General features: G+C 42.5%; 2 protein-coding genes across 2 annotated transcripts; one reads left to right on the forward strand and one right to left on the reverse strand.

Moving 5' to 3' along the window:
• The first annotated feature begins 28,703 nt into the window (after nucleotides 1-28,703).
• On the forward strand, nucleotides 28,704-34,237 carry rag2 (recombination activating gene 2). Its single transcript, XM_061917668.1, has 2 exons — nucleotides 28,704-28,808; nucleotides 32,473-34,237. Exons 1-2 carry the CDS (start codon nucleotides 28,787-28,789, stop codon nucleotides 34,089-34,091), a joined length of 1,641 nt encoding a protein of 546 aa, XP_061773652.1. The 5' UTR covers nucleotides 28,704-28,786; the 3' UTR covers nucleotides 34,092-34,237.
• Nucleotides 34,238-46,101: 11,864 nt separating this feature from the next.
• On the reverse strand, nucleotides 46,102-57,566 carry LOC133563507 (V(D)J recombination-activating protein 1-like). Its single transcript, XM_061917669.1, has 4 exons — nucleotides 57,411-57,566; nucleotides 53,630-53,942; nucleotides 50,487-51,622; nucleotides 46,102-49,729 (listed from the first exon to the last, which is right to left on the reverse strand). Exons 2-4 carry the CDS (start codon nucleotides 53,929-53,931, stop codon nucleotides 47,991-47,993), a joined length of 3,177 nt encoding a protein of 1,058 aa, XP_061773653.1. The 5' UTR covers nucleotides 53,932-53,942; nucleotides 57,411-57,566; the 3' UTR covers nucleotides 46,102-47,990.
• Between the last annotated feature and the right edge of the window lie 14,523 nt (nucleotides 57,567-72,089).

A 72,089-nucleotide genomic window follows, 5' to 3' on the forward strand; every position in this document is an offset into this window, starting at 1 on the left:
TCTGGACTGGACTCTCGCGACTGTGTTGGATCCATTGTGGATTGAACTTTCACAGTATCATGTTAGACCCGCTCGACATCCATTGCTTTCCTCCTCTCCAAGGTTCTCATAGTCATCATTGTCACCGACGTCCCACTGGGTCATTATTGTCACCGATGTCCCACTGGGTGTGAGTTTTCCTTGCCTTTATGTGGGCCTACCGAGGATGTCGTGGTGGTTTGTGCAGCCCTTTGAGACACTAGTGATTTAGGGCTATATAAGTAAACATTGATTGATTGATTGAAGCCTTGCTTGTTCAATATTCAATGCAAAACTTGTTTGGGTCCCTATTAAAAGGTTAATTTGTTCAACTTTGGCTTGCGGCTTTGTTCAGTTATTAAATTTTGGCCCACTCTGTATTTGAGTTTGACACCCCTGCACTACACTAAGGTAAGAGGCTTTTAATTTGTGACACAGACAAAATAAAATAAACACGGCTACTTTGTGTCGCATGATAAGCAAAAGCGAAAAGTAACAGCGTGAAGCTGGCATACTAAATAGTAGCAGAGGCAAAACGGTCGCCAGTGACAACAAGAAAGTCTTCAGCGTGGCAAAAAAACAACACATATTTCGCTTTTAGCGAACAAAAATCTCGTGAGAACTGGCAGGGTGAAACAGGTGTAAGAAGGGGAGTGATTGGTGGCAGCAGCAGGTGGGAAGACAAATCCCAGAACAGAAACCGGTGTGTTGAGCTCAGTTAAAAAAGAACAGAACACAAAACATCGGGAGAATTTTAACAACACAAAAACAAGACAATGGTCACTCGAACGAGTATGACGATCCTCCTGGTAGGGGGGTATCCCTTTTATGGAGGATGCCTGTGCGTGACTTTGTTTAACGTGGGGAGACTGGTGCACAGACAGTCACCACACGATCCTTGACCGATCCGGGTCAGAGTCCAGTGGCATGGAGTCCAAGACGACTGGGGACCCTTTTCTGCTGCATCCTTCTACCGCCATCGCAGCCGTTGTGACGCTCCATAGGGTTAGCAATCATCCTCCCTCCGCCTGTTCCCCCGTTGAGGTTTTGGGCTGTTATTTCACCATAACTGGGCCCACATGGATGTGGGGGTGCCTTCTTCCACCATCGAAACCGTTGTGGTAGTTCTTACAGCTACCGTCTTCCGCCTGCTCTGCCGTTGAGGTCTTCACCGTATCCCTGGCTAGGGGGCAGTCATCTACTAGGCCTTTGCCAAGGTCCACCCGGGGTAACAGTAGTAAAGGGGTAAACCTCCTACTGCCCCAAGACCCCATAGAGGAGCTTCCACTGCTATGACCTGATAATAATAATAATAATAATGGATTAGATTTATATCGCGCTTTCCTATTGTTAGATACTCAGGCTCCAGTACTCTGGAATGCCCTCCCGGTAACAGTTCGAGATGCTACCTCAGTAGAAGCATTTAAGTCTCACCTTAAAACTCATCTGTATACTCTAGCCTTTAAATAGACCTCCTTTTTAGACCAGTTGATCTGCCGCTTCTTTTCTTTCTCCTATGTCCCCCCCTCCCTTGTGGAGGGGGTCCGGTCCGATGACCATGGATGAAGTACTGGCTGTCCAGAGTCGAGACCCAGGATGGACCGCTCGTCGGGACCCAGGATGGACCGCTCGCCTGTATCGGTTGGGGACATCTCTACGCTGCTGATCCGCTTGAGATGATTTCCTGTGGACGGGACTGTCTTGGATCCGCTTGAACTGAACTCTCACGGCTGTGTTGGAGCCACTATGGATTGAACTTTCACAGTATCATGTTAGACCCGCTCGACATCCATTGCTTTCGGTCCCCTAGAGGGGGGGGGGGTTGCCCACATCTGAGGTCCTCTCCAAGGTTTCTCATAGTCAGCATTGTCACTGGCGTCCCACTGGATGTGAATTCTCCCAGCCCACTGGGTGTGAGTTTTCCTTGCCCTTTTGTGGGTTCTTCCGAGGATGTTGTAGTCGTAATGATTTGTGCAGTCCTTTGAGACATTTGTGATTTGGGGCTATATAAATAAACATTGATTGATTGATTGATTGAGGTTATGACATCATGTGTTTTCAAATTTTCCGGACAAATACACAAAAACAGGTAACAATCAGTAACAAAGAGTTGGTTTTGCATAATAGGTTTCCTTTAAAGCAACTAAACACAGGAGACTTAACTTCTGATACGTACACTGAGGCATGAACAGAACTTTAGCCTATGCCAGCTATTGATTTTGCCATGATTCTGATTAGAAGGCTCTTTGTTGTAATCAATGCCACAGATCGGTGGACTGCAGAGTGAGACTGATGATCCCAGAAAAGATCCAATATTTAGCTTGTAAATAATAGCATTTTTAATAGTATTTAAAATGAGAAGAGACCCTTCGCATGGGAAACAGTTCAGCATGAACGGATCAGACACTGGCTATTAAAAATGGCAATCAATAATACTGTTGGATCATTGGGATGACTTTTACGGGGCGCTAGACACAATAACTGAACCATTAATATTATGAGGCAGGACGCTCATCTCCTGCAGTTCTTCTTTAAGGACTAGCTTATTAGTGTGTTTTAATGACCAATTAACATGTAATACTGACAGCTGACATCCGGGGCTGCTTTTTTGGATGCTCGTCGTCGCCATGTCTCTTCTTCGTTCTTCTGCTTTGTCTCTGTTATATTTTTGGACATTACTACTTGCCGTAGTTTTGAAGCAACGCATGATGGGAATCCGGATGTTGCGTGTCAGTGTATTAACGTGCGAACTGGAATAAACACACGCTGAGAATTGGCTCCATGCCTGCCTACTTTATGGGTTATAGATAAACCTATGGATAACGGAGACATGTATAATAGTCTCCTTTTTAGGTGAGAGAGGACGTTAAAGGCAGTTCCTTTAAGGCACGCCCCCAATATTGTTGTCCTGGTGGAAACCTGGAGAAATTTGGGAGAATGGTTGGCCCAGGAGATTTTTGAGAGGGGCACTGAAATTCGGGAGTCTCCTAGTAAAATCGAGAGGGTTGGCAAGTATGCCTCAGATTGTTTTTTTACTTATTTTTTTCATATTTTCTTATTATGTCCTCAAGCAAAGAAGAATCCATAAATTAGCTGCTCCGTTTTATAAGCCACAGGGTTCAAAGTGTAGGGAAAAGTTAGCGATTTATACTACGGTAGTTATTCATTTATTTAATCACTGTTGTGTGACGGATTAAATACAAACACATTTGTTACAAACTGCTATGAAATGAAAAGGGGGAAAATGAAATAAACCCTGCTTCTTCCTACTTCTCTTTGGACACGAGAAACTACAAATATGTGCATGTCACATTGTAATTGTATGCATGTTCGAAATAAACCAACACCATAAGCATAACCAAAGATTGAACTCGAATAAAAGATTACTTCAAAAGGGATGCACGCTCAGGGAGACACAATCACATTTCCATATTCCTTGTTACACACATGCAGGAGCTGCATGAATTCCGAGACTGTGCGTGACTTGTCAGAACGCCGGCTCAAATTTCAGAGCAAGCTGCAACCAACGCGCCGCGTCGTCTATCTACAGTGCAAAGTGGCGTCTAAGACACTAATCCTCACCAACTTGTTGGAAAATATACTGCGTATCTTCCAAGTGCCATTATCACACTGCAAAAACTGAAATCTAAGTAAGATGAAATATCTCAAATAAGGGTGATATCTGCTTATTTTCAGTCTGATAAGATAATTCTTCTCACTAAGCAGATTTTATGTTAGAGTCTTTTACTTGTTTTAAGGGTTTTGCTCCTAAATGATCTCAGTAAGATACTACAGCTTGTTTCCGACATTTTATGACCTATTTTGAGTAAAATATGCTTGAAACTGTTTTTGTCCAAGTGTCCAAAACACACCCAGCAATGGTGCACAGGAAGGCGGGGAAGAAGAGGGGGAAAAGGCGGCCAAAATGTTCATAAGTCCCAATTGTGTCCAAAATACCTCCCCGGGTTCCAGTCCCACGAGTCCCGCCGCCGGACACACAAATCCCGGGATACAAAAAATTTCCAAAACGCACCAAGCAAAGTCCCACGGGAAGTAGGGGGGGAAAAATTAGAAAAAGTCGGCAAAAGTCCCCCAAAATTTTCTAAATGCCTACCAAGGTTCGAGTCCCAACCGGGTTCGAGTTTGAGTTTGAGTGCACTCTCGAACCCGGGTGGGACTTTTGAACATTTTTCACTTTTCTCCCCACCTCTCCGTGGGACTTTGCTGGGTGTGTTTTGGACATTTTGGGCATCCCGGCCGGCGGCAGAATTTGTGGGACTCGAACCTGTGTAGGTATTTTGAACATTTTTGTGACTTTTGCTGACTTTTACTACTTTCATCCCCCCTCCCCATGGGACTCGGCTGGGTGTGTTATGGACATTTTGGGCATCCCGGGACTTGCGTGGCCGTACATAAGATTTTATACTTGTTTTAAGTGTTTAGGTCCTAAATGATCTCAGTAAGATATTACAGCTTGTAGCTGAGATTTGATGACCTATATTGAGTAAAACATGCTTGAAACTAGAATATCAAATGTTGCAAAGCTGTGTCATCAACACTCACAAGTATAAAAATACTTTTTAAAGTAAGAATTTCTTATTTTAAGAACGTAAAACAAAATCATGACTTTGACACAATTGTTTCTCATATTAAAACAGATGATAGTCAAATAGACCGCCGTTTTATTTTCAATGAAACAATAGAAAATACGTACTCGTATAATAGTACACTTGTTATTAGTGAGAATATACTTATTTTAAGGTATTTTTGGGTTCATTGAAGTGAGCTAATTTTACTTGTTTTGAAAAGTCTTGACAAGCCAAATTTTCTTGTTCTATTGGCAGATAATTTTGCTTAGTTTAAGTAAAATACCCCTCATTTTTGTATTTTTTTTATTGTTTTTGAACACTGACTTTTTGCAGTGCACTGGAGGACTAAAGAAAAATGAATGGCTTGGCATGCTACACACACACATGCACACACACGCACACACACACTGAGCAGTTTGATACAATAAACCTAACCGCTAAAGCAGGGGTCAGCAACTCCAAATGTTGAAAGAGCCATATTGGACCAAAAATACAAAAAACAAATCTGTGTGGCGCCGCAAAAAATGTTATAATGAAGGCAACACATGATGTAAGTGTCTATATTAGCTATATTAGCCTATTATCAAAACGATTGTCTCGCATGCTGACACAAATCTTCGCTGACAGAAATGTTGAAATGTGACATTTATTCTACACATTTTTACAACATTGGAAAACTGTATTTTGCTCATGTTGAAGGAAACGAAACCTGCAAACAAAATGACCTCAAATATACCTAAAATACGAGGCATCCATCCATCCATTTCCTACCGCTTGTCCCTCTTGGGGTTGCAAGGCGGTCGCTTGAGCCTATCTCAACTGCATTAGGGCGGAAGGCGGAGTACACCGTGGACAAGTCGCCACCTCATCACAGAATACGAGGCATAATTGTCAGGCTTGCCGCTGACAGTTTGTTTGTGTTTTAGTTTTTCCTCTGTGTCCTTAGTATTTCCTGTCCTTAGTTCCTGTCAGCACTCTTATTTTGGTTCAGCTTCCTGTTTGTCTCCCTGTGTGCTGTTTTCCCCCAGCTGCGGCTGATTGGCACCTGGCCACACCTGGTGTCAATCAGCCCTATCCTATTTTCCTGCTTTGTTCCTCTAGTCCAGGGGTCGGGATCCTTTTTGGCTGAGAGAGCCAAGAATCCAAATATTTTAAAATATATTTCCGCAAGAGCCATATAATATTTTTTTCGACACTGAACACAACTAAACGCGTGCATTTTTAAGTGAGACCATATTCTACAGTATAATAAGTCTCTTATTCTTTGTTATAACATTGTTATTCTGAAGTTAACTGTGGAGGGGGCGTGGTATGTGGGCCTGCAGCGAAGCAGGGTGTTGTAAGGACCGGCCTCGAAATCAGCGACAGGGGCGTAGACGGCCCACCTGGGCCTTGTTATCTAATCACCTGTGTCCCTGTTATAAGCAGCAGCCAGGAGGAGAGACAGGGTTGGGGCTGGAGCCAGAGTGTGAGCGAGAACGAAAGAGAAAAAGACAATTTCTGGAAAGCAACAGAGAGACTTATTGAAAAATAAAAAATATTGCAACCCTGAAACAGGCTCTCATGTCGGGGCTTGGTGGTCTGAAGAACCCCCGGGAGGGCAAGCCCTAAACTAACCAATAATAAATAAATCACTTCTTACCCTTAATGCAACTTCTTGAACAAGTGCGGTAGAAAAGGATGGATGGATTCAAATGAATGAGCATGTTTTATATTTTGAACGTTATTTTTAAAACTTTGATTACAAGTGGAACCATTCATTACTTATCGTGTTAAGCAATGTCAGCTCAGATTTATCCGAGAGCCAGATGCAGTCATCAGAAGAGCCACATCTGGCTCGCGAGCCATAGGTTCCCTACCCCTGCTCTAGTCATTGCTGGATTATTGTATTGCATGTCGTTCTTGTCGTTGCTACTTGTCATTTCTACCTGTAGTGTCGTGTCGTATCTTGTCTTGTCTATGCAGCGTTGCAGTAAGCTATGTTTGATTGCGGTTTTTAGCTTACTGCCTTTTGTTCCCTGCTTCCAAGTTTGTTTTTATATTACATTTACGACTTTTGTTTCCTGCTCGATTGTTGCTAGCTTCCATACTAAGTTCCTTTTTTTTGTCTAGCTCCCATGCTAGCTCCCTTAGTTTGTTATCCGCCTCGTGCGCGCTTTCTGTTAGTACCCTTTAGTTTATTCTTGTTCTATTATTTAAATTAAATCAAGTTTTCCTGCAAAATGCCTCCCTCCTTCTCTGCATCTCGGAGTTTGTCAACAACAAACTCTGACAGTAATGATGCAATATGTACATAAAGCTAGCATAAATAGCATGTTAGCATCAATTAGCTTGCAGTCATGCAGTGACAAAATATGCCTGATTAGCACTCCACATAAGTCAATAACATGAACAAAGCTCACCTTTGTGCATTCACACACAGCATAAAACGTTTGATGGACAAAGAAGGAGTGGGATAAAACATGTCTTACTGTGGCAGCATCAAGAAAATTTGTACATGTAAACAAACTATGGTGCGTTCAAGAACTTCCGAAATGAGTAGGACAAAATGGCACACGCCAAATACTCTCATCAGTGAAGCATGTTTAATGTAAACAGTGGGATTTCTAACAATTAAGAAGGTTTGTGTTATGTTTGTTCTCCTACAGAAACAATATTAAAACTTTTCCGTTTTCATACATTTTGAAAAAGCTCCAGGGAGCCACTAGGGCGCCGTTAAAGAGCCGCTTGTGGCTCGGGTGACGCGCGTTGCCGACCCCCGCACTAAAGCTTCAATTTAAAGTAGGGGTGATGGATCCAGAGGTCGATACTATCAACACCTAGTATAGTATCGTTACAATAACAATACTTAAAGGGGAACTGCAGTTTTTTGGAAAATGTTACCCTATCATTCACAATTCTTATGTGAAAGAAGAACACATATGTTTTTCTTTTTCTTTGCATACTAATTTGTGAATAAATGCTAGCAAGAGCCACCCAACATGCAGGAATTGGAGATTTGATCAATTCCGCCTGCAAAACAGATCCAAAAACCTCAAAAATTCAGCGGCACGTGTCCTGACGAAGACCAGAAGGTGGGCTCACATTACACCAGTTTTAACATTTCTGCATTGGCTCCCTGTGTGTTTCAGGATACATTTTAAGGTTCTACTTAGGGTTTATAAATGTTTTTATGGTATTAGGATTTCCTATGTTTTAGATTTGCTATTACCCAATGAGCCTTCCCGGCCCTGAGATCCACCGGCACTTATCTACTAATTATTCCAAAAGTCAGGACTCAAAGTCAAGGGATGGCCTCTTTCCACCATTATGGCCCCCGTCTATAGAACAACTTGCCAGAGGACCTCAGGGCTGCGGAGGACGTTCACGTTTTTAAGAGCAGGCTTAAGACCCACCTTTTTGATTTGGCTTTTACCTGATATTAATGATTTTATTGAAGTCATTTGTATTTTACTTTTTATCTTATTAGTTATGCAAGATTGTATTTAGTTCTATTTATTATTATGTATTTACTGTATATTCATATCAATCAATCAATCAATGTTTACTTATATAGCCCTAAATCACTAGTGTCTCAAAGGGCTGCACAAACCACCACGACATCCTCGGTAGGCCCACATAAGGGCAAGGAAAACTCACACCCAGTGGGACATCGGTGACAATAAGGACCCAGTGGGACGTCGGTGACAATGATGACTATGAGAACCTTGGAGAGGAGGAAAGCAATGGATGTCGAGCGGGTCTAACATGATACTGTGAAAGTTCAATCCACAATGGATCCAACACAGTCGCGAGAGTCCAGTCCAAAGCGGATCCAACACAGCAGCGAGAGTCCCGTTCACAGCGGAGCCAGCAGGAAACCATCCCAAGCGGAGGCGGATCAGCAGCGCAGAGATGTCCCCAGCCGATACACAGGCAAGCAGTACATGGCCACCGGATCGGACCGGACCCCCTCCACAAGGGAGAGTGGGACATAGAAGAAAAAGAAAAGAAGCGGCAGATCAACTGGTCTAAAAAGGGAGTCTATTTAAAGGCTAGAGTATACAAATGAGTTTTAAGGTGAGACTTAAATGCTTCTACTGAGGTGGCATCTCGAACTGTTACCGGGAGGGCATTCCAGAGTACTGGAGCCCGAACGGAAAACGCTCTATAGCCCGCAGACTTTTTTTGGGCTTTGGGAATCACTAATAAGCCGGAGTCCTTTGAACGCAGATTTCTTGCCGGGACATATGGTACAATACAATCGGCAAGATAGGATGGAGCTAGACCGTGTAGTATTTTATACGTAAGTAGTAAAACCTTAAAGTCACATCTTAAGTGCACAGGAAGCCAGTGCAGGTGAGCCAGTACAGGTGTAATGTGATCAAAAACATATTAATTTTCATATGTCTGACTTGTATTTTATTCATTATCTTTACTCACCTGCTTCAAGACCACCACCATCGTGCCCCTGCCAAAGAAAAACACTGTGACCTGCCTGAATGACTATCGCCCTGTTGCACTCACCCCGATAGTGACGAAGTGCTTCGAGAGGATAGTCATGTCACACATCAAGAAGACCATCCCAGACACACTGGACCCTCTACAGCAGGGGTGCCCACACTTTTTCTGCAGGCGAGCTACTTTTCAATCGACCAACTCGAGGGGATCTACCTCATTTATATATATCATTTATATGTATTTATTTATGAAAGAGACATTTTTGTAAACAAGTTAATTGTGTTTAATGATAATACAAGCATGTGTAACACATATAGATGTCTTTCTTTCACAAAGACAAGAATATAAGTTGGTGTATCACCTGATTCTGATGACTTGCATTGATTGGAATCAGACAGTAATGATGATAACGCACACATTTTCAAATGGAGGAGAAAAAAAGTTGTCTTTTCTGTACAATACCACATGAAAGTGGTTGGTTTTTGGCATCTAATTCATCCAGCTTCCATACACTTTACAAGAAAAACATTGGCGGCAAATTCCGTAGCTTGCTTGATTGACATTCACGGCACCCGAGGGTCTTGTGAGATGACGCTGGCTGCTGCCAGTTCATTATTATGAAAAAATGACAGAGAGGAAGGCGAGAAACACTTTTTATTTCAACAGACTTTCGCGCCGTCCCTTCCGTCAAAACTCTAAAGGCCGACTGCACATTTCCTATCTTCACAATAAAAGCCCTGCTTCATGCTGCCTGCGCTAACAAAATAAGAGTCTCGGAAAGCTTTCTGAGGGATCGCTTGTGCACGCCAGTTTTCCGAGACTCTGTATTTAGTTAGCGCAGGCAGCATGAAGCAGGGCTTTTATTGTGAAGATAGGAAATGTGCAGTCGGCCTTTAGAGTTTTGACGGAAGGTACGGCGCGAGAGTCTGTTGAAATAAAAAGTGTTTCTCGCCTTCCTCTCGGTCATATTTTAATAATAATGATCTTGCAGCAGCCAGCGTCATCTCACAAGACCCTCCGGTACCGTGAATGTCATTTAAGTGACGTCTTGGTGAAGATTGATGATCACTCATTTTTAGATCTATTTTTTTTAAAAGCCTGGCTGGAGATCGACTGACACACCCCCCCCGCGGTCGACTGGTAGCTCGCCATCGACGTAATGGGCACCCCTGCTCTACAGTTTGCCTACCGGCAGAACCAGTCCACTGAGGATGCAGTCAACACGGTGTTCCACACCACCCTCACCCACTTAGAGGGCAAGGACACCCACGCCAGGCTATTATTCATCGACTACAGCTCTGCTTTTAACACGGTCATCCCACAAAAACTCACTGCTGAACTCCTCACCGTTGGTCTGAGACCAACTCTCTGTGACTGGGTCCTGAACTTTCACACAAACCGGCCCCAGTCAGTCAGAATCGGCAACCAGACATCAGGCACAAAGGTTCTAAGCATAGGGACCCCCCAAAGGCTGCGTGCTGAGCCCCTTACTGTACACCCTCTTCACACACGACTTAGTGGCCTCCCAGAACAACACCAGTATCATCAAGTTTGCGGATGATACTACGGTCGTCGGACTGATCACCGGGGGAGCTGAGGCGGCGTACAGAAGGGAGGTAGCGGAACTGGTGGCCTGGTGTCAGGATAATAATCTCTCCTTGAACACAGACAAGACCAAGGAGATGATTATTGACCCACAGCAAGGAGTACACAGTACACAACTTTGTACATAGGCGGGACAAAGGTGGACAGGGTGAAAACCTTTTAATTCCTCGGGACCCACATCAGCGAGGACCTCACCTGGGATCACAACACCCAACAAACAATAAAGAAAGCCCGGCAGCGACTGTACTTCCTAAGAAGGCTGAGAGAATTTGGTATACCACCTAAAATTCTCAACAACTTCGATAGAAGTACGGTAGAGAGTGTCCTTACCAGGTCAATCACGGTCTGGTATGGAAACTGCAATGCTAAGGACAGGAAGGCACTCCAGCAAGTGATTAAAACTGCTCAGTACATACCAGGAGCAGCCTTCCCCTCACTAGAGGACATGTACTCTACCAGGGCCACCAGGAGAGCACACAACATCATAAAGGACAGTATACACCCCCAGCACAGTCTCTTCAGCCTCCTACCATCAGGAATACGATACAGGAGCCTGAAATCCAGGACTACGAGACTGACGAACAGTTTCTACCCACGGACCATCAGGCTTGTGAATGCTAACTTGTGAATGCTAGCTCCCCCCGTCTTTACTTGTGTCTTTTTGAACAAAACACAGCTACCTTGACCACCCCGAACTGTGAACCATCACTGTAGACACTTTTCAACTTTGATCACTAAAGACACTTTAACTGACCCAAGGTCACCTCCATATTTATACTGCTGACTGTCAATCAGAATGTGTAATAATGTTATGTTACTTACTGTGCCTTGTATATACTTTTTTATTTTTACTGTTTGTTTTTAGCTAAGTACTGTGTGATTAGTTGAAGGGTGGACAAGCAAAGTAAGATTTTCATTGTACGGAAAACTGTTTAACTGTGCATATGACACTAAACAATCTTGAATCTTGAATCTCATGGTTCTTACTATTTTACAAGTTTAATTATTTTTTATATTTGGTTGAAAGCTACTTGCATGCACACACATAGTAGCGTACACACCCTATATATTCCTCAAAAGCTCAACAAAACCCGTTGAGCTAGACTTCCTCCTGTAGTGCCGTCTCCTTCCTCCCTGTTGTACTTAACAATTCTCCAACGTTCCTCAGATGCCTCAGGGGTTATCGGTCGTGCTTGTGGGAACGCTTTGGTGTCAGCGTTCTGGTGGCCATGGTCTGATGACTTCCTGCTGAAGATGGCTCCTGTGATAGTGTTTACTTACATGTCTCCTCTGTACTCAGCCGTGCAATCATTTGTCCATATAGTTGCATGTGTGTGTGTGTGTGTGTAAGTGTGTATTTCTGTTTGGTATGTACACTATATTGTCAAAATACGAAGGTCCTGCAGTCCTGGGTTCGAATCCAGGCTCGGGATCTTTCTGTGTGGAGTTTGCATGTTCTCCCCGTGAATGCGTGGGTTCCCTCTGGGTACTCCGGCTTCCTCCCACTTCCAAAGACATGCACCTGGGGATAGGTTGATTGGCAACACTGAATTGGCCCTAGTGTGTGAATGTGAGTGTGAATGTTGTCTGTCTATCTGTGTTGGCCCTGCGATGAGGTGGCGACTTGTCCAGGGTGTACCCCGCCTTCCGCCCAACTGTAGCTGAGATAGGCGCCAGCGCCCCCCGCGACCCCGAAAGGGAATAAGCGGTAGAAAATGGATGGATGGATGGATGGATTTGACCACCAAGCCAAATGATCTTAATCAGGTGTCCTAATCACTTGTCCCGGCCACAGGTGTATAAAATCAAGCACTTATGCATGGAGACTGTTTCTACAAGCATTTGTGAAAGAATGGGCCGCTCTCAAGAGCTCAGTGATTTCCAGTGTAAAACGGTCATCGGATGCCACCTGTGCAACAAAACCAGTCCTGAAACTGTCGGCTTTATAATAAGAAAATGGAACCGTTTGGGAACAACAGCAACTCAGCCAACAAGTGGTGGGCTATGACAGAGGGCTCAGCGGAGGAATTATGGTGTAGGGTTGTTTTTCAGGAGTTGGGTTCGGCCCCTTAGTTCATGTGAAAGGAACTTTGAATGCTCCGGGATACCAAAACATTTTGGACAATTCCATGCTCCCAACCTTGTGGGAACAGTTTGGAGCGGGCGCCTTCCTCTTCTAACCTGACTGTGCACCAGTGCACAAAGCAAGGTCCATAAAGACATGGATGACAGAGGATAGGATAGGATAGGTCTTTATTGTCATTGCACTAGTACAACGGAACTTTGTTTTCAGCACAAACCTGTTCAAGATTGGACAAACAAACAGTGTACAGGCTTACAGAACAAGAACGCTGATGGGTCGCCATAAGGCGCCCCGTAAAAGATGGTAAAAAGGTAAACGCTAGGGAAGGATGACTAAAAAAATACAATCTAGACTGGGCTCCTAAGGGGGCCCAGTCTGGAGTGGGAAAAAACCTCCATAGCAAAGCACATATACATATTACAACATACATCTCGAGATATCTAGCAACAGAGGGAAGGTAGTTCAAGGTCATGGTGGTAGGTCGCAGCTCTCAGGCGCTGACCATCCATTTCTTACCCCTACGGGATTTGCGTCGAGGGCGTTGGGTTGGGAGGGGATGTATGTGTGGCGTATATTTTTTTGTGGATGTGTGTGTGTGTGTGTGTGTGTGTGTGTGTGTGTGTGTGTGTGTGTATGTGTGTGTGTGTGTGTGTGTGTGTGTGTGTGTGTGTGTGTGTGTAAGCCCGTAGTGTGTCTCTGTTCTGCGGCCTTGATGTATAATGCAGTCGCTTGTCCAAAGTCAACAACAACAGGTGTGTGTCCATGAGAGACAAGAAGGGAGTTTGTTGTGTCTTCGCTGCAGTGACCTTGGGGAGAGTCCCGAAGCCAGGGAAACAATCCAAGTTAGAATGATTTGTATGTGAGTGAAAATGAAATTTGATTTTCACTCTAAATTGTCTATGTCTGGTCCTCAAAAACTGCGGGGTAGACAGTCCGATGTAATCCACAGTTCTTGCCGCATCTTCCAATCATTTGTGGCAGCTTTTGGGGACTTTGAAGACTGCCAGCAACTTCCAATTTGTCGATAAACCAGAGCAACACTTACTCCAATCAGCAGATGTCCTGTTGTCATAATTCCGAATAGGTGGATATCTTCACGTCCTCGACAGAAAAGGGTCGCCAGGCATGCGGCCCTCCTTCTTCTCCCAAGAGTCCGTGGTGTGTCCAGCAACAACCGCTTCGTCACGACAGCAGGTTCCCCCAAACCCAAGATCTTGTCAATTTTGTTGAGGCCAGTTAAATAGTTCCCATGTTTAGATTTGGAGAGCAGTGCAAAAAGAGGCAACAAGAAAGTTAAGACAAGACAAAACAAAGAAGCAAGAGAGAATGTGTCTGGTGTGGAGGAACTTGACTGGCCTGCACAGAGTCCTGACCTGAACACCTTTGGGATGAATTAGAATGGAGACTGAGAACCTTCTCGACCAACTTCAGTGTGCGACCTCACCGATATGCTTTTGGAAGAATTGTCAAAAATTCCTATAAACACACTCCGCAAACGTGTTGACTGGTGCTGTAAAAGTTCCAAAAGGTGGACCGACATCATATTGAACCTCATGGGTTAGGAATGAGATGGCACTTCAAGTTCATATGTGATTTAAGGCAGGTGGCCAGATACTTTTGGCAATATAGTGTGTGTGATCATGGGGGATCTGGGTCACTTTGCGTCGCATTTCTTTTATGTACAAAAAGCGCTTTATAAATGAAGCTTTGATTGAACATTCTTCTTTTGTTTCTGATTACAATAAAGAGATGAATGGATGTGTCAACTGTCAAATGTAACAACAGGAATGTGGCGATGCATCACAAGGGAAAGGAACAGGTGCCAGAGTAGATTCTAATGACTTTCTTCTATTAATTATGTACAAATCCATGCACTGCCTGAGGCGCGCCCCACACTGTTCACTCTGCACACTCTACAAAAACCCATCTGTGACTCCACAGCAGGCTCCAAAAGTGCTTTGAGCGGATGCCTTGAGGTGGCCCGAAAGGTTGATTTTCCTTTTCCAACGGTGCAGATTGTTAGAAAACTAACGACAGTAAACACATTGTGTAATCCTATAACAACAAAGGAGAAGTCGTCTCTCCCACACTCGTCCCCTGCAAACATGAGTGTAGGCACACAGGTGCTGCACACTTTTCAAGCCCTAACGGTTTTCCAAGCCCTTGTGGTTCCTGCCTTTGTTTTTCACACTCTTTCGAGTGTGCTCTCAGCCGCTCAGTGCACAAAAACATTATGATAATGAATGGGTAGACATCTGCTTCCAGTTCGGTTTTTTTGCTGCAGGTTTAAACACGGGTTACACGTGTTCAACCCTCGGCTGGTTAAAAAGACGAGTGGAGGAACATCCCATTTCAGCTCTAAAGCATCATATTTTCAGAAGGCTCTATGTCAGTGGTCCCCAAGAATTTTTTATAAAAAATAAAAAATAAAAATAAAATATATATATATATTTTATTTTTTTTAATTAAATCAACATAAAAAAGACAATATAAACTTACAAATAGTGCACCAACCAAAAAAAACTCCCTTTTTCATGACAAAAATGTCCCTTTTTCATGACAAAGAAGAAAAAAAAAAAAAAGAAAATAAGCAAATATCACCCTTATTTGAGATATTTAATCTTACTTAGATTTAAGTTTTTGCAGTGTGGAATTTTAAGTATTCGATATTCTGTGGATTAGTTAGTTTAAAGGCCTACTGAAAGCCACTACTACCCACCACGCAGTCTGATAGTTTATATATCAATGATGAAATATTAAAATTGCAACACATGCCAATACGGCAAATTGCAATTTTAAATTTTGCGCAAAGTATCCTGTTGAAAACGTCGTGGTATGATGACGCAGATTGTAGCGGACATTTTGATCCAGCACCGATCACAGCTATAAGTGGTCTGCTTTAATCGCATAATTACACAGTATTCTGGACGTCTGTGTTGCTGAATCTTTTGCAATTTGTTCAATTAATAATGGAGACGTCAAAGAAGAAAGATGTAGGTGGGAAGCGGTGAACTGCGGCCGCTTTTAGCAACACAAACACAGCCGGTGTTTCCTTGTTTCCATTCGGCTCTTACCGTGGACATGAGCGGAGAGTTTGCGTCATTCCTCCTGCAGCTGTGGACTCTCTTGCCTCCTCCCAGCGGCTGCCACCAACCGTCGGATGCTTTCTACGTGGAGGGAAGAAAAAAAGAATATCTTGCCTTGTCGAGAAATGTGGCTTCCCTCGGAGACACTGGCGGTCACCACACCCGTGGCCACACCTCTCCGACTTTCAGGTACGACTAGATAATCTCACTAAAACACTAGTATCACAATAGAAAGATAAGGGATTTTCCAGAATTATCCGAGTAAATGTGTCTAATAACATCTGAATCGCTACCACTGCCCTCGTCTTTTTTTTCCCCCCTTGTCCTTCACTCTCACTTTCCTCATCCACGAATCTTTCATCCTCGCTTAAACTAATGGGGAAATCGTCGCTTTCTCGGTCCAAATCGCTCTCGCTGCTGGTGGCCATGATTGTAAACAATGTGAGGATGTGAGGAGCCCTACAACCAGAGACGTCACGCGCACATCGTCTGCTACTTCCGGTACAGGCAAGGCTTTTTTATTAGCGACCAAAAGTTGTGAACGTTATCGTCGATGTTCTCTACTAAATCCTTTCAGCAAAAATATGGCAATATTGTGAAATGATCAAGTATGACACATAGAATGGACCTGCTATCCCCGTTTAAATAAGAACATCTCATTTCAGTAGGCCTTTAATTTAAAACATTTCATAAAATGAATCATGTCATTGAATTATTGTAGAATAACACATCAATTTCCCTAATATTATTGTATGAGTAATAGGGATGGGTACCTAATTCTGTACTTTTATAGGCACCAACCCCTTTGTGGTGTCCCGTTGCACACCTGTTGTAGTCAGATTTCGCATTGAGGTGAAGATTTTAGTCCTGACTCCTCGTGTGTTGCATGGTAAGGCCCTTCAATATATCGCTGATTTGCTGTGCCCCGACACTTTAGTGCGCAGCCTTCGGTCTTCAGGCCTGGGTCTCCTAAAGATCCCTAAAACTCATTTTAAAACAGGCTGTAGCCCCCAGACTCTGGAATGACTTGCACCAGTCACTCTGTGAGCTTGACTGTGTCAACTCTTTTTAAAAAACTTTTGAAGACTTTGCTTTTCTTTGGATTAATAGTTTTAACTTGTGTTATCCTTTTTATCATGTTGCCCCTCTTGTTTTGACTTAATTGTGTTTTAATTCACTCTAGCCTTTAAATAGACCTCCTTTTTAGACCAGTTGATCTGCCGCTTCTTTTCTTTCTCCTATGTCCCCCCCTCCCTTGTGGAGGGGGTCCGGTCCGATGACCATGGATGAAGTACTGGCTGTCCAGAGTCGAGACCCAGGATGGACCGCTCGTCGGGACCCAGGATGGACCGCTCGCCTGTATCGGTTGGGGACATCTCTACGCTGCTGATCCGCTTGAGATGGTTTCCTGTGGACGGGACTCTCGCTGCTGTCTTGGAGCCACTATGGATTGAACTTTCACAGTATCATGTTAGACCCGCTCGACATCCATTGCTTTCGGTCCCCTAGAGGGGGGGGGTTGCCCACATCTGAGGTCCTCTCCAAGGTTTCTCATAGTCAGCATTGTCACTGGCGTCCCACTGGATGTGAATTCTCCCTGCCCACTGGGTGTGAGTTTTCCTTGCCCTTTTGTGGGTTCTTCCGAGGATGTTGTAGTCGTAATGATTTGTGCAGTCCTTTGAGACATTTGTGATTTGGGGCTATATAAATAAACATTGATTGATTGAATGTCTTGTGCAACACTCTGTGATTTTTATTTGTGGAACACGGTTTATAAATCAAATTAACTTACTTACTCACAAACACTTGACAAAGGAAACAAGCACTGCTAAACTGCCTCTAGGTAATGTTGCAATTTTCAATACCAACAAAGCAAGTATGCCTGATAAAAATAAAAAAAAACTTGAACTTACAGTAATTTCTGGCTGTCCCCTGCTTCTCCCGTGCCTTGTCCTCTGATGGGTGCCTCTGTCTATGGCCTGCTGCTTGCCCTGCTGGCCGGCACATTGGACCCATTTCTGGGGTTCCTGTCTCTGGCCAGCCTGGCTGCCTGGGGGCGGTAGTCCCTTGTTCTCTGGGCATCGCCCCTGCTCTTTTAGGTTGGGCTCTCTGGATGGCTGGAGCCGTACTTTAGATTAGATAGATTAGATAGTACTTTATTTATTCCGTCAGGAGAGTTCCTTCAGGAAAATTACAATTTTCAGCACAATCCCATTCAAGATCAGACAAACATTACAGGGAGACAGAACAGGACCGGCCGGACGCATGCATTTCACTGCTTCTATTGTCACACGTACGAGATTGCGAGGCATACTTTGGCCCCCGCACACACTGGGAGACAAATATATTGTACATACAAATTCACATACATACTTATATACACACAATTATTCATACATCTATACACACATACGTATATTCATTCATTCATACATACATGCGCGCACACATTGGTACTTACCCACATACATAGGTACCTACGCTCCCACAGACATACACGAATACAGTACATACATACACACGCATATTCACTGTACAAACATACATATTCACATACTGTACATATACAATCACATATGCCTGTGATGTAGTGGCGACTTGTCCAGAGTGTACACCTTCTTCAGCCCGAATGCAGCTGAGGTAGGCTCCAGCACCCCCTCGCCACCCTGAACGGGACAAGCGGTAGAAAAATGGATGGATGGATATACATACATACACTTGTGCATATAATAACATTTCATCAAACATATATTAACGTTGTTCTCCTAGGGCAGGGGTCGGCGACCCGCGGCTCCGGAGCCGCATGCGGCTCTTTGCCCACTCTGATGTGGCTCAGCTGCATAATCGCCGACCCCCCGTTTCCGGATTTTGATGCCTCATCACTCGGGGCTAACATTCTCCGATTTTCACTCGAACTACAATATTGAGAGCGTGCCGTGATGGCTTTACTTTTAACGTCCTCTACAACATGTCATCGCGCCGCCTTTACACTATTCTATCTGCACAGTGCGTACCGGCCGGACGCATGCATTTCACTGCTTCTATTGTCACACGTACGAGATTGCAAGGCATACTTGGTCAACAGCCATACAGGTTACACTGAAGGTTGTGATATAAACAACTTTAACACTCTTACTAATATGCGCCACACTGTGAACCCACACCAAACAAGAATGACAAACACATTTCAGGAAGAGTCATGGATGCAAAGGATTCTGGGTATTTGTTGTGTTGCGTTTATGTTGTGTTACAGTGAAGATGTTCTCCCGAAATGTGTTTGTCATTCTTGTTTGGTGTGGGTTCACAGTGTGGCGCATATTAGCAAGAGTGTTAAAGTTGTTTCTATCACAACCTTCAGTGTAACCTGTATGGCTGTTGAACAAATATGCTTTGCAGTCGTGCATGTCTATCTGTGGAAGCCGCATACAATGAGGTACTCGGCTGGCAAGCTGTTTGTACGTGTTAGAGAAGGCGTCAAGGGCAGTGGCTTCATAGCACGCCCTTATTATTGTTATCTGAGTGATCATCAGCAGATATTCGCGAGGATGGTTGCTTTGAGAATTTGGGAACCTCCCGGAAAAATTGGGTGGTTTGACAAGTGTAATGCTGTCAAGCGGAATTCATGTAAAAACGGCGGGCCGGGTGTCTAAGACCCCTGGTTTACACATATCAAAAAAAAACCTCTTTATGCTGTGTTAATTTATTTTAAATTTCAAAAGACTTTTGTGGCTCGCATTATCTTCTTTATTTTGTGAAACGGGTCAAAATGGCTCTTTGAGTGGTAAAGGTGGCCGACCCCTGCCCTAAGGGAAACTGGGTAAAACACGGTACACTGACAAAGCTTAACCTGATGTTACTATAACAATCTACAAGGTTAATATAGTTTGCCTCTCTTTCTCCCCCTCTATTTATATGTTTTCCTTTGTAATTCAAGTTATCATTACATATTACATTCAAACAAGTGTATTGTTAACTATAGAGGTAATTATTATTATTATTAATGATCAATAGCGCTATTTCTACCAATATTTATTTGTATTGCTCCATTTGTAGTGTAACAATGTTCATTGTCATATCTGTGTTATTAATATTTATTTCACCAACTGCTTCTTTGTTATCATTTTTAGTATTATATTTGTACATATTGTATTTGCTGATGCTGTTCTGTTGTTGTTAACTGTTTTGTTTGTTGATGTTGTTGTTGTTTCTATACGCCCTTCTCCAGTCGGACTTTGCCAAACATTAATATAAATCAATTTAATAAAGTCAAATACAAATAAGGCAACAAGAGAAGTATCCCACACTTTTCAATCAATCAATCAATGTTTACTTATATAGCCCTAAATCACTAGTGTCTCAAAGGGCTGCACAAACCACCACGACATCCTCGGTTGGCCCACATAAGGGCAAGGAAAACTCACACCCAGTGGGACATCGGTGACAATAATGACCCAGTGGGACGTCGGTGACAATGGTGACTATGAGAACCTTGGAGAGGAGGAAAGCAATGGATGTCGAGCGGGTCTAACATGATACTGTGAAAGTTCAATCCATAATGGATCCAACACAGTCGCGAGAGTCCAGTCCAAAGCGGATCCAACACAGCAGCGAGAGTCCCGTTCACAGCGGAGCCAGCAGGAAACCATCCCAAGCGGAGGCGGATCAGCAGCGCAGAGATGTCCCCAGCCGATACACAGGCAAGCAGTACATGGCCACCGGATCGGACCGGACCCCCTCCACAAAGGAGAGTGGGACATAGAAGAAAAAGAAAAGAAACGGCAGATCAACTGGTCTAAAAAGGGAGTCTATTTAAAGGCTAGAGTATACAAATGAGTTTTAAGGTGAGACTTAAATGCTTCTACTGAGGTGGCATCTCGAACTGTTACCGGGAGGGCATTCCAGAGTACTGGAGCCCGAAATGAAAAAGCTCTATAGCCCGCAGACTTTTTTTGGGCTTTGGGAATCACTAATAAGCCGGAGTCCTTTGAACGCAGATTTCTTGCCGGGACATATGGTACAATACAATCGGCAAGATAAGATGGAGCTAGACCGTGTAGTATTTTATACGTAAGTAGTAAAACCTTAAAGTCACATCTTAAGTGCACAGGAAGCCAGTGCAGGTGAGCCAGTACAGGCGTAATATGATCAAACTTTCTTGTTCTTGTCAAAAGTCTAGCAGCCGCATTTTGTACCAACTGTAATCTTTTAATGCTAGACATGGGGAGACCCGAAAATAATACGTTACAGTAATCGAGGCGAGACGTAACAAACGCATGGATAATGATCTCAGCGTCTTTAGTGGACAGAATGGAGCGAATTTTAGCGATATTACGGAGATGAAAGAAGGCCGTTTTAGTAACGCTTTTAATGTGTGCCTCAAAGGAGAGAGTTGGGTCGAAGATAATACCCAGATTCTTTACCGTGTCGCCTTGTTTAATTGTTTGGTTGTCAAATGTTAGAGTTGTATTATTAAATAGAGTTCGGTGTCTAGCAGGACCGATAATCAGCATTTCCGTTTTTTTGGCGTTGAGTTGCAAAAAGTTTAATTGTTTAATTTCATTAAGACACGCCTCCAGCTGACTACAATCCGGCGTGTTGGTCAGCTTTAGGGGCATGTAGAGTTGGGCGTCATCAGCATAACTGTGTAAAGTAAATCTGTACAGCAAATATGGGCATCGACATCAACCATATGATTTGCCCGAGTAGCTGGACAGGACAAAAAAACAAAAAAAAGTAAGGCTTTTTGGTAGCTTGATGATTACATTGGCTTTGCCGTATACATGCAACTGATTAGCATGAGCGATTTTTACATGGTGAATTTAACACCTCCAAATTTGGGAATGAAATCCAAAATTAAGATGCACGTTACAATCAAACAGCCAGTGGGTAATAAGTACTGTACTTACAGTATAAAACTAGACTGGTACATTCAGCATCTTAGCGAAGACTACTTTTTCTTCTAGGCAACACACTGTAGCATATACACTACTTCCATTTAATGTTTTGGAATTGGAACTGCATGCAAAGTCTGCATATAATACTTGCAAATGAGATCAGAAATGTATTAAAAACATGATATAACAACGACACATCACATGTTTTTAATAAGCTCCTTTTAAAATGTTGCATTTAAACTTATTTAATTAACAAACAATGAACATTTATTACCTTACACAAAAGTACGGAAGTTATCGATTCCCAGCTATTTATACCGCATCGGTTCAAATATGAGAGGTACCCATCTCTAATGACTGATGTTCCAAGTGTAAATGTGCAAAGTTAGAACTGCAGGCAATATCTATATTAAGATGTTTATAGGTCTGTCTGGCAGTCTGGCAATTAATTTTGATGACAAATAAGCTTATCCTTGAGGCACAAGCAGAGTGAGAGTAAACATGAATAAATACACACAAATGGGAAAAACATTGAAACAAAGTGCCTACACAACCTAGGCTGTAAAACATCAAATACTAAAACAACACACCCGGCACGTGCACGGAGATTTTAGAGGGCAGATGCTAAAGCCAGAAAAAATGGAACTCATTGCAAAAATAATTCATGAAATCTCCAAATTATTATAAGAATCACAGCAGGATATTTTGAACGTACTGTGTAAAAAATATAAACTCAAATAATCAATCATCAATCAATGTTTGCTTATATAGCCCTAAATCACTAGTGTCTCAAAGGGCTGCACAAACCACCACGACATCCTCGGTAGGCCCACATAAGGGCAAGGAAAACTCACACCCAGTGGGACGTCGGTGACAATGATGACTATGAGAACCTTGGAGAGGAGGAAAGCAATGGATGTCGAGCGGGTCTAACATGATACTGTGAAAGTTCAATCCATAATGGATCCAACACAGTCGCGAGAGTCCAGTCCAAAGCGGATCCAACACAGCAGCGAGAGTCCCGTTCACAGCGGAGCCAGCAGGAAACCATCCCAAGCGGAGGCGGATCAGCAGCGCAGAGATGTCCCCAGCCGATACACAGGCAAGCAGTACATGGCCACCGGATCGGACCGGACCCCCTCCACAAGGGAGAGTGGGACATAGAAGAAAAAGAAAAGAAACGGCAGATCAACTGGTCTAAAAAGGGAGTCTATTTAAAGGCTAGAGTATACAAATGAGTTTTAAGGTGAGACTTAAATGCTTCTACTGAGGTGGCATCTCGAACTTTTACCGGGAGGGCATTCCAGAGTACTGGAGCCCGAACGGAAAATGCTCTATAGCCCGCAGACTTTTTTTGGGCTTTGGGAATCACTAATAAGCCGGAGTCCTTTGAACGCAGATTTCTTGCCGGGACATATGGTACAATACAATCGGAAAGATAGGATGGAGCTAGACCGTGTAGTATTTTATACGTAAGTAGTAAAACCTTAAAGTCACATCTTAAGTGCACAGGAAGCCAGTGCAGGTGAGCCAGTACAGGTGTAATGTGATCAAACTTTCTTGTTCTTGTCAAAAGTCTAGCAGCCGCATTTTGTACCAACTGTAATCTTTTAATGCTAGACATGGGGAGACCCGAAAATAATACGTTACAGTAGTCGAGGCGAGACGTAACAAACGCATGGATAATGATCTCAGCGTCTTTAGTGGACAAAATGGAGCGAATTTTAGCGATATTACGGAGATGAAAGAAGGCCGTTTTAGTAACGCTTTTAATGTGTGCCTCAAAGGAGAGAGTTGGGTCGAAGATAACACCCAGATTCTTTACCGTGTCACCTTGTTTAATTGTTTGGTTGTCAAATGTTAGAGTTGTATTATTAAATAGAGTTCGGTGTCTAGCAGGACCGATAATCAGCATTTCCGTTTTTTTGGCGTTGAGTTGCAAAAAGTTAGCGGACATCCATTGTTTAATTTCATTAAGACACGCCTCCAGCTGACTACAGTCCGGCGTGTTGGTCAGTTTTAGGGGCATGTAGAGTTGGGTGTCATCAGCATAACAGTGAAAGCTAATACCGTATTTGCGTATGATGTCACCTAGCGGCAGCATGTAGATGCTGAAGAGTGCAGGGCCAAGGACCGAACCCTGGGGAACTCCACACGTTACCTTAACGTAGTCCGAGGTCACATTGTTATGGGAGACACACTGCATCCTATCAGTAAGATAAGAGTTAAACCAAGACAGGGCTAAGTCTGACATACCAATTCGTGTTTTGATACGTTCTAATAAAATATTATGATCGACGGTATCGAAAGCAGCGCTAAGATCGAGGAGCAGCAACATAGATGACGCATCAGAATCCCTCGTTAGCAATAGATCATTAGTCATTTTTGCGAGGGCTGTCTCCGTAGAGTGATTTGCCCTGAAACCGGATTGAAATAATCAAATAATCAAATAGAATAATAATAAAATAAAAATAAAATCATCATTTTATGACAGAGTTGAAGCATAAACAACATCACACTAATAATTTACTGTATTTTCCAGACCATAGGGCGCACCGTATTATAAGGCGCACTGCCGATGAATGATTTATCTTCGATTTTTTTTTCCGTATATATTGAAGGGCGCATCAAAGAAGTCATATTATTTTATTTTTTTTTCTAAATGTAAAACACTTCATTGTGGTCTACACAACATGTAATGGTGGTTCTTTGGTCAAAATGTTGCATTGATTATCTTTTACAGTTCATTTTCAAGCCGCTTTCTGACAGTCGCTTCCGGATGCGCCGTTTTGTGGGCGGTCTTATTTACGTGGCTCACTTTCGGCAGCGTTTTCTCCCCGTCATCTTTGTTGTAGCGGTGTAGCATGCAAGGACGGGAGTGGAAGAAGTGTCAATAGATGGAGCTAACTGTTTAAGTGACATTCAGACTTTACCTAAATCAATAACGGAGCAGTATTTTCTCATCCAGAAATAACAACAATGCCGGAAATGTGTGCCGTGAAAAAACGTCCGACTTGAACTCTCTAATAACGAAAGTTCCTTGGGTGCATAATGTATACTCACTACACCGGTATGTTTTAGCGCTTTCATAGCGAATTTACTGACAGAAGTAAGAACTTTACACTACTTTATATTAGAAATGGCAACAGCGAGGAATGAATGTCACATAACAAAAAGATAGAGAAAAAGCAGAAGCTTATCGACTACGTTATTGGCATGAACTACAAAGTAGGACGTGCGCAATTTTTCAAGATTCATGCAGATCCCAAATACAGATCAGCAAGAACCAGAAGGTAAGAAACATTGCTTTTGCATAATATTGCGAAGCAAAACGACAGATAATGTGTTTTACCTTATACACACACCATAATAATACTTGTATGTTTAATCCTGGGCTTTACGGTGGTAGAGGGGTTAGTGCGTCTGCCTCACAATACGGAGGTCCTGAATAGTCCTGGGTTCAATCCCGGGCTCGGGATCTTTCTGTGTGGAGTTTGCATGTTCCCCCCGTGAATGCGTGGGTTCCCTCCAGGCACTCCGGCTTCCTCCCACCTCCAAAGACATGCACCTGGGGATAGGTTGATTGGCAACACTAAATTGGCCCTAATGTGTGAATGTGAGTGTGAATGTTGTCTGTCTATCTGTGTTGGCCCTGGGATGAGGTTGCGACTTGTCCAGGGTGTACGCTGCCTTCCGCCCGATTGTAGCTGAGATAGGCACCAGCGCCCCCTGAGATCCCAGAGGGAATAAGCGGTAGGAAATGGATGGATGGATGTTTAACGAAAGTCATACTAAAACATTTTGAGCTGTGTGTAATGTTCTATATTTTCAATCGAACATATAACATGTTGTTGTTGTTTACTTGAGTCGTATTGCCATCATATTGCAGTCTGCAGGCTCCGTGTTAGGTTCCGCACTACATGAGGGGTCAGGATCGGAGCTTGTGATAATACTTTTGGAAGGAATTTTTAACAATAAATCAAATCAGTGATACAAAAATGTCTTAGTCAAAGAAAGTCAGAGGCTTTAATTAACACTGTGGTCTCTTTATATTTGATTTATGCATTTTTCTGGTCTCCCAAACAATAACAAACAAAAAGAAGCTGTTCTAAATATGTCTGCTCTTCTGCAAATAACTTATCATCATTTGGCTGCGTAAAACAGGTCATTTTTCTGTATTCTCTTTTCATGCTGGTTTCGTTTAGACCTCTGTTGTGACAGTCGGCATATACTGTAGTCTTAATTATTCATCTGTTTCCTAATAAGTCATTTTTATATGACACACTTAACTTATGGACCCACTTGTGGAAACTAAGTACAAATAATAATAAAATGACCCCTTTTTCTTTTATATAAGTCACCACGACTGCATCACAAACTTAAAGGCCTACTGAAATGAGATGTTCTTATTTAAACGGGGATAGCAGGTCCATTCTATGTGTCATACTTGATCATTTCCCGATATTGCCATATTTTTGCTGAAAGGATTTAGTGGAGAACATCAACGATAAAGTTCGCAACTTTTGGTCGCTAATAGAAGTATGTGCGCGTGACGTCACGAGTTGCAGGGCTCCACACATCCTCACATTGTTTTGAATGGGAGCCACCAGCAGCAAGAGCCATTCGGACCGAGAAAACGACAATTTCCCCATTAATTTGAGCGAGGATGAAAGATTCGTGTTTGAGGATATATATAGCGAAGGAGTAGAAAAAAAAAAAAAAAACAAGTAGAAAAAAAAGGCGATTGCATTGGGACAGATTCAGATGTTTTTAGACATATTTACTAGGATAATTCTGGGAAATCCCTTATATTTCTATTGTGTTGCTAGTGTTTTAGTGAGTTTAATAGTACCTGATAGTCGGAGAGGTGTGTCCACGGGTGTCTTGAGGCCAGTGTCGGAGGGAAGTCGATGGCAGCTTTATGGACGGCACAAACTCAGAGGCGACTTTTTACAACAATTTTCTCACCGAAAACTGCTGGTTGACATTTGGTCGGGATCCATGTTCGCTTGACCGCTCTGATCCATAGTAAAGTTTCACCTTTGGGAATTTTAAACAAGGAATCACCGTGTGTTTGTGTGGCTAAAGGCTAAAGCTTCCCAACTCCATCTTTCTACTTTGACTTCTCCATTATTAATTGAATAAATTGCAAAAGATTCAGCAACACAGATGTCCAAAATACTGTGTAATTATGCGGTTAAAGCAGAAGACTTTTAGCCGCGAGTCGTGCAGCGTTAATATTTCCTTACAGTCCGTGACGTCACGCGCATGCGTCATCATTCCGCGACGTTTTCAACAATAAACTCCGCGGGAAATTTAAAATTGTAATTTAGTAAACTAAACCGGCCGTATAGGCATGTGTTGCAATGTTAATATTTCATCATTTTCGGGTCTCCCCATGTCTAGCATTAAAAGATTACAGTTGGTACAAAATGCGGCTGCTAGACTTTTGACAAGAACAAGAAAGTTTGATCACATTACACCTGTACTGGCTCACCTGCACTGGCTTCCTGTGCACTTAAGATGTGACTTTAAGGTTTTACTACTTACGTATAAAATACTACACGGTCTAGCTCCATCCTATCTTGCCGATTGTATTGTACCATATGTCCCGGCAAGAAATCTGCCTTCAAAGGACTCCGGCTTATTAGTGATCCCCAAAGCCCAAAAAAAGTCTGCGGGCTGTAGAGCGTTTTCATTTCGGGCTCCAGTACTCTGGAATGCCCTCCCGGTAACAGTTCGAGATGCCACCTCAGTAGAAGCATTTAAGTCTCACCTTAAAACTCATTTGTATACTCTAGCCTTTAAATAGACTCCCTTTTTAGACCAGTTGATCTGCCGTTTCTTTTCTTTTTCTTCTATGTCCCACTCTCCTTTGTGGAGGGAGTCCGGTCCGATCCGGTGGCCATGTACTGCTCGCCTGTGTATCGGCTGGGGACATCTCTGCGCTGCTGATCAGCCTCCGCTTGGGATGGTTTCCTGCTGGCTCCGCTGTGAACGGGACTCTCGCTGCTGTGTTGGATCCGCTTTGGACTGGACTCTCGCGACTGTGTTGGATCCATTATGGATTGATCTTTCACAGTATCATGTTCTCATAGTCATCATTGTCACCGACGTCCCACTGGGTGTGAGTTTTCCTTGCCCTTATGTGGGCCTACCGAGGATGTCGTAATGGTTTGTGCAGCCCTTTGAGACACTAGTGATTCAGGGCTATATAAGTAAACATTGATTGATTGATTGATCATTGATATATAAACTATCAGACTGCGTGGTGGGTAGTAGTGGGTTTCAGTAGGCCTTTAAGAGATGGAAGCCTCCGACGAAAGAGAAAAAAAAAAAGGATTCCTCTGTGTTTCTTACCTTCCTGGGTGTATTTGATGTGCGACTGTAGCACAGAAGTGACTCGCTAAATGCATTCAAGCCGCGTCGCCAATGAGCAGCAGTCACAGGCAGTTAACCTCAAGATCTGGAAGTGTTTGTGAGTCAACGGAGCTTCACAAACTCACTGCCAGTGTCTGCTTTTGTCAAAGTTAGGCTGCATAAAGAGTGATTAGATTTAGCTTAGTGATACTCAAGTGAGCTCGTGCACTAAATCTTGGCTCCTGGCTGCAAGGTAAGCACATTGAAATTGATTTGAAATAAATGAGAGAGTTGGGAATATGTATTGTTATTTTAGCCTTTACTTTTGCAGACCATTCTGTTACGGATAAAAATAATTGCAGAATAGTTTGCAAAGAAAATAAAAACAATTACTGAATAAGGTCATTTCTAAGCATATCTTGACCTGAAGTTGCTCATTTGATAATTATGTCTTTTCTCAGAGTTGCAACCTCGTTATAGGTGAAGTTGACATTTTAGTAAACGGTTCTTTATTCTTTGTAAATTTGGCCAAAGTATTAAGTTAAAGTACCATTGATTGTCACATACACACACTAAGTGTGGTAAAATTTGTCCTCTGAATTTGACCCATCACCTCTGTTCACCCCCTAGGAGGTGAGGGGAGCAGTGGGCAGCAGCGGTGCTGCACCCGGGAATCATTTTTGGTGATTCAACCCCCAATTCCAACCCTTGATGCTAAATGCCAAGAAGGAAGGTAATGGGTCCCATTTTTATAGTCTTTTGTATGACTCGGCCCGGGTTTGAACTCACTATTATATATATATATATACATATACATATACATATACATATATATATATATATATATATATATATATGTATATATTGGTTGATGGGCAACACTAAATTGGCCCTAGTGTGTGAATGTGAGTGTGAATGTTGTCTGTCTATCTGTGTTGGCCCTGCGATGAGTGGCGATTTGTCCAGGGTGTACACCACCTTCCGCCCGCCCGATTGTAGCTGAGATGAGCGCCAGCGCCCACCCGAGACCCCAAAAGGGAATAAGCAGTAGAATTAATTTCCCTTGTTAATCAGTAAAGTTTCATCCATCCATCCATCATCTTCCGCGTATCCGAGGTCGGGTCGCGGGGGCAACAGCCTAAGCAGGGAAACCCAGACTTCCCTCTCCCCAGCCACTTCGTCTAGCTCTTCCCGGGGGATCCCGAGGCGTTCCCAGGCCAGCCGGGAGACATAGTCTTCCCAACGTGTCCTGGGTCTTCCCCGTGGCCTCCTACCGGTTGGACGTGCCCTAAACACCTCCCTACGGAGGCGTTCGGGTGGCATCCTGACCAGATGCCCGAACCACCTCATCTGGCTCCTCTCGATGTGGAGGAGCAGCGGCTTTACTTTGAGTTCCTCCCGGATGGCAGAGCTTCTCACCCTATCTCTAAGGGAGAGCCCCGCCACACGGGGCTCAATAAAGTTTCTCTAAGTCTAATATACAGTATATATATATATATATATATATATATATATATATATATATATATATATATATATATATATATATATATATATACATACAGTATATATATATATACTATTGTTCCACACAGTAGTTCAGTTACTGTTATACAATATTACAGTGTATGAAGCCGGTATGTTTTAAAGTTGTCGTTTGCCTGCATATCGTAAATACAACCGTCCAACATTTTACAACTAATTGTAAACTTATAGGTGCCGAGCATCAGGGCCGAGTTGCGATGAGAGAGTGTGGCGATGTTAAGATATTAAGCCGAGTTGGTAAGTGAATTGGTTTGCTAAGAGTAGCCGTACCCATGTATTTTCTATGGGCGGTTTGCATTGGGTTTTAATCTGATCCGATTGAATTTATATTTATGTCGAGTCTTTATTTTGGGTACTTACATACGGTGACTGAGTTTTGTGGCGTTTTAAGGCCATCTGCATTTTTTATGCTACATATTAACTGTTCTGAAGGTTTGCATATTTATGTAATTGTTCCTTTAGTTCTACAAATAGGATATCCATCCATCCATCCATCTTCTACCGCGTATTCCCTTTTTCAGGGTCGCGGGGGCGCTGGCGCCTATCTCAGCTACAATCGGGTAGAAGGCGTGTTACACCCTGGACAAGTCGCCACCTCATTGCAGAGCCAACACAGATAGACAGACAACATTCACACTCACATTCACACACTAGGGCCAATTTAGTGTTGCCAATCAACCTATCCCCAGGTGCATGTCTTTGGAAGTGGGAGGAAGCCGGAGTACCCGGAGGGAACCCACGCATTCACGGGGAGAACATGCAAACTCCACACAGAAAGATCCCGAGCACGGGATTGAACCCAGGACTGCAGGACCTTCGTATTGTGAGGCAGACGCACTAACCCCTCTGCCACCGTGAAACCCCGAATAGGAGATTGTTTCTGTTAAGGGTTTAATTATTATTATTGACTTATATTTCATATGTGTCGTTTGGAAAGGTAAAATGTGTTTCTTTAAGTTGTTTAACCGTTGCTGTGGCTTCGGTTACTATGGTTTCCGGTTGCTATGGTTACGGGCAGTTCCGTTTTTGCCGGCACGTTAAACAAAGTGTTAAATGAGCTCCGACATTAACAAGCAACGTAGCGTCGGTAATGCTACACAGGAGATAGTTAACCACGGTTGCAGTTCAGAGAAATAACCACAGTAAGCTTCCTAATTAAGTGTGTTATAAGTAACAGTTTACAAGTTGCACTTGTTAAAGTTTAGGACGTTTGGCCACTCACGTTGCCAGTAGATGGGACGGGTGTGCTAACCACAGCTCGCATGTGTGTTTGTTTGCTGCACAGTGACTTCACGAACGGCAGGTTTAGTCACGTATTAGTTAAGTTTGTGACTGTTTGCTATTTGGAGAGCAAGTGTTGAACATTATAAAGAGTTTAGTTGTGTGTTATCTTGGCTACATTGCTGCAAGGGAAGTGGACAGCGCAAGTTGGGGAGTTAGCGTGTGAGTGGGGATGAGTGTATGAGTGTAATTAATGTCTGTTTATTATTGTCTGGTTATTGTATTTTTATGTGGTGTGTATAGTAAATTGTTCAACTATACAAGCCGTCTCCTCTCACTCTCTCTTAGACTAGATTTATTGGGTAAATAGTGAATAATTGGAGCAAAAGTAAAATATAGTCCTTTACAGGCTCCCTTACATTATATGTTTTATTAAATGTGCTTTTCATGATGGTATCTTTACATCACACTCAAATTTATAAGCGCAGGCCTAAATTTACCGCATGCCTTTGGTAAGCGCCGGAGTGAGAAGAGGTTTTAAAATATATATATATATAAGAATATATATATATATATATATATATTCTTACGTTATTGTTACTATCCTCATGGGCTCCCTGTGTCTGCCTGAGAGTTTGAATTCATCGAGTCTATATAAGTGCTTCCAGCTCACGTTGATGTAACAATTTAGCCAGACTGCAAAACCCACAAACAAAGACATCCAAAACAAACTCACTCCAAAATGTGTCAACCCTATGATGTAAAGCAGGGGACCCCAAACTTTTTGACTCGGGGGCCACATTGGGTTAAAAAAATTTAGCTGAGGGCCGGGCTGTAAAACATATATCAGGTCAGGAAATAACACGGAGGCTATTTCATCCCTACAAGTCTGTTTCGCAGGTTTCCCTGCTCTTCAGGGGATTTTATAATAACATAGGCTCCAGCACCCCCCGCGACCCCGACAGGGATAAGCGGTAGAAAATAGATGCATGTATAATAAAAGCCTTTGAAAAGCAGGGAAACCTGCGAAACACGGGATTTTATAATAAAATATATAAAGAAATCCCCTGAAAAGCAGAGAAACCTGCAAAACAGGCTTGTAGGGATAAAATAGCCTCTGTGTTTTTTCCTGACCTAACGTGTATTCCGCTCTACCCCGGTATTGAGCAATATGTAACGGAAAAAAAACACAGTAACTTTGATTTTTTTATATATATATATATATATATATATATAATCCAAGCGAAATGATGTCGCATTATCAATGGGAAAATGCATTTTTAAACAGATTTAAAAAAAATTAAAATACAAAAATAAAATTCAAATTCAAATATTTTACCTTGGGACTTCCCGCCGGCCGGATTTTGGACGCTGCCGGGCCTGATCCGGCCCACGGGTCATAGTTTGGGGACCCCTGATGTAAAGCTTTGCCATTGTTTAACAAGAGTATCCAATATTGTATCAACAATTAAGCCAGAGAAGACAAAAATCTCATTTGAACATTATGTGCATTTTAGTCTTATATATAGTATTAAAGTACAGCTGGGATGCTGTTTATCACCATTAAACAGGAAGTGATTTTAAAGAATGAAAACATCTGACTGTTTGTGTGTTTTCATGTTGTTTTGTAGCTGCACCTGCACCCAAAATGACTCTGCAACCATTAAACCCAGTGAACTGCGAAGGCCTTCTGCAACCTGGTTGTTCTCTGCTTCAGCTGGACGGTGAAGTTCTCCTGTTCGGCCAGAAAGGCTGGCCGAAGCGCTCCTGTCCCACAGGAGTATTTGGAGTGCGCATTAAACTCAGTGAACTCAGGTTGAGAGCCCTCTCTTTCTCCGACGACTCCAATTACCTTCCGCCTTTGCGTTGCCCAGCCGTTTGCCGCCTCGATCCTCATGACGGGCTCCCAGAGAGTTATCTCATCCATGGCGGTCGCACCCCCAACAATGAGATCTCCTCAAGCCTTTATGCTCTGAGCATGGATAGCCGTGGCAGCAATCGCAAACTGACCCTGCGGTGTAAAGAGAAAGAACTGGTAGGAGAAGTGCCCTGTGCCAGATACGGCCACACAATCAGTGTCGTCCAAAGCAGGGGGAAGACGGCCTTTGTAATATTCGGCGGAAGGTCTTACATGCCTGCTAAAGAGCGGACCTCAGAGAACTGGAATAGCGTCATTGATTGTCCACCTCGGGTGTTTTTGTTCGACCAAGAGTTTTGTTGTTGCTCTGCTTATACCTTCCCAGAGCTCGATGACGGACAGTCTTTCCACACAGCTTTAGCCAAAGAGGACCGTGTTTACTTTCTCGGGGGCCACTCTTTGAAATCCAACAGCCGCCCTCCTCGGCTCTTTTGCTTGCATGTGGAGCTCTTGCAAGGTTGTCCGTTAGTGTCCTGTGACAGTCTTGATTGTGGTCTGTCCATCTCAAGTGCGGTAATCGCCCGCACAGGTCCATCTCATAAATATATCGTATTAGGAGGGTATCAGTCAGATTCTCAAAAAAGAATGGAATGCAGCACTGTGACTCTGGATGAGAAAGGGATTCACATTGAACCTCTCCAACAACCACAGTGGACCCCAGATATTGTTCATAGTCAAACTTGGTATGGTGGCGCTGCGGGGGAACTCGGCATGCTGCTCGCTGTACCAACAGAGGGCAGGTCGTCCCAAACAGATATGCATTACTTCTATCTGGTCAACTTCCAGAAAGAGGTAGAAGGTGAAGAGGATCCGGCCCAGCAGTGCTGCAGTCAGGAGCTGTCAGACTACGACAACTCCACACCTCTGGAAGATTCAGAAGAGCTCTACTTTGGCCGAGAGCCTCATGAGCTGGAGGATTGTAGCGAGGGTGAAGGTGACAAATACAACGAGAAAGATGAGGAGGATGAGTCACAATCAGGCTACTGGATCAAATGCTGTCGCGGTTGTCAGCTGGACCACAACACATGGGAGCCGTTTTATTCCACCGAGCTCCACCGGCCGGCCATGATTTTCTGCTCAAAGGGAGAGGCAGGACATTGGGTCCACGCTCAGTGCATGGAGCTCACGGAAACACTGCTGCTCACACTCTCCCAAGGCAACCAGAAGTACTTCTGTCTTGAACATGGCGGTCTTCCTCACCAGGAGACGACCCCACCTCGAAAGGTCATCCCCTTACAGCGCACGCCACTTAAAGTTAAACACAGGAAATCTCATACGAAACTGAGGAGCTCCCCTGTCAAAAAAAGTGTTTTCAGGAGACTTTTTGACTAACCGAAGATGATGATGTGTTTAACGGGATGCTTTCATCGAGAGCAGAGGTCTCCAAAATGTATTTCTGAAAGAGCTACTTTTACAAAACAATAGCTTATTTCACCCCCAAACAAAGTGATAAAGCTTGTTATGTTAGAACAGAAACACAATGTTGTGATCCACAACTTGAAAACAATTAAAACGTGTTCACCTGCATTCTGTATTTCTGGGTACTTTTCTTTCTGGTATGTTTGACATCATGGCGAGAAAACATGAATTCTGTAAAATGATGCTCAATTTGACATATTTTACTGTCTGGCATACTGAAGATTAGACAAACATTGGTTGAACCAAACTCACACATTCTTCATGGAACTATTCTTATAGATTAGATGGATTAGATTAGATAGTACTTTATTTATTCCGTCAGGAAAATTAAAATTTTCAGCACAATCCCATTCAAGTTTAGACAAACATTACAGGGAGACAGAACAGGATCGCTGACGGGTCTGCCGGCTTCCAGCGCCCCTTACAAAAAAGATGAGATAAAGGTAAACAAAGAGGGGGGGTGGAAGAAAAAAAAAAAAAAAATAGAAGATTAAAATAAAAATAAAAAAAAATCGGTCTAAGCCTGGGCCCTGGAGAGGAGGTGCAGACTGAGGCCAAGGGAAAAAAACAAAAAAACAACTCATAGCCATAGTACACATCCCTCTTCCATGTGTGTAAGAGGGAAACATCAAACATCAAAGAACACATAGGACATTAAAGACATTAAAGCAGCAAATACAACCAGACACTTCTACATACAGCTATGAATAAAAAGTAAAATAAACATATCCACTGTGGTGGCCTCTGCGGTGTTCCACGCCATCGTCCGCTGGGGAGGAGGGAGCATGGCCAGAGACAGGAGCAGACCCAACAAAGCAACCAAGACAGCCGACTCCACTCTCGGCCAGTGTCCAGTCCGCATGGATGAGCGAGGATACGTCCAAGGTGACTGAGGTGTCCGACACCTGCTCACCCAGTCGAGACACCGCGAAGCCTCTCTGTCCCAGCGCTCAGTGCTAGCTCCGCAGTCCTGTCCCCTCATCCGCATCTCCTCCAGTCCCTCCAAACAGACACTGGTGTGGCAGAGACCCAGCAGCCTAAAGGCTCCCAGGAGGCAGATCCAGAAGTCCACAAAAAAAGCACCACAGAGGTCACGAAAGTGCCACCCCTTGTCACACAGTCCCAAAGGGTCCAGGACCAAAAGGCAAAAAAATATAATAAGACATGAAAACAAGAGGGAAACACAAAAGGATGACACAAGAGCACAGAGCTCCTGCCTACAGCAGCCACTACAGCAGCGCCAACTTGGAAAAAAAAAAAAAAAAATGCCCACCTTATATAAAGAGGAACATTATCACAATTTCAAAAGGGTTAAAAACAATAAAAATCAGTTCCCAGTGGCTTGTTGTATTTTGTGAAGTTTTTTTTCAAAATTTTACCGGTGTCTGAATATCCCTAAAAAAAGCTTTAAAGTGCTTGATTTTCGCTATTTGCGATGCGACTATCCATTTCCCTGTGACATCATACAGACGTCACAAACAATTGCGAATACCACAGCAAGATATAGCGACATTAGCTCGGATTCAGACTCGGATTTCAGCGGCTTAAGCGATTCAACAGATTACGCATGTATTGAAACGGATGGTTGGAGTATGAAAGTATTGAAGAAGAAACTGAAGCTATTGAGCGAATAGCTGTTGACGCTATTCATAGCCATAGCATGGCCGAATAGCTGCGTTAGCATCGCCGGTAAAATGTGCGGACCAAACGATCAGGACTTTCGCATCTTGTGACACTGGAGCCACTTAAATCCGTCGATTGGTAAGTGTTTGTTTCGCATTAAATGTGGGTGGAAGTAGGGTAGCCTATCTAGTCGATATTACTATGATTACGTCAATATATTTGGGCATCGCAACATCTTTCCTTTTTTAAAAAAAAATCATATTATGTTTATAAACTCAGGGAAATATGTACCTGGACACAGGAAGACTTTGAATATGACCAATGTATGATCCTGTAACGACTTGGTATCGGATTGATACCCAAATTTGTGTTACCATCCAAAACTAATGTAGAGTATCAAACAACAGAAGAATAAATGATTATTACATTTTAACAGAAGTTTAGATAGAACATGTTAAAAAAGAAAGTAAGCAGATATTTATCAGTAAATGAACAAGTAGATTAAAAATTAATTTTCTACCACTTGTCCTTAATAATGTTGACAAAAAATAATAGAATGATAAACGACACAATATGTTACTGCATGACTCAGCAGACTAAATTAGGAGCCTTTGTTTGCTTACTTACTAATGAAAAGACACATAAGAAACATGTGTTTATTGTACTGTAACATTTTTTGTTCAAATAAAGCCAATTATGCAATTTATTATTATCGGGACAACACTACAAGATAGTATGCTGTCGTTCCATGTTGTTGACCTAAAGTTGCACAACTACAGGTATGCATCATATTTATTTCAACTCAATGGCATTTTCAACACAAACTCATTTTTATTCTTAGTTAATTGGAAATAAGTACCATAATTAATGTAGCACACATATAAAGACCAGTAAGGACACACAGAGATGGTGGTATTAAAGGGGAACATTATCACAATTTCAAAAGGTTTAAAACCGATAAAAATCAGTTCCCAGTGGCTTATTTTATTTTTCGAAGTTTTTTTCAAAATTGTACCCATCATGGAATATCCCGAAAAAAGGCTTTAAAGTGCCTGATTTTCGCTACCTGTAAATCCACCCGTCCATTTTTCTGTGACGTCACATAGTGACGCCAATACAAACAACATGGCGGCTAGAACAGCAAGATATAGTGATATTAGCTCGGATTCGCACTCGGATTTCAGCCGCTTAAGCGATTCAACAGATTAAATAAATGATAAATGGGTCGTACGCATGTATTGAAACGGATGGTTGGAGTGTGGAGGCATATAGCGAAAACAAAATTGAAGAAGAAACTGAAGCTATTGAGCGAATAGCTATTGAAGCTATTCGGCGATCCCCTTCTAAACAACGATTGCATCTTTTGACCACTGGAGCAACTTAAATCCGTCGATTGGTAAGTGTGTGTTTGGCATTAAATGTGGGTGGAGGGAAAGGCTGGATGCAAATATAGCTACAAATGTACATAAATCTATCCTAAATAGCATGTTAGCATCAATTAGCTGGCAGTCATGCCGTGACCAAAAATGTCTGATTAGCACATAAGTCATTAACATCAACAAAACTCACCTTTGTGATTTTGTTGACTTTATCGTTGGAAATGCATCTGCTTTGAGTGTCGCAGGATATCCACACATTCTTGCCATTTCTGCCATGTTAGCATCGATTAGCATGCCGTGCTAATCGATGCACACTCCACGTAAGACAACTTGAATCCGTCCCTGATGGTGTTGTTACACCCTCCGACAACACACCCACGAGGCATGACGTCTCCAAGATACGGAAAACAGTCGAAAAAACGGAAAATAACAGCTGATTTGACTTGTGTGTGTAATGTGTTTGAGAAAATGGTGGATTGCTTCCCGTTGTAACGTCACGGGTGAAAGGTCATCGCTCCGACAGCGAACAATTGAAAGGCGTTTAAATCGCCAAATTCACCCTTTTAGAGTTCGGAAATCGATAAAAAAAAAACATATGGTCTTTTTTCTGCAACATCAAGGTATATATTGACGCTTACATAGCTGATAATGTTCCCCTTTAAGAGGAAAACATGACAGGATATGTCCCAATAAAAATCCCCAAAATTATATTTTACCTGCTCATATTGTGATAAAAATGTCACAGGAGCATTGATAAACAAATAGTGATTAAGTTAAGTAGGATTATTCCTTATCGAATGTTGCAAAGCTTCTGTTTGAACGGGTACTCGTTGGTCATTTCAAAACAGCCGTTCAAAATATCCAATCGTTTGGTCGGCTTACGGTAGCTTTTTACCGTGAAAAGTAACGCGCCACATTGCTAGAACCTTCTGGCAAGCTGTTCGTAAAGGGATGGTGAACTATGAGTTGGAGACCCCTGATCAAGGGAATAAATAATGATGTCATAAATATGAACAATTGAAATCAATAACAATTAGCATTTAAATAATCCATCGCATATTTACCAAGTGACCCTTTTTTGTTTTTTTTACTTTGCTTCAATTGGTGTTTATCAATCAATCAATCAATGTTTATTTATATAGCCCCAAATCACAAATGTCTCAAAGGACTGCACAAATCATTACGACTACAACATCCTCGGAAGAACCCACAAAAGGGCAAGGAAAACTCACACCCAGTGGGCAGGGAGAATTCACATCCAGTGGGACGCCAGTGACAATGCTGACTATGAGAAACCTTGGAGAGGACCTCAGATGTGGGCAACCCCCCCTCTAGGGGACCGAAAGCAATGGATGTCGAGCGGGTCTAACATGATACTGTGAAAGTTCAATCCATAGTGGCTCCAACACAGCCGCGAGAGTTCAGTTCAAGCGGATCCAAGACAGCAGCGAGAGTCCCGTCCACAGGAAACCATCTCAAGCGGATCAGCAGCGTAGAGATGTCCCCAACCGATACAGGCGAGCGGTCCATCCTGGGTCCCGACGAGCGGTCCATCCTGGGTCTCGACTCTGGACAGCCAGTACTTCATCCATGGTCCTCGGACCGGACCCCCTCCACAAGGGAGGGGGGGTCATAGGAGAAAGAAAAGAAGCGGCAGATCAACTGGTCTAAAAAGGAGGTCTATTTAAAGGCTAGAGTATACAGATGAGTTTTAAGGTGAGACTATCCATATAAGTCAAAAAAATTACCATATCAATTATTTTCTTTACAATTGTAATTATTTTATAAACATTGTTTTTTTCAGTTGTGTTTGTCCATCCATCCATCCATCCATCATCTTCCGCTTATCCGAGGTCGGATCGCGGGGGCAGCAGCCTAAGCAGGGAAGCCCAGACTTCGTCTAGCTCTTCCCGGGGGATCCCGAGGTGTTCCCAGGCCAGCCGGGAGACATAGTCTTCCCAACGTGTCTTGGGTCTTGCCCGTGGCCTCCTACCGGTTGGACATGCCCTAAAAACCTCCCTAGGGAGGCGTTCGGGTGGCATCCTGACCAGATGCCCGAACCACCTCATCTGGCTCCTCTCGATGTGGAGGAGCAGCGGCTTTACTTTGAGTTCCTCCCGGATGGCAGAGCTTCTCACCCTATCTCTAAGGGAGAGCCCCGCCACACGGCAGAGGAAACTCATTTCTGCCGCTTGTACCCGTGATCTTATCCTTTCGGTCATGACCCAAAGCTCATGACCATAGGTGAGGATGGGAACGTAGATCGACCGGTAAATTGAGAGCTTTGCCTTCCGGCTCAGCTCCTTCTTCACCACAACGGATCGGTACAACGTCCGCATTACTGAAGACGCCGCACCGATCCGCCTGTCGATCTCACGATCCACTCTTCCCCCACTCGTGAACAAGACTCCTAGGTACTTGAACTCCTCCACTTGGGGCAGGGTCTCCTCCCCAACCCGGAGATGGCACTCCACCCTTTTCCGGGCGAGAACCATGGACTCGGACTTGGAGGTACTGATTCTCATTCCGGCCGCTTCACACTCGGCTGCGAACCGATTCAGTGAGAGCTGAAGATCCCGGCCAGATGAAGCCATCAGGACCACATCATCTGCAAAAAGCAGAGACCTAATCCCGCGGTCACCAAACCGGAACCCCTCAACGCCTTGTACCACAAAATGTCCACAATGAAATCCAAATGAAGGAAAATGCTGTCGTCTTGGTTTCTTTATAAATCTGAAGTCTCTCCACAAACCATCAGCTGGTGATGTACGACTCGATACTTTAATATATTGACACCAGATCTTTATGCTCTAATATTGAGTCTCAAATCAAAATATCAATACTTTTGCTACTTCAGTTCAGGTGTCTAAACTTTTCCTACCAAGGGGCCGCATACTAAAAAGTCAAAGAATGCGGGGGCCGTAACCGATATTGTGTCAGCTTTGTATTATTGCTGACTAAGTTTAGTAATATTATTTATTAGTTAGAAAATGTTACGCTTTTCTCATTGCATTCTGATTTGTTTTGCTTTTTTACTATTGTTTTTTTTTTGCCATTTCAGAATAGAATAAGCATATTAATAATACAATTATATAACTGCATAACCTAGTATCAAAAATGTTACTGGTACAATAATAATGTCCAGTTAAACATTTAAAATTGTTTATTATGGTTGTTGTATTTTTTTAATTAATTAATAAGTCAGTAATATTTTATTTTTTAATTAACTGGCTAAACTTTGTTTATATTTTATGTATATTTTATTTAAATTTCGAGAGCTTCTAACATTTTAGATCAAGAGTGTCAACTTTTTTCACCAAGGGCGGCATACTGAAAAGTCAGGTGTTGAGAGGCCATTTTGTTATTTTTTATTTAAAAATAAAAATATTATTTGAAAATACACAACTTTTTACATTTTAGCATTCAAGTTAGGTATATTTGCATTAAGTATCGGATTGGTATTGCCGATAGCAGCCTGAATTTTACTTGGTACCGGATCAGAAAGTAAATAAGTCGTATCGCACATCACTACTTTCAGCTCCACCTGAAGTAAAAAGTGCCTTAATTTAGTCTTTTATGATTCATGGCAATGTACCTTTAAATGTGAAGAAATCCCTAACCTTGGACTTTCTGAAAAAGTACTTTTAATGGTGGGCTCTGTGACTACTTAAGTAAGTAAGTAATAACAGAAATGCGGGAATGATACGTCAGCAATGTTAGCTCCGTTTGTTGTGTAGCTTGCTTAGCCTTCTACTGTATGACAATAGTGTCATAAATAAGGATTTAGCTAAAAAGTACTTTCAACTGGACCAGTGTCTTCTGGGTTAAAGTTAAGTTAAAGTACAAATGATTAGGTGTAGTGAAATTTGTCCTCTGCATTTAACCGATCCCCTTGATCACCGCCTGGGAAGTGAGGGGAGCAGTGGGCAACAGCATTGCCGCGCCCGGGATTCATTTATGGTGATTTAAGCCCCAATTATAACCCTTGATGCTGAGTGCCAAGCAGTGAGGCAACGGGTCCCATTTTTTTATAGTCTTTGGTATGACTCGGCCGGGGTTTGAACTCCCAACCCACCGGTCTCAGTGCGGACACTCTAACCCAGGGGTAGGGAACCTAAGGCTCTAGAGCCAGATGTGGCTCTTTTGATGACTGCATCTGGCTCTCAGATAAACCTTAGCTGACATTGCTTAACACGATAAGTAATGAATAACTCCGCTGGTAATCACAATGTTAAAAATAACGTTCAAAATATAAAACATTCTCATCCGTTTTCTACCGCACCTGTTCAAGCAATAACATCCATCCATCCATCCATCATCTTCCGCTTATCCGAGGTCGGGTCGCGGGGGCAACAGCCTAAGCAGGGAAACCCAGACTTCCCTCTCCCCAGCCACTTCGTCTAGCTCTTCCCGGGGGATCCCGAGGCGTTCCCAGGCCAGCCGGGAGACATAGTCTTCCCAACGTGTCCTGGGTCTTCCCCGTGGCCTCCTACCGGTTGGGCGTGCCCTAAAGACATCCCTAGGGAGGCGTTCGGATCATCAAGCAATAACAATGTTATTAAAAAATAATTAGAGACTTATTATACTCTAAAAATGTTGGTTTTACTTAAAAAATGCACGCATTTAGTTGTATTAGTACTTCAGTACTCTTGTCTTGTTCTGTATATTGTACAGTATTTTGTATTTATATAGTGTTTTTTAAATTGTACAGGATTGCTTGTTATTCTTAATAGATAGTAGTCTGTTTATTTCAATTGTTAGTTTTTCCTTAATTACCTCTTGTGTTATTTATTTTACCCCATATTTGTTCCCACAACCGCACCTTAAGTTAGAGTCTTTAATCTTCCATCCATCCATCCATCCATCCATCATCTTCCGCTTATCCGAGGTCGGGTCGCGGGGGCAACAGCCTAAGCAGGGAAACCCAGACTTCCCTCTCCCCAGCCACTTCGTCTAGCTCTTCCCGGGGGATCCCGAGGCGTTCCCAGGCCAGCCGGGAGACATAGTCTTCCCAACGTGTCCTGGGTCTTCCCCGTGGCCTCCTACCGGTTGGACGTGCCCTAAACACCTCCCTAGGCAGGCGTTCGGGTGGCATCCTGACCAGATGCCCGAACCACCTCATCTGGCTCCTCTCGATGTGAAGGAGCAGCGGCTTTACTTTGAGTTCCTCCCGGATGGCAGAGCTTCTCACCCTATCTCTAAGGGAGAGCCCCGCCACACGGCGGAGGAAACCCATTTCGGCCGCTTGTACCCGTGATCTTATCCTTTCGGTCATGACCCAAAGCTCATGACCATAGGTGAGGATGGGAACGTAGATCGACCGGTAAATTGAGAGCTTTGCCTTCCGGCTCAGCTCCTTCTTCACCACAACGGATCGGTACAACGTCCGCATTACTGAAGACGCCGCACCGATCCGCCTGTCGATCTCACGATCCACTCTTCCCCCACTCGTGAACAAGACTCCTAGGTACTTGAACTCCTCCACTTGGGGCAGGGTCTCCTCCCCAACCCGGAGATGGCACTCCACCCTTTTCCGGGCGAGAACCATGGACTCGGACTTGGAGGTGCTGATTCTCATTCCGGTCGCTTCACACTCGGCTGCGAACCGATTCAGTGAGAGCTGAAGATCCCGGCCAGATGAAGCCATCAGGACCACATCATCTGCAAAAAGGAGAGACCTAATCCCGCGGCCACCAAACCGGAACCCCTCAACGCCTTGTACCACAAAATGTCCACAATGAAATCCAAATGAAGGAAAATGCTGTCGTCTTGGTTTCTTTATAAATCTGGAGTCTCTCCACAAACCATCAGCTGGTGATGTACGACTCGATACTTTAATATATTGACACCAGATCTTTATGCTCTAATATTGAGTCTCAAATCAAAATATCAATACTTTTGCCACTTCAGTTCAGGTGTCTAAACTTTTCCTACCAAGGGGCCGCATACTAAAAAGTCAAAGAATGCGGGGGCCGTAACCGATATTGTGTCAGCTTTGTATTATTGCTGACTAAGTGTAGTAATATTATTTATTAGTTAGAAAATGTTCCGCTTTTTCTCCTTGCATTCTGATTTGTTTTGCTTTTTTACTATTGTTTTTTTTTTGCCATTTCAGAATAGAATAAGCATATTAATAATACAATTATATAACTGCATAACCTAGTATCAAAAATGTTACTGGTGCAATAATAATGTCCAGTTAAACATTTAAAAGTGTTTATTATGGTTGTTGTATTTTTTAAATTAATGAATAAGTTAGTAATATTTTATTTTTTAATTAACTGGCTGAACTTTGTTTATATTTTATGTATATTTTATTTAAATTTCGAGAGCTTCTAACATTTTAGATCAAGAGTGTCAACTTTTTTCACCAAGGGCGGCATACTGAAAAGTCAGGTGTTGAGAGGCCATTTTGTTATTTTTTATTTAAAAATAAAAATATTATTTGAAAATACACAACTTTTTACATTTTAGCATTTAAGTTAGGTATATTTGCATTAAGTATCGGATTGGTATTGCCGATAGCAGCCTGAATTTTACTTGGTACCGGATCAGAAAGTAAATAAGTCGTATCGCACATCACTACTTTCAGCTCCACCTGAAGTAAAAAGTGCCTTAATTTAGTCTTTTATAATTCATGGCAATGTACCTTTAAATGTGAAGAAATCCCTAACCTTGGACTTTCTGAAAAAGTAATTTTACTGGTGGGCTCTGTAACTACTTAAGTAAGTAAGTGATAACAGTCGTTTGGAAATGCGGGAATGATACGTCAGCAATGTTAGCTCCGTTTGTTGTGTAGCTTGCTTAGCCTTCTACTGTATGACAATAGTGTCATAAATAAGGATTTAGCTAAAAAGTACTTTCAACTGGACTAGTGTCTACTGGGTTAAAGTTAAGTTAAAGTACAAATGATTAGGTGTAGTGAAATTTGTCCTCTGCATTTAACCCATCCCCTTGATCACCGCCTGGGAAGTGAGGGGAGCAGTGGGCAACAGCATTGCCGCGCCCGGGATTCATTTATGGTGATTTAACCCCCAATTATAACCCTTGATGCCGAGTGCCAAGCAGTGAGGCAATGGGTCCCATTTTTTTATAGTCTTTGGTATGACTCGGCCGGGGTTTGAACTCCCAACCCACCGGTCTCAGTGCGGACACTCTAACCCAGGGGTAGGGAACCTATGGCTCTAGAGCCAGATGTGGCTCTTTTGATGACTGCATCTGGCTCTCAGATAAACCTTAGCTGACATTGCTTAACACGATAAGTAATGAATAACTCCGCTGGTAATCACAATGTTAAAAATAACGTTCAAAATATAAAACATTTTCATCCGTTTTCTACCGCACCTGTTCAAGCAATAACAATGTTATTAAAAAAAGAATTAGAGACTTAGTATACTCTAAAAATGTTGGTTTTACTTAAAAAATGCACGGATTTAGTTGTATTAGTACTTCGGTACTCTTGTCTTGTTCTGTATATTGTACAGTATTTTGTATTTATATAGTGTTTTTTAAATTGTACAGGATTGTTTGTTATTTTTAATAGATAGTAGTCTGTTTATTTCAATTGTTAGTTTTTCCTTAATTACATCTTGTGTTATTTATTTTACCCCATATTTGTTCCCACAACCGCACCTTAAGTTAGAGTCTTTAATCTTCCATCCATCCATCCATCCATCATCTTCCGCTTATCCGAGGTCGGGTCGCGGGGGCAACAGCCTAAGCAGGGAAACCCAGACTTCCCTCTCCCCAGCCACTTCGTCTAGCTCTTCCCGGGGGATCCCGAGGCGTTCCCAGGCCAGCCGGGAGACATTGTCTTCCCAACGTGTCCTGGGTCTTCCCCGTGGCCTCCTACCGGTTGGACGTGCCCTAAACACCTCCCTAGGGAGGCGTTCGGGTGGCATCCTGACCAGATGCCCGAGCCACCTCATCTGGCTCCTCTCGATGTGAAGGAGCAACGGCTTTACTTTGAGTTCCTCCCGGATGGCAGAGCTTCTCACCCTATCTCTAAGGGAGAGCCCCGCCACCCGGCGGAGGGAATTATTTTCTGCCGCTTGCACCCGTGATCTTATCCTTTCGGTCATGACCCACAGCTCATGACCATAGGTGAGGATGCGAACGTAGATCGACCGGTAAATTGAGAGCTTTGCCTTCCGGCTCAGCTCCTTCTTCACCACAACGGATCGGTACAACGTCCGCATTACTGAAGACGCCGCACCGATCCGCCTGTCGATCTCACGATCCACTCTTCCCCCACTCGTGAACAAGACTCCTAGGTACTTGAACTCCTCCACTTGGGGCAGGGTCTCCTCCCCAACCCGGAGATGGCACTCCACCCTTTTCCGGGCGAGAACCATGGACTCGGACTTGGAGGTGCTGATTCTCATTCCGGTCGCTTCACACTCGGCTGCGAACCGATCCAGCGAGAGCTGAAGATCCCGGTCAGATGAAGCCATCAGGACCACATCATCTGCAAAAAGCAGAGACCTAATCCTGCGGTTACCAAACCGGAACCCCTCAACGCTTTGACTTCGCCTAGAAATTCTGTCCATAAAAGTTATGAACAGAATCGGTGACAAAGGACAGCCTTGGCGGAGTCCAACCCTCACTGGAAATGAGGGTCTTTAATCTTGTTATATGCAAATATAATGACAACGTCTTTTCTATTCTATTTTATTCTATTCTATTCAGTGTTAAAAAAATATGATATGGCTCTCATGGAAATACATTTTAAAATATTTGGCTTTCAGGGCTCTCTCAGCCAAAAAGGTTCCCGACCCCTGCTCTAACCACTAGGCCACTGAGTAAGTGTTTGCCACGATCGCAATGTAGCTTATGTAGCCGCTATTGTTTACAAGTGGTCAAACCAGCAGTGCAAGAAAAGTAATAACATGATATGGAATAGAAACATTTTTTATTGCAATATACACATACATACGTCCAAGATTTAGCATTGGAGAGACTAAGGACTCAGTCGAAGTTGACCATTAGCCAGCGTCTCGTACCAGATTTGCAGCCTGGCGTCCTTCCTTTATCTCTCTGTCCACGTTGTCTCCTCTATGAGCAGACAAAAAAATACGGTCTCGCTATATCATCTAGGATGCTGTGATGTGTTGAAAGTCAAATAAAAATTACAAGGCGGTTGGCGATCACCGATGTCCATATTCTATAAAATCTTAGCAAAACAAAAATCAACTACTAAACAGGTCTGTCGGCGCAGGGTCGAAAGCCCAGTCACCGTGGTAAGGAGGGCTTCATTTCCATCTAACAACCCCGCCTCTGAAAAACAAACCGTTTTTATGAGGAGAAGATGGGTCTGTACAGCAAAATCAATGCAAAAATGTTCACCAATTTTGACATGTTTTGAAAACCAAAATGAAGTGTTAAAAATTGAAACAAAAATAATGTGACCTCTTTGAAGAAAAACAAATTGCATGATTAACCGGTGATTATATATGATAAATGCATTTTTTTTTATTAATCACATGCCTTAACACGTCAACTTTGACAGACTTAGTCATTAATAATGGTACATGAGAATTCCACAGATAATATTGTGTAAAATTCAGACTTTTTTCAAAAAGTGTTCAAAAAACAAACAGATAATGTTCTGCGGCGTGCAAACTAATATCTGAAATTCAGTGTTAACAGAAAACACCAAATGAGGAAGGCTGAGATGGAAATGTTTGTGAAGCATCCATCACCCAATACTTTGGAAATGCAATATACTTTATCAAAATCCAAATTCAAGACAAGCCGCAATAGAAAGCATTTTAAAACATGATGTCTGTGGAGGCCTGTGACAACCATGACAGGAAATGGTGATATTTTAGTTCTGCTGTGTATGGTTGCACATGACAGTAAAACAGAATCAAACAGTCAATCAAATCAAATAAAAAAAACAAAATTGCTTGTCAGACAGCTACAAATGTCAAGGACAAGAAAATGCAATGCAATCAATCAAACAAATAAAGTTGCAAAGAAACTCGGTTTACATAACATCCTTCTGTCCATCGTCCATCTTCAGCCACTATTACCCAACCGACTGCTGGATTTTATACCAAGCTAAAGAAATCTCCCTGTGAAGGAATGGGCTGTGTTTGGCTTCACGTCGGACAAATTGCATTTTTTGGATGTATGAAAAATGCCACTACATGCTTTATTTCATGTGAAGGTGTCTAATAAGTATGATCTATCATCTAATGTCCACAAAAAAGAAACAGTTCAAAGTGACCTGGCATATATCCTACCACAGGGATGCCAGGATAAAGCAATACATTAAGATTTTTCAAAAGGCACCTGTGAAACAAAAAAAAACATTAAAGTCTATGTGATTACATTTCCTTCAGGTAAAAATTAAATCAACATACAGTGGCCACAAATGTGGTCATCTAAACACATTTTCCCATCCGATGATTCACAGCATTTTCTTCTGCTTCCATAAATATCCACTCTATAAATATGTCACATCCTTACAATACAATAAAATAAGCCATAAATCATGGCTTAGAAAGATTTTGCCAGTACCAAATGAAAGTGTGTGTGTGACACTATTCATAGGTTATGGGTAAGACACACACGTCATAAAACATAGCAGTCTTGAAATACTGATTAGTGAGGCTTAAACAAAGTAAGTTTAAAGTTAATGATGATGCAGTTTTTGAATGATGGTATAATATAAAAGTTTTAGGAAAACAGCACAAAATATAATAAAGAGACTATTAAATCACTTGTTCACAATGTAGGGACATCAGTCTTACCAATGTAAAATCAAACAAATCTTCAGGCTTAATTTCACATTAAGAACAATCAATCAGCTCCTGGGACATAATTCCACTGTTCTGAATGTCTGCGCTGGGTCAGTGGTTGCAAGCAGGGCTTTTGCGGAGTCCTTATGAGCCTCCATAAACCTCTGCAAGTACTTTGAGGTGTAGAGCCAGTGATGTTTCAGGACGTCCTCGAGTTCATAGGCCTTTGACTGACGTGCATTCATCTTACGGAAACGCCTGAACAGTTTGTTTGCTGACTCGTTCCCCTCACTTGCCCAGGCTCCGATAGACCCATCTCGTTCTATTATCTCGGGAACATGGGCCAGAGTCTTGTGCAGGTAATTAGTTATCTTGCCATTATACCTGTATTTGAAGGTAGAGGAGATGAGGTCAGCAAAGCGCTGAGAGTTAAAGGTGTAGCGGCACAGCTGGTCAGGACACTCTTTGGCTGGGCAGGTGGAGCGCCACACAGGCTTCATTTGAAGGTAAAGCCTCATCAGCTCCCTCAGGGCTTCCCTCCTCTCCTCTGAGGGAACCAGCTGACACACCACTTCCACAGCCTCCATGGTCATTAGCTTGCGGGCATAGTTGCCATTCATCCTCATCACTGGTTTGAGCTTTAGCTTCTGCCTCAGTTCTTTATCTACAGCTGCCCGCCAGCTGCGCCGTTCTTCCTTGCTGGGCTTTTCTTTTCGGTACACCTCTCCTATTTCATCCTGGAAAATTTTGTAGAACTCGGTGGCGTTGCCAATGTCACAATGTAATGCATCCAATGTGGATTGGGTCTCCATGAAGGGCTTGGCAGAGACCCCTTTGACTCTGTCTCGTAATTCCTCTACAGACTCAGAAAAAGGGTTGGTTCGCCAGATTTCATAACGATGCAGGTTCTCATCATGACTTCGTGTAATTGAGTGGAGTACTATATTTTCAGAGGCGTGCACTCGACTGGAGTCACACAGCGTGCATATATAGGTAGAGCCTGAGGCTTCCAGGCCCTCAAATTCGCGTACAATCTTCTCATCGTATCCCGTGCCCCTGAAGTGGAAGCGGAAAGATCGAGGCAGGCCAGCTATGGATAGGATGAGCCTACTCTTCTTCATTGCATTACGCTCTGCAACTATTGGCCCTAGGAGAGCTGTGAGTGTCTCGTGGTCCGATTCATCCGCAAACATCAGACACAGGGGCTTACAGGAAAGTTCGGAATTTGGCTTTGGCTCAGTGAAAATGGTAACCTCCTCGTTGTTTTCACCTCGAAAAACCGAAATAGACATAACGGTGAAAGAGAAACGCACAGCTTTCTCTGGAACAACCGGTCCCCCTCCATGTTTTTCACTGATATCTCCCATGCCATCACAAGATTCTTTGATCATAACACTGAAACCAAGGGTACAGGCACTGTCTTCCATCCCTATGTCTCTCAGCCCCTCAACAATGTCCTCCTCCAGGTCCTTTATTGCTGATACCAGAGCCACATCATAGCGGAATCTTCGAGTGATGGTGTCAGCTGGTGCATCATCTAATGAGCAAGTCCATCCAGAGAGCCCATCAATAATGCCAACGTTGCAAGCTGCAGACACATTCTGGAGAGCTGGCTGCCATTCGAACTGGTCAAAACCAGGGAGTAACTCTTTCTCTGCAGCTCGGAGAGTGTGCAAGGGCTGGAAGATCTGGCGGCCACTCGTGGCTTTAACAGTCCGGTACATTTTGTGATATTGGCTGCAGCTCAGGAAAGTGTTGACCCTAATGGCCAAACACACAGCCGGATGCAACGCGAAGCCCCTGCCTGCAAAAAGAGACAAATTAAAGAGTTTCAGTCAAACACAAAAATAGGCAAAATAAAACTCATTTAAAAGGCAAGAAGAAAGAAATGCAAAGGGGACATCCAGATAACTAGTTAGCACCAAAATGTGAATTTTAGCTGCAGAGACTATTTTGTTTACTATGGAACTTTCTGACCACTACCTGGAAACACCAAAACTGTTATTCAGAGCACAGAAGCTCATGGATACAAAATATACAATTTACTAATTTCCAAATGTTATAATAGGCCAGAGGGGTAAATCAGCGAAGCTGGCAAAAAAAAATATGTATTGGCTACAGATAAAAACAGATAACAGCTGGCTTCAATTCCCAAATGGGGAAGTTGGTGTTGTCTGTGACATTTGCACATACAAGAGCTGCTGGTGTTCTGATTCAGCCCCTTCACAAGAGGTGTTATTCCATATCAAAGGGAGTATAAAAATGAAAGACTGACAGTCAGGCAGAAAGAGAGTGAGGGCTGGAGAACAACAACGGTGGTGTACTATAGACAGGGATGGACAAGCATGAAAAGCGTTTCAATCAAAAGCACAGAAAAGCTCCTTTTTTTAAAATACTGAACTTTTACACACTGAACTTTTCAACTCGTTAATTAAGAGAAGAGTGGAGCCCTTAGATTATGCCCGAAATAAATGAGAACTAATTAATTAAGCTGTTTGTGTCTTTAGGAGGTATGAGGGATGTACACTGATTGAACAAAGGCCTGATTAATAGCCTCTTACCTTGCATCATGACCTCTAACTCATCTGCTTTCTGATGTTCATTCCCAGATCTCAGTGCCAGCAGATACAGCGTCAGACACACAGACTTCAGGTCGCCACCTTCCTCTTTTTCTGCAAACGCCTTCACCTGATTCTTCAGTTCCCTCAGTCGATGCTTCTGGGCCCGCCGTGTGAGCGATAGCAAGTGCTGCCGGGGTCGTCCTCCTTTATTGGTTATCAGGTAGTTGTCAAGATATGATGATTGCTGTCTCGTTGCATCCTGCATTTGCAGATCATGGTCCGTACAGTGAGCTTTAAATGAGTCTAGTCTTACTTGTCGGCCACAGCCATCTCTCGGGCAGACCAAAAAAAGAGAATATAGGACCGACAAAAAAGTTTTGGCAGGAAGAATGAGGTCATTGTTGGCACAGGGTAAGTTGCAGGCCGGGCAGTGAGGTCCTATAATGTGGTTGTATTTTATGATACAGCTGCGGCAGAACAGGTGCCCGCAGGGGCCTTGAACTGGGTCAGAGAGCAGATGGTCACACACCATGCAAGTAAAAGAACAGAAGAAGTCAACAGGGAGATTCTCAGACATAAGCTTGCTACTCAGGTGCTCCTTCTGACAATGTGTGATGGTCCTCACCCAGTGATCTCTTTGGACACTGGGACTTCTCCATCCCTTTAGCACAGGACCATGAAGATGGCCTCCAAACGGTCTCAGAATCCGACTCTCACCGCTGACAGTGCTGTGGCCTTGGTCCAACCTTATTCTTTTCCCTAAGCAGTGGGCCCTGGGAGTGACTTTGATCCTTTTTCTTCCCATCCGCTGGTACAAATGTTTCGTGGGTGAACAAATGTGGCAGAGGGCATAATGAGGTTTCCATTCTGGGACATTGGTCCTGGATAAATTGCAAACACCCCCTCCTTGCATGGCTATTGTCCAGCAGCGATGGCAGAAGGAAAGAGGATGGACGGATTCTGTATCATGTCTCACATTCACTTTGAAGACTTTAAGAATGACATCTGGCCATTTTGTTGACAAGCAGCCCATTTTGCGAAGGGAATTCCTGCTTTCGTCATCCAAAGCTGCATGGACATCATAGACTGGGCCTTTGACTTTTCTTAAAGTGGTTCCACAAAGGCGGCACAGACACCTAAAAAGAGATCAACAATCATATATGTGTTTTCAACATTGCAGATTTTTTTTTTTTAACGTTTTTAATTGAAACTATCAAAGTTAAAAGTTATATTATCACTGATAGTCACACACATACCAGGTGTGGTGAAATTACCCTCTGCAATAGACCTATTCCCTTGTTCCACCCTCTGGAAGGTGAGGGGAGCAGTGAGCAGCACCAGTGATTCAACCTCCAATTCCAGCCCTTAAAGCTGAGTGGCAAGCAGGTACGTAATGGGTCCCATTTTTGTTGTTGCGAGTGTCAAGTTGCCCCAGTTTTTCACAACATAACGAGCCGGTGGTTTCAACTATGGAAGCCCAGTTTTAACCTAATAAATTACCCCGGAAGTGATGAAGTATTTTTATGCTGTTGCCATGTTTTAGTGGACGGGCGACAGCTACACCAATGTGATGCTTCGAGGATCCTTTGTTACCGGTGAGTAATGTAACTAACAGTAGAACATACTTGCCAACCCTCCCGGATTTTCCGGGAGACTCCCGGAAATCAGCACCTCTCTCGAAAACCTCCCGGGACAAATTTTCTCCCGAAAATCTCCCGAAATTCACACGGAGCTGGAGGCCACGCCCCCTAAAGCTCCATGAGAAGTCAACAATGTTGTGACCCACTTAAACAGGACAATACTGCCATCTACTGTACATAGAATAGATTAGAATGTACTTTATTGATCCCTGGGGGATATTCAGCACCACAGTTTGCTCACAATAAACAATGATCCATCCATCCATTTTCTACCGCTTATTCCCTTTTGGGGTCGCGGGGGGCGCTGGCGCCTATCTCAGCTACAATCGGGCGGAAGGCGGGGTACACCCAGGACAAGTCACCACCTCATCGCAGGGCCAACACAGATAGACAGACAACATTCACACTCACATTCACACACTAGGGCCAATTTAGTGTTGCCAATCAACCTATCCCCAGGTGCATGTCTTTGGAAGTGGGAGGAAGCCGGAGTACCCGGAGGGAACCCACGCATTCACGGGGAGGACATGCAAACTCCACACAGAAAGATCCCGAGCCTGGGATTGAACCTATGACTGCAAGACCTTCGTATTGTGAGGCAGACGCACTAACCCCTCTGCCACCGTGAAGCCCATAATAAATAATATAATATATATAATATATTATATATACAATATATAATATATGAATAATAAATAATATAATATATATATAATGTATTATATATACAATATATAATATATGAATAACATAAATATATTCTACATATATTCTACATTTAAGTGCAGTCAAGGAACATTAGGGAGTCTGTTCTGAAGCCACGGCAGAACAAAGGTTACTGAAATAGTGAAAGGTAAGTGTTGTTGTTGTTTTTTTTAGAAACTAAGTAGTTAGTAGAACAACTGTGTTTTTATTACTGTGTATTTGATAGGTGCCATCTGAAATTCAACTATTTCTTTTGTTTACATATACAATAAAATAAATATATATAGCTAGAATTCACTTTAACTCAAGTATTTCTTATATATATATATATATATATATATGTGTGTATATATATATATATGTACATATATATGTATATATAAAATATATATGAAATACTTGCGTTGGTGAATTATACTACTCTCCTCTTAACCACGCCCCCCGCCCCAACCACGCCTCCGCCCAACCCCCGACCACGCCCCTGACCCCCACCCCCACCTCCCGAAATCGGAGGTCTCAAGGTTGGCACGTATGCAGTAGAACATACTCAAGGCTACTATATTGGGTGAAATAAGTGTAAAGGGGGACTATATGGATGTTATTTCATGTTTAGAGGACTATTATTATGTTAAAATTATATATATTTAGAAAGTCGGAAATAGCTTTTTATGATCTGTGAAAATATTCAATTTATTGATAATCCTACTTCTTAATAATATGTTCATCCCGGTTATGTACGATCCCAATTAACCGTGATAAAAGAGTGACAACTGTAAAAGGTTTATGTAAATAAATCACCTGAGATGGTTCATGTGGTTTTCCATTTCTTCTAGCCTCAAATCCATTTTTTGGCCAGGCCCTTTAACATTTTCCTTGACACAACCTGGACTCACGCCGTTATCTAACGCCATACTCGGGTTACAGATGCCTGCCATGGCTTCGTTCTCCGGCTGCATCTCACTGGGCGCAGGGGCCCTCTCAATGGACTTCACTCTGAACAGTTTAAACTTCCACTGAGAGTACTTGGAATGAGGATGGTGGAGCTCAGCCGGCATGGATGATCGGGGGCCATCTGTCTCCAAGCTTTCCTCTGCCATCATCGGACTTAGGCCTTGGAGAGGTGGAAAAAAATGAGCGTTATGTGAATGGATGACTAATATTCATATGTGACAAAATAAAGGAAGAAATAAAGTCCCCATGAGAAGCACATGTAGGGATGCAGTATAAATATTTCAGGGTTCCTCATCACATCCCCAGGCCTAGTTTTCTTGGAGCACTAACATTACTGGAAACAAACATAGCAGGTATCCACTGCACTGCAATACTATGTTAATGCATGACACAGTTCATAAAGATTTATATATATATATATATATATATATATATATATATACAAACCACGTTTCCGTATGAGTCGGGAAATTGTGTTATATGTAAATATAAACGAAATACAATGATTTGCAAATCATTTTTAACCCATGTTCATTTGAATATGCTACAAAGACAACATATTTGACAATGTATGATTATTTTGCAAATAATCATTAACTTTAGAATTTGATGCCAGCAACATGTGACCAAGAAGTTGGGAAAGGTGGCAATAAATACTGATAAAGTTGAGGAATGCTCATCAAACACTTATATGGAACATCCCACAGGTGTGCAGGCTAATTGGGAACAGGTGGGTGACATGATTGGGTATAAAAACAGCTTCCCAAAAAATGCTCAGTCTTTCACAAGAAAGGATGGGGCGAGGTACACCCCTTTGTCCACAACTGTGTGTGCAAATAGTCAAACAGTTTAACAACAACGTTTCTCAAAGTACAATTGCAAGAAATTTAGGGATTTTAACACATACGGTCCATAATATCATCAAAAGGTACAGAGAATCTGGAGAAATCGCTCCATGTAAGCGGCATGGCCGGAAACCAACATTGAGTCACCGTGACCTTCAATCCCTCAAACGGCACTGTATCAAAAACCGACATCAATATCTAAAGGATATCACCACATGGGCTCAGGAATACTTTAAAAAAACCACTGTCACTAAATACAGTTCATCGCTACATCTGTAAGTGCAGGTTAAAGCTCTACTACCGTCAAAGACCAAGGAGCTGGTCATTGACTTTGGGAGGTCGAGTCCACGGTCACAACTTATTGTGATCGAGGGAGTTGAGGTACAGACCGTGGACTCATTCAAGTACCTCGGGGTTTGGGTGGACAATAAGCTGGACTGGACTGTTAACACAGACCACCAGTACAAGAAAGGACAGAGCAGGCTGTACTTCCTCAGGAGACTGCACTCCTTCAACATTTGTAGAAAACTCCTGTGGATGCACTACCAGTCTGTGGTTGCCAGTGTTCTGTTCTACATGGTAGTGTGCTGGGGGGGGCAGTACATCTAAGAAGGACAGCTCCAGACTTGAGAAACTGATCAGGCGGGCCGGTTCTACAATGGGAATGAAACTGGACTCACTGGTGATGGTGGCAGAGAAGAGGACTGTTGACAAACTAGTGAGCATCCTGGATGATGCCAGTCACCCTCTGCATAGTGTTATCAGTAGCCAGAGGAGCCTGTTCAGTGCTAGACTGCTTCATCCCAAGTGCAGGACTAATAGACTCAAGAACTCCTTTGTCCCACACGCCATTAGACTGTACAACTCCTCTCTGGGACGGGGGACGGGGGGTACTAGGATGACAGGGGATGCAAAACAATAACATTGCAATACGTTTTTATAACATGGTCACTACTGCCTACTTTGTCTTGTTATATTCTTATTTTACTGTTATATTGTTATTCCCATTGTTTTTATTCTTTTTGTAATATTTCTCTATTTTGTTTCCATTTAAACCCCCATTATTTACTTTTTACTTTTTTCTTTAAATTGACCTCAACTCTGTACACTGCTGCTGGAATTTTAATTTTCCTGAAGGAACTCTCCTGAAGGAATCAATAAAGTAATATCTATCTATCTATCTATCATCGCTACATCTGTAAGTGCAGGTTAAAGCTCTACTATCCTAAGCAAAAGCCATTAGTCAACAACATCCAGAAACGCCGCCGGCTTCTCTGGGCCCGAGATCATCTAAGATGGACTGATGCAAAGTGGAAAAGTGTTCTGTGGTCTGACGAGTCCACATTTCAAATTTTTTTAGGAAATATTCGACATTGTGTCATCCGGACCAAAGGGGAAGCAAACCATCCAGACTGTTATCGACGCAAAGTTCAAAAGCCAGCCTCTGTGATGGTATGGGGGTACATTAGTGCCCAAGGTATGGGTAACTTACACATCTGTGAAGGCACCATTAATGCTGAAAGGTACGTACAGGTTTTGGAACAACATATACTGTCATCTAAGCGCCGTCTTTTTGGGGGGGGGGTTGTATATATGTATGTGTATAGGTGTTCCTCTCATGTAATTTCTTTGACACAGAAGTTGCTAAGTGGCAGCCTGATTCTTTTCCAGACTGTCAATTATTTATATTTATTTATATATATTTATATATATTTATTTATTTATATATTTATATATTTATTAAAAAAAGTCTGCGGGCTATAGAGCGTTTTCCGTTCGGGCTCCAGTACTCTGGAATGCCCTCCCGGTAACAGTTCGAGATGCCACCTCAGTAGAAGCATTTAAGTCTCACCTTAAAACTCATTTGTATACTCTAGCCTTTAAATAGACTCCCTTTTTAGACCAGTTGATCTGCCGTTTCTTTTCTTTTTCTTCTATGTCCCACTCGCCCTTGTGGAGGGGGTCCGGTCCGATCCGGTGGCCATGTACTGCTTGCCTGTGTATCGGCTGGGGACATCTCTGCGATGCTGATCCGCCTCCGCTTGGGATGGTTTCCTGCTGGCTCCGCTGTGAACGGGACTCTCGCTGCTGTGTTGGATCCGCTTTGGACTGGACTCTCGCGACTGTGTTGGATCCATTGTGGATTGAACTTTCACAGTATCATGTTAGACCCGCTCGACATCCATTGCTTTCCTCCTCTCTAAGGTTCTCATAGTCATCATTGTCACCGACGTCCCACTGGATGTGAGTTTTCCTTGCCCTTATGTGGGCCTACCGAGGATGTCGTGGTGGTTTGTGCAGCCCTTTGAGACACTAGTGATTTAGGGCTATATAAGTAAACATTGATTGATTGATTGATATTTGTCATTTTGAAAAGATGGAGAGCTCTACCCCATAAATTATATATGTGAAGACAGAGGAAAATTGAACAGTACAGAGTAAAGATATTTCACAATACATTGATATTGAAGAGACAGGAAAAGAGAAAAAGTCACTTAGTAAAGATCAAAATGACTTATTTCCAACACAACGTTGTTCAGTTAAACAGTTCCTAATTCAACAGACAAGATCAATGATGTCAACCTGACTCCAATTCCAGCATTACCTAGTCAAACAATCACATGAAATATTTATGCATAATATATATTTTAAGTCTTACCATTGTATATGTTTGGCCCTTGCAGCAGCATCTTCTGTCTATGCACCTATTTATTTCTAATGCTGAACTCTCTTTTGAGACCCACAGCTGAGCCTGTGTGCACGAGTGTCAGCTGCGCTCCTACCTTGTTTTTCAGTCTCAGCTGGCGTCGGTCTCTTGGGGGTCCTCTCTGTGTGGGGGCACAAGGGAAGCCCTGGAGCCAAAAACCCAGACACACTGCCGTGTGTGTTTGTGTTTTACTTTCACAGCTTCAGGCATCTGTTACCAGAAGTCAAACCTCCATATTCTGGAATCGATGTTGTCTTGGGTTTTGTGGCTTGTATTTGTACCCTTCCTTCGTTAGGATCCCAACAGTCAACGCTCACCACCTGATGCCGCCAGCTGATTTCTACCCCCAAAAAACAAGGTCGCACGTGTTCATAGTTTGGGGTTTAACACAAACAACTTTTTACCGACTATGTTTGTGCATACAGGAATAAAGGAGATAAGTGTTCATTATTTGTAAAACATACGGAATTACGGAGTGACCACACTTAGTAAGTCTGTGTAAATTGTGTGCAAACATGCATTTGACGGAGTGAGTTATCATCCTTCAACCTAATAAAAAAATAAACATTTTGGCTCCAGCTTTCTTTTTGCACAATAAAATGCAGTTTGCTTAAAGGCCTACTGAGACCCACTACTACCCACCAGGCAGTCTGATAGTTTATATATCAAAGATGAAATATTGACATTGCAACACATGCCAATACGGCCTTTTTAGTTTACTAAATTGCAATTTTAAATTTCCCGGGAGTTTTTTCTTGAAAACGGCGCGTAATGATGACGTGTACGCTTGACGTCACGGGCTGTTAGGAAATATGAGCGCTGCACACACACACAGCTAAAAGTCGTCTGCTTTAACCGCATAATTACACAGTATTTTGGAGATCTGTGTTGCTGAATCTTTTGCAATTTGTTCAATTAATATTGGAGGAGTCAAAGTAGAAAGATGGAGTTGGGAAGCTTTAGCCTTTAGCCACACAAACACACGGTGATTCCTTGTTTAAAATTCACGGAGGTTAAACTTTACTATGGATCACAGCGAACATGGATCCCAACCAAATGTCAACCAGCAGGTTTCAGTGAGAAAATTGTGGTAAAAAGTCGCTTCTTACCGGAGATAAGCTGAGCTTGTGCCGCCCATGAAGCTGCCGTCAACTTCCCTGAGACATTGACACCCGTGGACACACACCTCCGACTATCAGGTACTATTAAACTCACTAAAACACTAGCAACACAATAGAAAGATAAGGGATTTCCCAGAATTATCCTAGTAAATGTGTCTAAAAACATCTGAATCCTGTCCCAATGCAATCGCGTTTTTTTTTTAACTTGTTTTTTTTTTTGTTTGTTTTTATAGTCCGTTGCTACCAATATCCTCAAACATGAATATTTCATCCTCGCTCAAATTATTGGGGAAATTGTCGTTTTCTTGGTCCGAATAGCTGTTTTTGTAGGAGGCTTCCATTAGAAACAATGTGAAGATGTGAGGATCCATCAACATGTGACGTCATCGTCTGCGACTTCCGGTAGAGGCAGGGCTTTTCTGTTAGCAAGCAAAAGTTGCGAACTTTATCGTGGATGTTCTCTACTAAATCCTTTCAGCAAAAATATGGCAATATCGCAAAATGATCGAGTATGACACATAAAATGGACCTGCTATCCCCGTTTAAATAAGAAAATCTCGTTTCAGTAGGCCTTTAATGTCTCTCTATGAATAAAATATGTTAAAGGAAAACATTATACATCACAGATGAAACAATATGCTATGTATGAATGTATGTAGGTATGTATGTATGCAGTTTACAGCATATATGTATATATATGAATGAATTTAAAATGAATTCTAAAATTCACAGGCTGCCAGAGCGAGGCAATAAGAACATGCATGCTCTCGTTTTTTGTGTCCCTGTCAGCAGACCAGTGAAGCAGCGTTTGCATGTAGGTGTGACTGAGTGAGGGCTGGTAGACTCCGGTACAAAGTGTATTGCAGTGGTTTCACTTTTGAAAATTGCCTGAGCGGGGAGAAAAAAAAGCTTGCTACACAATTGATTTGTCTATCCAGACTTAAGGTGCTGTGTAAAGTCTGCAACCGTACGTGACATTACATGCAATAAAAATATCGTAAATATGGTACCCCTCAGTTTTACTTGAATTGGCACCCTGAACAGGTCGATACCTGTAAAAGCAACACATTTGGTACACATTCTTATTCATTTGTAATAGTTCTAGGGATTAGTAATATTTTGAAGTGGACTGCTTTTTTGTTTTGTTTTTGCTATTTCCCTTGTGGATCAATAGAGTTTTTCTAAGTCTACAGATTGTATGTGCATTCAGTTTGCTTATTAAAATCAATCAATCAATCAATCAAAGTTTACTTATATAGCCCTAAATCACTAGTGTCTCAAAGGGCTGGACAAACCACTACTACATCCTCGGTAGGCCCACATAAGGGCAAGGAAAACTCACACCCAGTGGGACATCGGTGACAATAATGACCCAGTGGGACGTCGGTGACAAGGATGACTATGAGAACCTTGGAGAGGAGGAAAGCAATGGATGTCGAGCGGGTCTAACATGATACTGTGAAAGTTCAATCCATAACGGATCCAACACAGTCGCGAGAGTCCAGTCCAAAGCGGATCCAACACAGCAGCGAGAGTCCCGTTCACAGCGGAGCCAGCAGGAAACCATCCCAAGCGGAGGCGGATCAGCATCGCAGAGATGTCCCCAGCCGATACACAGGCGAGCAGTACATGGCCACCGGATCGGACCGGACTCCCTCCACAAAGGAGAGTGGGACATAGAAGAAAAAGAAAAGAAACGGCAGATCAACTGGTCTAAAAAGGGAGTCCATTTAAAGGCTAGAGTATACAAATGAGTTTTAAGGTGAGACTTAAATGCTTCTACTGAGGTGGCATCTCCAACTTTTACCGGGAGGGCATTCCAGAGTACTGGAGCCCGAACGGAAAAAGCTCTATAGCCCGCAGACTTTTTTTGGGCTTTGGGAATCACTAACAAGCCGGAGTCCTTTGAACGCAGATTTCTTGCCGGGACATATGGTACAATACAATCGGCAAGATAGGATGGAGCTAGACCGTGTAGTATTTTATACGTAAGTAGTAAAACCTTAAAGTCACATCTTAAGTGCACAGGAAGCCAGTGCAGGTGAGCCAGTACAGGTGTAATGTGATCAAACTTTCTTGTTCTTGTCAAAAGTCTAGCAGCCGCATTTTGTACCAACTGTAATCTTTTAATGCTAGACATGGGGAGACCCGAAAATAATACGTTACAGTAATCGAGGCGAGACGTAACAAACGCATGAATAATGATCTCAGCGTCTTTAGTGGACAGAATGGAGCGAATTTTAGCGATATTACGGAGATGAAAGCATGAGCTGGGCTTTTAGTGGACACCAAATAACAAGCAGTGTTGTGATCCGGTTCCCGGATCACATCTTTAGTCTATGTTTGAGTCCCTATTTGTGTTTTGATTATTATTTTTTGGCCTCTTCCTATTCTGAGTTTTGCCCTTCCTGTTTTATCTCGTCTCCATGGTTTCTCAATTGTTCCACCTGCTATGCTTTTTGACGCACACCTGTTGGCAAGTGTTTACTTTAGTATTCAAGCCTGCATTCTTCCTCAGTTCGTTCTTGGTTCATGGTTTGCGGTAAGCAACAGTCACGTTTATTATTCAGCTTTGTATTAACCTAAGTCACGTCTTGGCTTCTGTGGACACTTTGGACTCGATGCTTGCTAACTAGTAGCATTACCTTTCCGTGTGTAGTCATGCCGTTTTATTTCGGTTTTGTACAAGTTTTCGTTTACCCTTTTGTATATTAAAACCAGCTCTTACCTGCTATCCTGCCTGTCTGGTCCCACTGCATCCTGGGGTGAAACCTTCGTGCATCATTATGAGTTCTTAATGTGACAAGCAGGTATTTTCAGGGGCAAATTGGAACAAAAATGTGAACTTTTTTGGTCCAAACTAGCCACCAGCATTCTTTGAAAGCCCAATTTTTTAAAATCATTTGACTCCTAACCTAAATGTATTTTGAAGCATCTTTTTTGGGATAACACAAATACATGGGAATCAAATTGTTAAATGTATTTTCAGTACAAAAAAAGACAAGAAAACTAAACAAAAAACTAGAAAATAAAAATAAACCAACGAATAATGTTACGTCTTTTCGAGGATGCGTCGAAATTGAACACAGCAAAGGTAAGGTTTAATTATTTATTTGAATAACAAAAGGTGCTAGAGAACAACAATACTTGAGCTAAGAAAAGGCAAACAAAAGACGCTAGCATGAAAGCTAGGATAAACAAATAGTAAACTAAACTGTCACATAGGCACACAAAGGGTAAAAAAAAAACCTTTAGCATGAGAGCTAAGAATGAATAAAATTGCGCAGCGTGAGAGCTCGCGAGAATAATAAATACATGGGTTGTACTTGTATAGCGCTTTTCTACCTTCAAGGTACTCAAAGCGCTTTGACACTACTTCCACATTTACCCATTCACACACACATTCACACACTGATGGAGGGAGCTGCCATGCAAGGCGCCAACCAGCACCCATCAGGAGCAAGGGTGAAGTGTCTTCCTCAGGACACAACGGACATGACGAGGTTGGTACTAGGTGGGATTTGAACCAGGGACCCTCGGGTTGCGCACGGCCACTCTCCCACTGCGCCACGCCGTCCCTACAGGAACCATACAGGAATTGCATGTAAGCAAAAGTGCAAAGTAGACGTACCGTTGTGTGAAAACAAACTAGAGTCCCAGGCAGAAGAATGAAAAGAGGAAGGCTTATAAAGGGAAGATGATTAACAGAGAACCGGGAGTAACAGCTGAAACTAATAGGTAACCATGGTGATGGACTAAACGGGAAATAAACGGATCAAACGGAGAATGAGAACAAAGATGGAAAAACAAACAATAATAATATGTGAAGATCCGAGTCACGGATCGCAACAAATAAAGCTAAGAACTATTGTATACCAAGGCAAGACATAGATGAATAATAAACTGACCAGTCCATTATTGATCAGCCCACCAGGAAAACTCCCAGTGCTCTCCATGGACTAAGCGCCACTGGGTTAGATTTTTCCAGTATTACTGATAATTTTTTCGTGAAATTTAATGTTCTGATCCGATGGTCAGATCATCACATATTGTAGCTTTCTTCCTTTTTTCACATTCTGTGGTTTGACTTCTTTATTTCCTGTTTGCTCTGTCACCATGGTTGCTTATTTGTCCTACCTGCTCCCTTGTTTTCGACGCACACCTGTTTTGTTAATCACCTGCCTCATTTAAGCCTGCCCCTTTTGTTATTTCGTTCTCGGTTCCCAATTTGCTTTCACGCAACAGATGACGTCTTGCTTTTCATGTTTGTACTCGCTAGCTCTCGTTTTTGTTTATTCCTAGCTCTCATGCTAGCGCCATTTGTTTGCCTTTTCTGCTTAGCTCCAGTGTTTTTGTTCTAGCCTGTTTTATTAGTTTAATAAATACTTATTTCTTACCTTACGCTGTGTTCTTCTCCGACGCATATCATTTAAAGATTTAAGATCTTTAAATGATATGACCTTTAATTTATCTATCCTTGTTATAATATCTGACTGTAAATTGTCCATCAAGCCTGAAAGGTTGTCTTTCTATTTGCACCCTGAAAATGACTAGTGACCAGTCATGGTGCACAAACTCAGCTGGAATAGGCTCCAGCTTTGTTATATCCAAAATGAGGAAAAATATTTCTGTCAAAAAAAATAAAAAAAACATTTGTATCAGTACACTTACTTTTCAACTATTTAATACAACAAATATAAGACAGTGAAAGAAAAGCAATACAATAATTGCAGACAGGTTCCACTTCTCCCATCGACATTAACTGACATCAATTTAATTGGTGCTTAATATAAAACATACTGAGTAAAAACAATACAATAGAATGTACTTTTAATAACTACAGTAGTTTTGTGAAGTAATATAAGAATAATGTACAGTTTTTATTTTGGAAAGTGTACTTCTAGGGTATCATCTTCCAGCTGGTTGTGTGTCAAACACACCATCTGCAGCTTTTATTTGTGTTCAAGTCAAACTGCTTCGCCATGTTCGCATGGTTTTGATGATATCTTTTGAATTAAATTAAAATCATCCACTACTTCTTCTCAGCACTGTCCTTTACACTTGTAAAACAACCTTATGTCGCACTCTAGCTAAAAGCTAATGCTGGAAAGTAAGACCAGTTGTTTTAGGCAAGGCAAGGCAACTTTATTTGTATAGCGCTTTTCATACTCAAGGCAGACTCAAAGTGCTTCACAGACAACAAAGTGAAATGAAAGAAAATAAAAGCAAAATTAAAATGCAGACAATAAAAATAAAAACAGTGCGGATGTTAAAAGTTAAAAGATTTAGCTGAAAGCTAAGGTGAACAATGGGGTTCATTGTGACATTTGCAACCAGTTGATCTGCCGTTTCTTTTCTTTTTCTTCTATGTCCCACTCTCCCTTGTGGAGGGGGTCCGGTCCGATCCGGTGGCCATGTACTGCTTGCCTGTGTATCGGCTGGGGACATCTCTGCGCTGCTGATCCGCCTCCGCTTGGGATGGTTTCCTGCTGGCTCCGCTGTGAACGGGACTCTCGCTGCTGTGTTGGATCCGCTTTGGACTGGACTCTCGTGACTGTGTTGGATCCATTATGGATTGAACTTTCACAGTATCATGTTAGACCCACTCGATATCCATTGCTTACCTCCTCTCCAAGGTTCTCATAGTCATCATTGTCACCGACGTCCCACTGGGTGTGAGTTTTCCTTGCCCTTATGTGGGCCTACCGAGGATGTCGTGGTGGTTTGTGCAGCCCTTTGAGACACTAGTGATTTAGGGCTATATAAGTAAACATTGATTGATTGATTGAATAATGTGAATGGTTGGGACCAAACTTTTTTTTTAAACTTAAAGCATAACATTTGGTTAAGTGGCAGCTCTTATCTTAAAACACTCTTAAATGGATGTATACTGTGTATTCACTTTTATTACTTTTTTTTTTTAAGGAAAATTCAGTTAATAGTGCATTAAATACACATAACAGTCATCTCAGTCGCCAGATTTTACTGTGTTTTCTTTTTTTTCTCATGAGCTGCATGCTAGTTTTTTAGGGTTTTGAGTTGCTTTCCTTTGTTTGCTGTTTCTTTCTGGCCAGCGCTCTTTTTGTTTGTTTGTTTGTTTGTTTGTTTGTTTTCATTTTTGTTTGACTTCCGGTTTTGGGTGACGTCTTGCAGTGATTTCATTACTGGTTTTGAGCAATGTTCTACACATATCCTGTTGATTAGTGATCAGAGGACTCACCTGCCTCTTATCACTAGTCAGGATGGTTTATCTGTCAGTGTGTCATACTCATTAATTATTCTATTGCAGGGGTGTCAAACTAATTTTAGACCGGAGCTACATTGAGAAAATTTCAGTTTAATTTTTATACTTAGCAAACTCATCCCGCGGGCCGGATTAAAGCCTGTTCGCGGGCTTGATCCGGCCCTTGGGCCGTACGTTTGACAGTCCTGGTCTATTGTGGCTATTGCTCACTCTGTGCCTTTTATATAGCTTTTTTTCATCAAGCTTCCTTATTACCTGCATGTCACTTCCTCTCTCTGCATTCTGGGGTCACACGACTACTGCCAAGCGATTTCCTGACATTTTTACATCGAACAGTAAATTAAAAAACGTAGCCACTGTTATTTTATAGTAAAATTCTGGCGACTGACATGGCAATTTTTTTTCCACAAACTACAGGGTAGTTTTCACAGTACATTAATGTAAATGGAAAACCAGTACTACTTTTATTTTTACAGTGAAAAAAAAGCTTTTTCTTGTAAAATGAACAGACTTTTTTACAGTCTGAAAAAAAACGTTGCAAAAGCAACTATTGTGTTACGTACGGTGGAGAAGAAGACGGCACTGAGGCAGGGGCCTCCTCTAGCCTGAGGCTCATTTATCAATACAATAAAATGACGTGTGTAATAAATCCAAACGTGTATGGTGTGACTATGTGGTACGTCCGGCTGGTGAGTTTTATTGTACGATGTTGAAGGTGCGTGTTGTGAGAGTTGTGGGAGTCCAGAAGGGGCAAGGCAGGCTCGGAGGTCCTTGGGTAAGCGAGAGGCCAGGGGCAGGAGCGAGGCGTCAGAGTCCGTGTAGGCGAGGACAGCTAGCGATGTGTTAGGCTTACTGTAAGTTGTGGCACTGGAACGCAGGACATGCTGGCTTATGAAGGACGTGGAACTCTCATCAGCAGCAGGTGTGTTGATTGCTGATTGTGTGCAGCCCCAGCAGGAGAGGAATGCCCATGGGCGTGTCCAGAGGCGTGCTCAGAGGAGCGCACGGCAGTCTGTGTGGCGGCAGGAGTTTTAGCCGTAACATATTGGCTGTCCAGTTTTACGTTTTTGAAGTTTTATTTTGTAGTAAGGTGTCCAGCTTTTTGTTATTCAGTACTAGCCCGACTTGCCGGTTCCTCTCTTCCTCTACGGAATAATGTTTATGTTAATTGTCCGTGTTAGTATTAGCATGTGATCTCCAGGAACAAGTCTGAATGAATAAAAAGTAGGACACCACGAGCCTAAAACAGAATTCCTCATGTTTCATATAGAAAGGCTGAGAAGAGGATGGTGTAAGTGAAGAAATAGTGAGAGGGTATTCTGGAAAGAAGTTGCAAAGGATAACAGGCTTAGCTCAGAGTGAAGAACACGTAAGGGCTTTAAGTTGATTGCAGGCTGTGACAAGGGAAGGGGCGAAGAGATCAAGCCTTCCAAGCACATCTGTAAGAGCTACACCCCCTGACAGCTCAAGTCACATTGCAGCTTAAAAAATATTGTCCATAGAAGATATGAACGGTGAATATATATCACCGCTGCACCAGAATATTTATCATTGGGAATAAAATGTCAGAACGGCGTGTGTACATTTGAATAGACTAACCAAAATTGCAGATGGTCTTTCTAAATGTCACACAGAATTCTACGATTTATATCAAGGCTTTTATATTCTCCACTGAGTGTGATGCACTATATATTGATGCAAATTTTTAATTGCACTTTCATGCCGGGTTCAACAGCTTTCCCTACCAATTCTCAACGGGCTGCCTCCAGTATCCACCTCACCTGCCTGTCTATTCTTGATGCATGATTCGGTGCTTTAAGGAGGTGGACTTGAATGCAGAGCTTCTTCAAAGCTACGCCACAGCAAACCCTTCACCTCACTGTTCAAATCCTACTCCTCTGTGTTTCGCTCATCTTGTCTCCTTCTTCACGCCCTCACCTCAGGTCTTGTTTTCAGCCAATTGTGGGGATTCTTTCAATGATTTGATGAATTACTGTCCACCCTGATCATCCATTTCTGCATGTTGGCGGGTCTATAATCGCAGCAGGGGGCATCAGAGTTGAGTGATGGTCTCAAGGCCATGTGTGACCGCTGTTGTTGGCTGTGACTGATGGAGCTTTAGAGGACGCGAAACAACGTCACTGCCTCAACAAATTACACGCCCTCACCAGCCCGACATCACAATATTTCCCCCTGTCCGGCTTTTCAAACATGAATTGTATTGGCAAGTTAAGCTGCATTGATTCGTTCTAAGTCTTGGAGTATGACCTCCTTTAAAACGGTCCCGCAAAATATTTGAAATATTGCAATAAAGCCAATTCACGCTAATTCAACAAATCATCTCGATTTATGTGGAGCCTCGCAACTTTATCCAACGCCCGCACATTTTGACCAAGCTGCGTCATTTTCCCGATAAAATTTGTCCTGCAGTGGGGCGCATGTCAACGGTCTAATTAAAACTTATGTTTGTTTCTTGTGTAGACAAAGCAAACACAACATCCATCCATCCATCCATTTTCTACCGCTTATTCCCTTTTGGGGTCGCGGGGGGCGCTGGCGCCTATCTCAGCTACAATCGGGCGGAAGGCGGGGTACACCCTGGACAAGTCACCACCTCATCGCAGGGCCAACACAGATAGACAGACAACATTCACACTCACATTCACACACTAGGGCCAATTTAGTGTTGCCAATCAACCTATCCCCAGGTGCATGTCTTTGGAGGTGGGAGGAAGCCGGAGTACCCGGAGGGAACCCACGCAGTCACGGGGAGAACATGCAAACTCCACACAGAAAGATCCCGAGCCTGGGTTTGAACCCAGGACTGCAGGACCTTCGTATTGTGAGGCAGACGCACTAACCCCTCTGCCACCGTGAAGCCCGCAGACACAACATGTGTCTGCTTTATAACGCTTAATTGCTCTGTGCTTAAAGGGGAACTGCACTTTTTTGGAATTTTGCCTATGGTTTACAATATTTTGGTACCGGTACTAAAATTATTTAGATAATTTTTGGTACTTTTCTAAATGAAGGGGACCACAAAAATTGCTTTATTTTGCACAAAAATCATACAGTACATTAAACATATGTTTCTTATCGCAAGTTTTTCCTTAAATAAAATAGTGAACATAAAAGACAACTTGTATTTTGGTAGTAAGTAAGCAAACAAAGGCTCCTAATTTAGCTGCTGACATATTTTGTAACATATTGTGTCATTTTCCATTCTATTAATTTGTCAAAATTATTAAGGACAAGTGGTAGAAATTGACTTATTAATCTACTTCTTCATTTACTGTTAATATCGGTTATCTTTCTCCTTTAACATGTTCTATCTACACTTCTGTTAAAATGTAATGATAATTTATTCTTCTGTTGTTTGATACTTCAATCAATCAATCAATCAATGTTTACTTATATAGCCCTAAATCACTAGTGTCTCAAAGGGCTGCACAAACCACTACGACATCCTCGGTAGGCCCACATAAGGGCAAAGAAAACTCACACCCAGTGGGACATCGGTGACAATAATGACCCAGTGGGACATCGGTGACAATGATGACTAAGAGAACCTTAGAGAGGAGGAAAGCAATGGATGTCGAGCGGGTCTAACATGATACTGTGAAAGTTCGATCCACAATGGATCCAACACAGTCGCGAGAGTCCAGTCCAAAGCGGATCCAACACAGCAGCGAGAGTCCCGTTCACAGCGGAGCCAGCAGGAAACCATCCCAAGCGGAGGCGGATCAGCATCGCAGAGATGTCCCCAGCCGATACACAGGCAAGCAGTTCATGGCCACCGGATCGGACCGGACCCCCTCCACAAGGGAGAGTGGGACATAGAAGAAAAAGAAAAGAAACGGGACCCCCGGGAATGACCAAAAGATACCCAGGAGTGAACCAGCGAAAGTGGGGGACAATTTGAGAAAAAGTTGGAACTTACTATTAGTTTTGGATGATACCACAAATTTTATCAATTCAATACCAAGTCTTTACAAGATCATAAATGGTCATATTTAGAGGCGGTATAGTACCGAATATGATTCATTAGTATCGAGGTACTACACTAATACCGGTATACCGTACAACTCTAGTTCACAATCATTATGAGAGACAAGAACACATGTCTTTTTTAAATTTTTTATCGTAAAAATGATTTAAAAAAACGCTTGAAAGATGGGAGTCAGTGTTGTAGCCTTCAAAGCCCTCTAAAACAACTTCAAACCCCTCCATCAACGTTTTATATACACGCTGCAAGTATATATATATATATGTATATATAATGTAATAACCGAAAGGTTCATAACAATATATAGTATGTTCAACATTTATCCGATTATGAAGTGCATTTTCATGTATCACACCTTAAATCCGAATACTTAATTTTGACATGCCTAGCATATACCGTAAACGGGAGTAGAAGAAGAAGAAGCAGTGACTTCCGCTGAAACGAACATGGCTCTGTGCATTTTTTACTTGTCCAACTTTGTAACGTTATCAATTTTTCTTTCTGTTCGCTACTTTTGTTTCACCTCTCTTTATGAAATGGAGCAGTTCTGTGCCCTCCATGTTGTAATATGGATAGGTTGCGAGCGTATTCATGTTAAGACATTATGCGTACAGTATGTGCCTGAGTTAGCACTTAGAGTAGCGGTAATGTGAATAGAACAACTCATTAAGATAACTGGATCGCTCCTTTTTTTGTTACATCGACACATGACACTCAAGACCATGCTTTTGTTATTGCTGTTTTCGGTTTTAGAGCAACAAATTCAACAGTATATAATACTATTCCTGTACATGTTGAATAGGGGGAGACAGAAGCAAATCAATCGGTTAGTTCCGAGAGTATTACATTTCAATCAACCACCAAAGTATAGCTCGCGTCGCAGATATGAACAGCGGGGGTCATTTCGACCTGGATTTCGGAAGATGTGTTTTCATGAGCTCCAATCTGAATGACAATCTGCATAAACCACCCGTCTCAATCAGAACAAAAGTTTGATCCGAACGTGTCAGAATAATCTGAATGGTGTGTTTAGCTAGTGATTCACTAGCTTTGTGCACATGGATAACATTTATTCGGATTAAAAGCCAAACCAAAATAAAAATGTTTCAAGTAAACACGCCGTTAGAAAAATTCTGAATCAATCAAGCTGGTTCAAATAAAAAATTAATTCCGATCGAGACGGTGGTTTAAAACACATCTTTTGAAATTTGGGTTGGAATTATCCTTGTTAGAGATATATGTCAGATATAATTTGGTGGCGAAGCGAGGACTGAATTTAATAGTCTTGGATTGAAACGAATGTCTTGCTGCTGTCTCTCCCATTCAACATGTACAGAAGGAGTGTTATACATACTGTTGAGTTTGTTACTTTAAAACCGAGACTAGCAAAAAAAAAAAAGTGTCTGGAGTGTCAATTGTCGATGTAACAATAAAAGATCGGTGCGCCATCTTCAGTAATGCGGACGTTGTACCGATCCGTTGTGGTGAAGAACTGGAGGCCGGTTCCAAACCAGAACCATTTTTCGATTCCCATCTCGAGTACTGAATGTTTGTTTTCTTGGTTTACTTTCCTATTCAGTTTTGCACTTTTGAACAATATGTCATAACTAATAAAAATATTGAAACATGTTTGTAGACCCTTTTTTTTTTTCATCAATCCAACAAAACAATATAGAGCAATACCATAACAATGCAATCCAATTCAAAACCAAACCTGACCCAGCAACATTCAGAAATGCAATAAACAGAGCAATTGAGAGGAGACACAAACACGACACAGAACAAACCAAAAGTAGTGAAACATAAATTAATATCATCAAAAACATCAATCAATCAATCAATGTTTACTTATAGAGCCCTAAATCACTAGTGTCTCAAAGGGCTGCACAAACCACCACGACATCCTCGGTAGGCCCACATAAGGGCAAGGAAAACTCACACCCAGTGGGACGTCGGTGACAATGATGACTATGAAAACCTTGGAGAGGAGGAAAGCAATGGATGTCGAGCGGGTCTAACATGATACTGTGAAAGTTCAATCCATAATGGATCCAACACAGTCGCGAGAGTCCAGTCCAAAGCGGATCCAACACAGCAGCGAGAGTCCCGTTCACAGCGGAGCCAGCAGGAAACCATCCCAAGCGGAGGCGGATCAACAGTATCAATATTAGTTATAATTTCAGCATAGCAGTGATTAAAAATCCCTCATTGACATTATCATTAGACATTTATAAACATTAAAAAAAAAAAAACAATAGTGTCACAGTGGCTTACACTTGCATCGCATCTCATAAGCTTGACAACACACTGTGTCCAATGTTTTCACAAAGATGAAATAAGTCATATTTTTGGTTTGTTTAATAGTTAAAACAAATTGACATTATTGCAATCAGTTGATAAAACATTGTCCTTATAATTATAAAAGCTTGATAAAAAAAATATACTACTCTGCTAGCATGTCAGCAGACTGGGGTAGATCCTGCTGAAATCTATGTATTGAATGAATACAGAATCCTTTTGAATCGGAAAGATATCGTTTTTGAATCAAGAATCGCGTTGAATCGAAAAAAATCAATATATAATCGAATCACGACCCCATCCATCCATTTTCTACTGCTTAATCCCTTTTGGGGTCGCGGGGGGGGCACTGGCGCCTATCTCAGCTACAATCGGGCGGAAGGCGGGGTACACCCTGGACAAGTCGCCACCTCATCGCAGGGCCAACACAGATAGACAGACAACATTCACACACTAGGGCCAATTTAGTGTTGCCAATCAACCTATCCCCAGGTGCATGTCTTTGGAAGTGGGAGGAAGCCGGAGTACCCGGAGGGAACCCACGCAGTCACGGGGAGAACATGCAAACTCCACACAGGAAGATCCCGAGCCTGGATTTGAACCCAGGAGTGCAGAACTTCGTATTGTGAGGCAGACGCACTAACCCCTCTGCCACCGTGAAGCCCCGAATCACGACCCCCAGAATCAATATTGAGTCGAATCGTGGGACACCCAAAGATTTGCGGCCCTAGTAGACCCCTAACCTCTAGCTCATGGATGGTTTCGGTTTCCCGGACCCCAGTTTTAGAACCCCTGTGTTAAAAACCATAACAAAAGTAACTCCATGAACTTTCATTTGTTGAACAAAACAAGACCGACCACGCAGAGGTAAATACCTATCTAGAAATAAATATGTGATTGTGTTTAAACCCCCCAAAAGCAGCGCCTGCATCTGGGAAGTCAATACAAATGGACTCTGATCCACATTTAGTCAACCAAATTAAATTAAACCCCCAGCCAGACTCAAGATCACGAAAGAAGCATAAGGAATCAAGACCGGTGTCTACAATCATAATAGGAATGCGCTTTAATTCTATGTTAATTAAA

The sequence above is a fragment of the Nerophis ophidion genome, linkage group LG12 (assembly GCF_033978795.1).
Source record: "Nerophis ophidion isolate RoL-2023_Sa linkage group LG12, RoL_Noph_v1.0, whole genome shotgun sequence".
In the NCBI taxonomy this organism is placed as follows: Eukaryota; Metazoa; Chordata; class Actinopteri; order Syngnathiformes; family Syngnathidae; genus Nerophis; species Nerophis ophidion.

Bases quoted from the DNA above. Each gene is read 5' to 3' on its own strand.
- rag2 (XM_061917668.1), top strand. From the start codon at position 28,787: ATGCTAAATGCCAAGAAGGAAG. The intron at 28,809-32,472 runs GTAATGGGTCCC...GTTGTTTTGTAG, and splicing joins GCTAAATGCCAAGAAGGAAG to CTGCACCTGCACCCAAAATG.
- LOC133563507 (XM_061917669.1), bottom strand. From the start codon at position 53,931: ATGATGGCAGAGGAAAGCTTGGAGACAGATGGCCCCCGATCATCCATG. The intron at 51,623-53,629 runs GTGATTTATTTA...ATCTCTTTTTAG, and splicing joins AACCACATGAACCATCTCAG to GTGTCTGTGCCGCCTTTGTG. The intron at 49,730-50,486 runs GTAAGAGGCTAT...CTCTTTTTGCAG, and splicing joins GTTAGAGGTCATGATGCAAG to GCAGGGGCTTCGCGTTGCAT.